The sequence below is a fragment of the Anopheles moucheti genome, chromosome 2 (assembly GCF_943734755.1).
Source record: "Anopheles moucheti chromosome 2, idAnoMoucSN_F20_07, whole genome shotgun sequence".
Lineage (NCBI taxonomy): Eukaryota > Metazoa > Arthropoda > Insecta > Diptera > Culicidae > Anopheles > Anopheles moucheti.
The window spans coordinates 7194281-7262395 of NC_069140.1; the positions used below are offsets into that span (position 1 = coordinate 7194281).

A 68115-nucleotide genomic window follows, 5' to 3' on the forward strand; every position below is an offset into this window, starting at 1 on the left:
GAGCCACTAAGTAGCCCCCAAACGCCCCTATCAGCCGTTGAGTGCTATGGGAACGCATGCATGCTTATCAGTTCGAGCGTATCTTCGATTGATCCCCTTGATTCGCACGTGCAAATGTATAACAATCTATCTGGACGATCGTTACACCGTTTAAACATTCCAGCAGCATGAGTACACCGGTAAGATAAAAGCGTTACACAGCGCTGAGCCGTTTTTTTCTATTGCCTTACAATATCCACACCAGTTACCGATCGAGTCACATTACGACTCGTCTTTCAAGTCTGGTTCACTCAGACGCCGGTACATCATCATCATTATGCATGCACGTCTGCGACCGTCAGACTTACTGCGGCAACAGGCGCTGCGTGGTGCCAAAGGACCAGCCCGTACCACGTGCCATTCGGTCTGGTTCAGTTGATCGAACTCCTACCACCTTCCTCTCAACAATCGATCATTAACGTGCCGGTATTGCGTCAGGGTTGCGACGAGCACTCCGACACCGACGACAACGCCCGTGTTCATTGTTGGGTCGGGTTTAATCGGTACTGGTCATGTTGCAAAACACCCAACACTCTCCGGTACATGTAATTGCAAGCCGGCAAAATGCGCAGCACAACTTTACGCTCGCCTGACAATTCTTTGCGCTCGCAACACACCCAAAACGTCCTTTGAGCCTTTAGACACATGGTAAAGATTCAATTTTCTATTTCAACAGCCACATCTTAATGATTCGTCTAGTGTTAACTGTCGTGTAGGGTAAAATTTAAACAGAGGATGGTATTGCGCGTGCTAGATCGCTCATAACCCGCTTCTTGGCCCTTGAACTATTGCTTAAACAACTAGCAAAGGGTCAACATATCCGAGAGTCCGAGACATTTGGCCATCGTAATTCTCCCCTAACGAAGGATCTTATACTAAGACGTAAAACAAAGCCAAGAGATCATATCTTTACGACAATCGTTCGCTCAAAATGAATGGCGAATGATATAAAGACGAACAACTCAACTGATAGATGTAACAAACTGTTGCTATGTTTCATCTAGTTACCAGGATCTCGAATAGTCATAGAATAGTTATGTCAAGAAAATTGTCAAGAATTGACAAGAATTGAACTCTGAAATCAAAGTTAATGTTTTCATAAGCCATTGTTGTTTCGAGCCTTGAGATTCCTTGAAGATCATCATGTAAAAGTAAACTCCACACCTGAAGACACCTACATGCAATCGTTAGTTCCAGCATACCTCAGTCACTTTCATTCAAGGTTCTCTATAAATGCCGTCAAACTCAACACCCCCTTTACAAACAATAACTAGCTCCGCTCAGCACAAACGACGAGTGGCAAACCTCCTGGAACGTGCGAATCAATGGCAGGATAAACACATCTTTGGCAGCACTGCCTCGTAATCATCATCATTAGCCGGAGTCGGATTTCAACAGTGCGGTGAGTGATGAGCACCAAACAGGCACGTTAGCGTCTCTCCACGTTGACAGCTAATGGGGTCCCGATCACGGACTACGCCGACGGATCAACACCAGTACGTACGATACGGTCGTCACGATCGTTCTCGTACCGGTTGGTCAAACCTGCTTACAACTAATGTACCCACGGGCGGACATAAGCCCCGGCGCACAGAGGGAACGAACACTTCGCAAAAGAATTAATCAACGCAAGTCTAGAACAAGCCGTACATTAACGTTCGCCGCGTCAGTTGAAGAGAGCCCTTTAAGCGAGAGGCTACGTAAGGTTCATTTATTACTTGGACGTAGGTACGATCTCTCGGGCACACTTCCTACTCGATCACACCCGCATGAAGAAGCATGAAAGTGCATTTTTATCCTCTCGTCGCGACCACACACCGAAACTATTCATCCTTCCAGAGCTGAAACCCGCAAGTGTATGGTAAACACTGCTGGATAAGAACCGTATCGAATTCGTTTTTCATCCATGCCACCACCTAAAGGCGACACACCGAAAAACCGGTATCTGTGGCCGCACAATTTCACAACAAATTCTACAATCCCGAAGCGGGGTGGTATCGTTTCGTGGTGTGATGCTGTGGGCCCGGCGGACGGTGGAAGACTTACGCCACCCAATGGTTGATTGACGATGCGAAAACAATCTCAGCCTTGAACTCGTCGGGTCTTCGGAACGGCCAAACCGGAAATGTTTTTTTTTTCGTACACTTCAATCGAGCGAACCAATTGAACGATTGTGGCCGGGCCGGAACGGTGGCGACATCTGAGCGGCGGTTGCTCAACATACTTACGCGCGCGGTTCGGTAGTGTGGCGCACCGGCACCGGTTATGGACGACGAAACCGCGCGTACACGAACGCTTCACTAAATCACTCTACTCTGCATCCAGTGGGAGAAAGGTGTACTTTCCTAATCGGAACGGGTTATTGTTGTAGTTTGCATTTACTGCATTTGATTGCCTTTAGCTAAAGTGCATATTTAAGTATCGAATGGTTTCCGTGCAACAACGTACATAACCTATTATTTTAAACACGTTTTGGGGTTTTTCCGAGAGATAAATGAATGTCTAGCTTGAGTTATCCATCCCACACTTGTGACTTGTTACGTACAAACTATTTTCTGCTCAAGTTTTCTTCTGTTTTGTTTGTTTTATTGTATTGCAGACCTTTAACAATAACTTCTTATGGACATGAACGTCTGCACAATATGAAAATGATACGGGAGTATCAAAGGAATAATCATAACTTTTACGCACTTTACGCTGCTAATTACTTATCAGCCTTGACACACGGCCGCCTTTCAACTGCTACGCATGCTAAAAGTGAAACAAAGTTGACCTGATTAATGGCGACTACGTATTCTAGCGACACACTTTCCGGTCACCTATCCGCCGTCAATGTTCGTTCTGTCCTCAATCCCCCGTACGCCGCGATGACCGTCCTGATTTGGATGCAGCTTTTGAAAAAGTTATCACCACCGTGGACCACCAACACCAGCTCGTTTAGCGCCGGATCGTACCGGAAGCCGAGGTGAAATCACTTTCGAAAAATATGAAAATTGCGCCACGAAACTAAAAGTGCGCCAGCAACGTACGCTCGCTGCGGCGGCCCATACGATATAACGCACGCACGCACGCTGCAAAATGCAACCCGGTTTGGTTGCACGCGTCAAGCGTCAAGAGCAACCTGTTCGCTGCTTCACGTTCGATTCAAATTCGATCAAGCTGTTGGTGTGGCGTTCGATAAAACCAAACAACAGCAACGGAAAAAACGGTCTGCTGCAATGGTTAAGCAGCCCATTAAAGGGAAGCATAATGTGCTACACGCATACCAGCTGTACGCCACACACGTCGCCTATTATGATGTGCCTGATGCATTGCGAATGCCATTTTTTGTGCTCCAGGACTGTTGTAATTTCTTTGCCTTTCATGCGCTCCCGACTTGCGCGAGCTTCCGTCACGGGTTATAGCGCGATAAGCTTTGATCACGTGTGGTTTAATGTTCCGCTGTCAAACCACGACCCGTGCCAAGATCACGCAGGAAGCCCACATCGATGATCCGTATTGATTCCAGTAGAAGAAAAACAAAACGTTTAGCGTCCGTGGATCTAGTAAGAGCGGCTGCGCAGTCCTCGGGCGGACGACCCTGCACTCGGTGCTCCGAGTCGTCTAATCTACGGCAGCACACACCGCGCACGACGGCTAGAAGTCGAGTTTCGTTCAGCGCTGCTGCAGTTGGACGGTCGGTGACGCATATCGCATAACCATCGCACTATCGCCACACGTTACATCAATGCGTGGTAACGATGGGGACAGCTTGCGGCCAGTAGTTTCTCGGCACGGTACGACAAACATGCACGCATACGACATAATCTGGCCTTATCTGGAGGGGTTCCGAGTGGCCGCCAGAAGATTAGAGCATTATTTAACTCTTCGCCTGTGTCTGGTTTGTTTGTTTGTTTGTCCAGCAAATCACTGATCCAAGGATCAATCAATTAACGGCCGGAGGGCAAACAGCCGCGACTGTTTCAGCTCACTAGCAAGTACACGGTTGACCGAATGTAAGCAAATCAGATTAAAAATAGACCTATCGCAAGAGTAAGCGTGGAGCTCTCGCACTGTGCCACAAAACGGAGTGCAAAGCTAACTCTAAACCTTTCCATAGTTTTGATGAAGTGTTCCGGAGCTTCCGGAACAAAATAATATCTTCACCTCAAGTGGACATGGGAAAACAATTCTTGGATTGCACAACGTCAAGATGCGTAACCATCAATACTTACCGAACTCCTCCTCCTGAGTCGGACAGTCTCCAGTATCAATGCACTCTGCTGATCGCTGATCAAGCAGCGTCCGGTTACGTCCTCTGCATGTACCTACTCCCACCTTTATATCACACACTTACACACTTCTTGACGCTTCTTCAATGCGCCGGAAGCCGGAAATATTTTCTCCCTAAACGGGTACTTCTTCCGGCGTATTATTCCAACATTCGTGAACGAGCCTTTCGCCCTGACGCCACTAAAACACTAACGGGTCACTCAGAAGCGGACGAAAAAAGAAAAACAACACACAACCACACTATCGGTGACGCAAAGGAAGAAAGCAAGAAACGTAAACAATGATAAAACAAAAAAAACACGCACAAACACACACCACCTAGCGGCAAAAGCAACCACCACTGCATGCGCCACACCTCGTCGGAGGCTGCAGCATCGTTTTACCGTACACTTCGCTTGGGTTCCACTTTCATCCACCACCTATTGGCTCTTGAGCTGCAATTTCCTGTTGCTTCCCGGCCCGCCGTCAATTTCGCTCTTTCGCACTTTCTTTTCTTACTTCGTACGTTAGGCTTCCTATTTTCACTGTTACCGCCCGCGTTACAACCCGCCCATCGTGGGTATACTATTTTTCTTTCCAACCTTTCGATGGATTACTCACGTCGACTAACCGCGCTACGGTTCCTTCGGCAGTGGCAGTGGCGATAGAGACCCCCCGATCGCTGATAACACAAGGCACTGTCTGAAGCTCGATTGATAATCGCTGGCAACACGGCTTCTCAAACGAACCGACCGAGTGGAATCGTACCAGCAGTGCTGCGCATGAACTGTGGAAGATGAAATAAGAGTCTTTCAATTTCTACCGTTTGATTACGGATCGAACTTTGAGTACTTCACTGCTGTTAAGAGCCGTAGATGCTTTGCGCTTGTTGTTAATACCGTCGCCCAGACAAAGTGCCTTCTAGTGGCACTCTATTAGCAACAGCAACGAACTGGTTGCTGATAACACACTGTGCTGAACCTCATCATGCTTTACCTCACACTACCGAACGGCTCACGATCGCTGGACAATTCTCCGACAATTCCGAAGTTTCTAAAATATAATCCATCGATCAGATCAAACGGTTGCATCAGCTGCAACAACGATCACGCTCACTTCCGACGCTTTGCTGGCAGCAGCACTACGCACAACTGATCGCGGTACTACCGCATCCACGGAACACTTCCCAAACACTGATCCTCAGGCGCGATTTCGATGGCTTTACAGCGCTTTTGTTTGTCGTTTTGGACACAACAATAGAGGGTCGGCTGCGTTCAGCACCCGCCGCCACTGTCCCACCTGCCTGTGTTGCTGCAGCGGAAAAGTAAAGCGACCGACCACACGGCCAACAACGCGCACACGTACACACGAACGTCGAATCTCAGAAACGGAACTCCGTTTGATGTCGCGACGCTAGAGCCGGGAACGTCAGCTGTGGAGGCTGTAAAGTTCTGGGCACTATTCAGCTAATTTATTAGAGCACATCAAACGCGCGCATTCCATTCTATGCGCGGCTCCGGCGTTCTATTGCATCCACCGATACCCACCGGCGCAATAACACACGGGGGGACCCCTGGAGATCCGCTAGGCTATAGTGGCTGGTCGTTCGGGATTGGATGCACCTTATTTTCGTCTAATTATAGACACCTAACCCTGATCGCAGGCCCGCCGTTTTCTGGGGTGGTGGTCGCGCGCGCGAGGTAATGACGGGAAGATGCTGCTACATGCAGTCGATTGTTTGCCGTGGGTGATGGGTTGTCGATTAGGTAGTACCGCCACGCTAAACACTACAAAAATTAACTACCCTACAGCGCACTTGGAAGTTCGTACGCGCGTACTACGGGATTTTAATCAAATTCTCACAACACCTATTGTTCAGCATTACAGCGCTGGTGGGGACCGTTGGAATGTGTAACGTGCCACGTCCGAAAATTGGTCCACTTGGCCCTTTTTGCCCAATGCCCCCACAGCGAGCAACGAGCGCAGCGCAGATAAGCGACCGACTAAAGAAGTTATAGATTCGGAAGGTCATACAGCTGGATGCGTCATTTTCGAGCAGGCTGTCCGCGGTCTGTAACGAAAGTGAAACGTAACGAACCAGATGAGATAAGCGGAATGGAAGTACGAAAAGGTTTTGAAGCCGCAACACATAGCCCACATTAATTGAAGGTTGTGAGCTACACGGCTGTACTGCGTATAATTGAGATCAAAGCTTAAGTTCTATTCGGAATTTTTCGGGATGCTTTTACTAAGAACCCTGATTCTGCCGATGTAACCAACTCAAATCACAAGCAAAGTTATAAATAAGTCCTGTTGCATTAGTAAATTTACTGCTCTACAGACTATAGTCAATTATAAAAGTATCTTTCGATGAGACGCGTAACATTTTATTGGCTTTTTGCGTGGCAAGAATAGGTCAGCTGTATAGTAGATGCGGTAAGCACGTAGTGAGTCACACCAACAGTCCTTGGATCAATTCCCAAGTTCTTACGTCGATTCCCAAGAGCTCGTCTACGAAATTCCCAAAACATTTTAAGTAAACTTCTGTCTAAGGTATTTCCACATCTTTCTTGAAGAATTACCACAGTACGCATTGTGTACTTCGCAGCTGATGAAGCTTTTTTCAGTAGTTGATGGAGCTCTCTCTTAATGTGGATGCACGTAACCTTTGCGCAACGCGGTATATATGAAACACCATGCTCTCTGATCTTTCGAATAAAGTGCTTGAATAATGTATTGCTGTATATGCCTTCCAAAATCCTTGTGCTTGATTTCACTGACTTCTTCATGCATGTGCCGTATAAAACGCATTCATTGGACTAATGTGCGAACGCCTGGTGTCGACCTTTTAATTAAGCAGTAACTGTTAAACTGTTTAGAGAGAGAGAGTGTACTTAAACGTTATCGTGATACGAGTAGGTAATTTATTAATAATCTTTCTTTTCTTTTTTTTAATCCATAAATATGGTGCTAAATGTATATGTTGCACTTCTTGCCGGTAAAACACTGCTTCCGGAGGGCAACGTAACGCGAGTACACTGTTGCACGCCAGGACGTTATGCACATACACCGTCTACGCCAAAAACTCTGCTGCGTCCGCGCCTTGCTTGCGCGCCCACAAAAGAGGGCGGAAAATTAGCACAGGAAAAGCATTCCCCTTACGTCGTGTGCTGTTACCTGTCAGTCATCACACAGGCCAACCTTTCCGTCTGTGGCTGCCAACATTGGTTTTAACATAATATCGCAACCGGTGGCCCGCTCGGTAGCCATTTTCGGTGCGTTCATGCGAAATCGAAAGTACCCTGGCCCCAATATTGGATGACGCTTCCGCCTAGCGCAAAAAGATACACACCGGCCCCCTTGCAGATACTTCCCATTGCATCACCCCTCCGGTCCGGCTGATCATGCCCCCCCCCAACCGCACAACCCTGACGAACACGGATGGCGACCAATTCAAGCATGAACTGGCGGGCGATTTGCCAAAGTGCCGAGGCCACCTTACGTACACGCGGGCAATATGGGTGCACTTTCGTGCCATTTCTTTCAAGGTGCTCGTCATGTTCGGTCTATTCCTTTGTGGTTCGCCATTCGCTTACACGGATTACACCCCACGGGGGTTGGCGCGTCCGCAAAATGGGTGCATCCATTAATACGATCCGACGAAACACCGCGCGAATGGATGAATTGTTGCAAATTGTAATTATCCGATGCCGATGGGTGCTGCTGCTTTCCTACCACAACCGAACAGCGGGAAAGGTGACGATTGCTCTGCTGCGGCGAAATTGCCACGTGAAAGCACACAGAACACGGTGGTGCCAAACCGGTGCATGCCACAGTTCATCCGCTCCGGTACAGCCGTCCAGTGCGCCGAAAGCAAAATCTCCAAAGACTCACACGGTGATGAAGATGATGATGATGAGATTGTTACGACAAGCCGCCTATCCATGGGTTAACATGAATCGCGGAAATAATCACCCAATGGCTACCCGGTACTCCGGGTGGGGGGGCAGGCTGGGCAGGCATCACACCCCAAAAGGTGTGCAATGTTGTGACCGCATTAACCTCACGAACCACAACAAAACGGAGCTTCATTCAATTCGGTGCAGGATGAAGCGATATGAGGGAGGGGGGCAATGATTGATAAAAGATTGAGTAAGACGCCAATGATGACGTTTGATTTGCCATTTATTTGGAGGCAAAATCCGCCCGATGGGAGCGCGAGGGGGTTTGGTGTTGATTATAGACATCTACTCACACACGTTCATTCATTCATTACGGGCTTACGGCTGCGTTACAGAAGAAGCTACAAACACCTAACGCGGTATAATTTGCATCATTTTGTTAATTTCGTTTCAATTAGTCAGAATAATAATTCTTTTACATAAAAACTACAACCCCCACAAGAGGGTCGAAAAAAGCAATCCAAAAAAAGAACAGTTACAAAAACGTAACGACGTTAACCTTTTGTTCCATATTCGAGATTTGTTTTTTTTTGGGTATAGTTCCCAACTGTTTTTTTTCTTTCGTGTGTTTTGCGTTCAATCCTGACAGATAATGAATGATTTGAAGACAAAAATCCCGTTCGCTTTACGGGTTACTTCTTCTGTGTGAACCTTTAAGCAAAGGTCCACCTTTTTTTTGTTTCTTCTTTAAATGAAATGACAATCAAAGCACCGTGTCAGTCGCCTACGTAATGTCGCTGAATAGTGAGGCCAACACCATGTGTACCGCGGTGTTACGTTGGCGGTGACTTTCGGTAAAATTGCACTCACCGTAATGAAATGAAACGCCGGAAAAGCCGGACGAACGGTTGCGAGCGATTGAAATTCGATTGAATAATAGTGAAACGGTCGTCGTATCGTGTCGTACTGCGGTCACCTTCGGAACACTGTAATTCGTGAGTACAGGAACCAACATTTTCTTGCATATTGTCTTATTCTACTTGTTTAAATGACGTAATGGGAGGCGATCTTCAAGCATCGTAGAAATTGCTTAAAAGAGCCTGTAGTAGTTATAGTATAAATTGATTATAGAATATTGACAGAATATTGGGGAGAATTTTACTCAACATTTCTCCCCTCGTGTGAGCTTCAAAATTACTAAATTTCCTTCAGCGCTTGGTGACACACAATTGAGATCGCATCAGCATCTCCGAACGGGGCGTCATATGGCGCTGTTGCACCACTTCCGACACGAGACAGTCCACCCTAATACACCCACCTGTTACTGACCGGCAACACTCAGGCAACACCAAAGACATGCAATTATGATTGCACTGATTAGCGATTGCAATCAAATTAGATCGCTGTTGATGGCAGCAACTTTTTGTGCGTGTGTTTCACATCGAACCCGTGGAATGTTTCAACAGTAAAATGCAAGAAAGAATCCACCGAACATAACTACCGTCCAACAACCACCAGTCGAGTCGGGACGGAAAGCAAAGCGCGTTGTTCATGCCCTCCGTTTTTTTTTTGTTTTTTGCAAAACCATCCGCAACAGGTCCGATAACACAGGTCCGATGGATGGTCAAATTGGCAACGCAAGCTTCCAACCTTCACACATTTTTTGTTGCTGGTATTGCAGTGTTTAGGGAGCAATTTGCTTTGGGCAGCAGTGGGCAGCAGGAAAGAGCATGGACTGACTCCCCTTTTGATATCTATATGCAGCAGCACCGTACGCATGCGAGTGGTTGACCACGCTGGCACACCAACTCGCACACCATCTCGCGCGGTGTGTATCGGTGTGAAATTAGAAAGTGTTTTCTAACCATCCCAACCCAAACCGGCACCACCAGCCATAGGAGCCTTTCGGCTGTGCCGCATAGTTCAGAGGATATTGCTGACCGCACACTCTGCTGGCTGATCGTACCCTTTCGCATGATTTACGATCGAGTGCGGAGTTGTGCTATTAACCATTTCTGGACTTGACGCAAAGAGGTGCGTGTGGGGGGTTGTGGGCACAGAAATTCCTGCGTCGCGTTGCGAGCCATTATTCAATCGATTGACCTTAGGGAGGATCTGTACAACCTTCAAAAATTGTCTTGATCAAGTGCGGAAGTTATTCACCCAAAATTAAAGCCACTCAACTCACACACTGAGCTTTTGCGGGAGGTGAGGATCGATGGCTGGAAGAAAGTGGCCTCGCGATATTCGTCGATGTACTATGCCACGCAACCTGCGTGCCAACTGTGTGACGCTAAAGAGCGTCAACCGTGCACCATGCTCGTGTGTGGCGTAGGTTTTGCTAAAGAGGACGTGCGGCGAGGTATGCTAAGTTTCAAGCACCAGTTCGAGCTAGCGTCGGCGACGGTTAACGGGTTTTCGGTTTGGAAAACCCGCTGCCATAAGTCTGGTTCCATTTTCTATGAACGTATTCCGTTTTTTTTTGCTTCGCTCCCTAGTTTGCTCTCCACTCGACATTATGCGAACCTACATTAGGCGCGATGGCGACTGGGTGGCTCGCCGCGGCACGTCCAGCGGTGAAGCATAAATATGCGAGAGCGCTGCTGTGGAATTGCTTGTAGTTCTTTGCTTCCATCGCTCTAGACTGGCGTCGTCGATAAGCCAGGAACTCTAGCGTAGTTCACCACAGCCAATAAAAACAGAATAACATTCGATTCGAAGAGGTCTTCCTGAGCACCTCGGACGAAGATTACTGAGCGTCGTCAAGTAGATGCTGTGCTTTAATGCTTACAGTCTAATTAAGCTGTGAATAAATAGGTCCTCAGATAGCAAACACATTTAATAATAACCAAGCTTACCTTCATAAAGTGGGCAGCTACTTTGGACAATCGTTTCCCCAAGTACAGCTGTACTCCATCGGTGATGTATGAATGTGCTCTACCTTTGATACTCACAAGGTGAATAGGAGGATTCAAAAAAGTAGCTCAGTGGAGGGAAAAGAGTACCATACGGAGCAGCTGACGGAAGTTAATCCACTACTAACTGCCTGAAGGGGTGGTAAATCAGCGATCGATACAAACCCCATTACACACACAGTGGAGCAATAAAAGTGATCCACTTTGCAACGATTCATACCACTACGCACTGCCGTGGTTTAAAATTCTGACGCACCAAGTGAGTGCTAATGTGTAGACTCCATTTACTCCATTATACAATCGCATATAATTGTACACAATTTTTAGACAAAAAAAAACTTTATAGTAATTATTACCGAATCGTGAAGAGAAAAACGAAAATGTTGTCGGCAGCTCGTCGGTATAACCGCTCAACGCACACCTAACCGGAAAAGGTGTCGAAATGTCAACTCGTCCTTCGATCGGTGAGACCGGTGCGAAGAGGACAGATTTAATTGGACCTACTCCACTTCAACTTCCCACCACTATGTGTGTCCGTCGTTTCCCATTCGAATGACGTTCGCTTCTGCTGTATATTGACTGTGGCTTGGGGTTTTTTTTTTGCAATATCTCTTTTTTTCTGCTTCGTATGCTTCATGGCAGGATTAAATCCGAACTCCTTGCGAACTCGCTACGCAGCGGTGTGTCGACGAAGATCTCGCTTGCAACACGCATCCGCCGGTGGCAGCTACACTAATGCGCTACCACGGCCCCAATCCATAGCGCGCTCACCTTAAAACCCGGTCCGATAAAGGTGCTTCATGACGTTAATTACAATGTAACGCGTTGGCTCGGTGACCAATTCATAGTCGGTACGAATTTTCTTCCATTCTTTCAATTCTTCCGTGCGCGTAGTTTGGTGGGGCGGGGGGAGTTTTGGAGCACATCAGTGCTGGACAGATGCGATCTGTTTCTTGTAGCGGGCGAACCTGCACCGAAAGTCCTTGAAGTAAAGGCATCCTACGCGGTATCACGGTGGTGCCAAGTGTATCACGCGTAGCCGAGAGAAAAGCTAGATCCTCACCACTACATCCATCCATTATCGTGCTGATGCAATGGCCGATCACGTCCGTCTCCCTCCACTGAGCAGGGTGTCCCCACGTACTGAGCAAGTCGGGGCGGTGCGCCGTTGTCGAGGTTCTTTAATTGGACACGGGGAGCAGCACAAAACCTCGAAAGGTCCGTAAAAAGCCAAGCCGAGCTGTAGCGCTTCGAGAAGGCTCTCAAGATCTTCGATCAGGTTTCGTGGTGGAAATTATTGCTGCGCAAAGAAGGATCGTTTTTTCGCGCTTCTGCAACCGATCAACTCCATCTCTGGGGAATTCCCCATGCCGCGGAAAAATTGATATCGATAGGAGCTGGGGCATAGCTATAAAATAAAGCACACTCATATTGACAACCCCATCAAACCCGCTGTACACGTTGTCAGCAAACGCGATTCCAATTGCAAGTGGTTGAAGTGTCGCACCCACTCACGCCAATCAGTTGGATGATCTTGAGCGCTGGTCTGTTATCAAAACTTTATACGCTTCAGGCGCAGACGACAGTGGGGAAGTGGACAACGTACATCGTGAAGACTTTGACGTTTTAAAACAACATTGCACTCACGACTGATGGGCCAGACAGTATGAGACAGCAAGATGTTGGCCCCTTTTTTAATCGTAACCTTATCGGGGAATGGTTTTGTGTTGCTGGTAGCCAGATCCGATGCATTTTTCAGATGAAGGAAACTGATGCTACAGCACTACCTCTCCATCACAATAACCGCACCGGAATGTAATGCAAACCTTCATTAGCCGTGTAATCAAACAACAAAGATGCGCTTGCTCTTACAAACATTCTCAGGCACACACTTCAACACACACACACTCGTGGCGCAATACGAATACCTGGACACATTTTCACCTGTGCACGCACTTACGTCGTTCTCAACACGCACATTGCCCTGCCATTCACTACCGCTTGCACGGAAGGGAGAAGGCCAAAGCCACGGGCCGTAGGAATGCTCGTATGATGTACCTCTCGTTGTGGCCGCACGCCACTGTAAAGCATACCAAACAGATCACAACACCACACTAGCGAACGATCGTACTGCGAGATGATGTTATGTTGCCCTCTATGGAGGAATTGATACACCGTTTTGCGGTAGAAACCATTACTGGGTACGAGGTGATTTAAGGGTGTGCATATGGAATCAACTGAACAGATGTTTATTTTTTTCAACATTCTTTCCTGATCTGGCATCAGCGGACGAGGTAGCAAATGGCAACTTTCTACCAGAAAGGAGAGCGGAGAACCGTCCACAAACACAGGCGCGCGCGCGCGCACACGTATCTGCCAAAACTCCGATGGTGTGCTACCGCGTTTCGATTTCCGAGCAATGTTTCAAGGTTTGCAGAATATTGCATTTCACTCGAGCTTTTTCGAACGTTTCGCTAGACACACATACGCAATACTTACTTCAAGCAGTTGCAGCATTCAGCAGTGCTCAGTGTCCCACGGATAAGGGACAAAGATTCCGCTGACAGTTGGGTTCGATCCACTGTCAAACAGACACAACAAACGCGCGTTCGTCCTTTTTCCAACACCGAAAAACACACACCTTATCACGGAGCCTTCGTACTCGTACTGGGGACTGGGAAGTTTCACCCGCGGCCAAGCGCACACAAAAACATGACACACAACAGCGTCAGATTCACGTCGTCGAACTGGCGAATTCAAAACATAAACACCGCCACGATCGTTGGCGCGGACCTTCTCGTGGTACGATGCGTGTTGTTGGTGCTTGTTCCACTACACTCGCACGAACCCTGCAGCCCAGCAGCACACACAATCGAACGCGGTTCGTAATCGTACAAGGCGGGAGGCCTTCCCTTAGCTTACAACACCGTACGGGACGAGCGCACGCGGCGAAAAATGTTAATCCACCGAACGTTTGCCGAGCATTGAGTGAGGCTCACGCGCATAATGATGTTGAAAGCTGCGAGCGCTGGTGAGCGAAAGGAGAATTCCCCACCACCATGCGCGTATCACACACCGGCAAACAGCAAAACCGTCACACTACTATGCACGACGTGTCGAGGATCGAACCCATCAGCAGCAGCGCTGGTGGCGATGGTCGCTTTTTACTGCTGCAGACAAAGCCTAAAATCGATGGATCACACGATAAAACGAGACGCAACCATTATGCTGCACCACTTACTCCGGCATGGGGGAAAATGGATATGGCAGGCTGTGAAAGCTTGGCGAAAAGTATTGCAATGCGTAAGGAACCCCTTACGGTCGGGTCAATTGTTTTCTCAGTGAGGCTTGCATACGGAAACGACTTTAGGGAAATTATACACATCAAAATCTTTTAATAACATTCGACTTTGTATTTACAAAAGATTTGCTTTATTTTATGGGGTTTCAAACTTAATGAAGCTAAATTTGATTTGAGTCTTTCCAAGATTTTGAATAAGGTAGAATAATTTGCTTTTTAAACATATTCTTAGTTTAAAAAAAACATACATTTCAATTCTTTACATATTTTTATTTTAATCAATTATTAACAGTTTTGGCAAAAATCAATCCAATATTATTATTACTTTGTTTTTACATTATAATAAATTTGCTTTCCGTGCAAAACAACACGGCAACCACTGCACAGCCCTTGGCTCACGAACAAACGACTGCAACGACCGACACTGAACAGAAGAGACGAACCCCTACGAGAAACCCCGTGTGAAATGTGTGAGCGTCGAGTGAGAAGAAATTTCTCACCCCCAGCTCACCAAGTCGAGCCGAACTGAGGTCGTGGTGGAACAAGGAACCCGCTATATAGGTTGCGGGGTGAGTGAGCAGGAAAGCATTAACGAAAGCTCACGCAGATCAAAAAAGCTCCGGTTCGATTCGGTCTAGAAGGGGAAACCAATTACCTGGCTGCATTCGGTCGTATTCCGGCTGGTGATTGTATGGGGATGAAAATGTGTGTATGTAGCTTTGCTGTGTTTTTGCTTTGTTGTTTCGAAGACGGGAGGATGTGTGCCTTGCAAGGCAAAAGAAACGTGCTGAGAAGGTCGTCCATGAACGAAGCAATTTACGACCCAACACGTGAAACAGTGCAGTTGCCAGAACATGAGCATTGAGCAGAAAACGAAAAGAAATTAACCATTGTTCGTTTTTACTTCGACGAGAGAAAGAAAAACATTAAAAAAGTGCAAGGATATTCGGAAGATTGTTCTTCAGATAATAGTGTGATTATTGAGTATAATTATTTGTGCTATTTTTACTGAGCACAATGCAAAATATTGAACAACTTTTTGAATAATTCTGCCTTATTTTCCCCCTATTTATATAACAGAACCATTCAGAAACATAGGAATTAACCGAACAGAGAAACCCACCAAAAGCAGATGAAAATTCTCCAATACCAATACGTGATGTTCCCGACGTGTGCAAACAAACAAATAGAAATACGTTTGCAAAACGGATGCATCATAAAGCTGTGCCAAGGTAGGCGAGTTTAAGACATTTTTGTTTCACTGCTTTTGTACAGCAATTTTCACTCCCGCTTGGGGAATCCCAATTTCACGCATCCCAAAACGTTTATTTACGTCCGTCGTCTTTTTACTCCCTCACGTTTACCTTTGCATTGCATTTTTGGGTTTATTTTCATAATTAACTCAAGGCAAAGGCTGGTGAGATGAGTTTCGAGTTGCTGAATTATTTTTTTATGCAGACGGGATGGTTGGTTGGTTGTCAACATTTGTCCATCAATTGTTTATTCCATGCGCATCGCATGAATGAATGTGTTTGCAGTTCGTATTGTAAATTAATTGTGCAAGGGAAAGATTGAAATGTTATGACCTTGTCACACACAAAACAACTTTGTTTGGAATTACTGACTTTACGTTTCTCACCTACGCTAGTGTTTATGGTCTTACGCAGTGTTAAGAAGCCTCTTTGTCACTTCTATTAGTAATCGTCATTTACACAGACTTGTCTTATAGTTCTTTCATGACCTTTATTTGCATTTTCCGCACTACAACTGGATCTTACAGTTGGCTCTTATTATATGGACGAAATAAATAAAACTATAAAAAATATATATACAAACATAACTGCATAAAAATATTACAATAAAGTAACCAATGTAAGGGTAAACCATTTCCCTTCGCCTACTCTGTACAAATCACTTCAAGTTGTTCACACATGTTACCACAGCGACGACGATAAGACCTGTCGCCTCCAATGTTTCGTGTACTACTGAACGGTATAATTGTTATTCCCGACCCAAATCATTCGCCGTGTAGGTGGTTCGGAACAAAAAAGAACCCACACTCCACGAACCTCATAATGCTTAGATCGACATGCATCGATGATGTCCTATCCACGGTTGGGCAATATCGAAACTTTGGCAAGAACCGCGACCTAACACATTTCACCTTGCATGGACCCTCCATAGATCGATCAGATAGTCGACACACTGCGAGGCGATCATACAAAATACTTATCCGTCCAATCCGATTATCCTTCCGACAATGACGATGCGACACATCTGGGAACGAACCGCACTTCTTGCTTACTGCCGTCGGTGGCAATGTGTTAACGATATGAACATGTTTAGCGGATTAGTTCACCGATGCGTTCGTTGTAATTTGATGCCTTTTGTAACACTTCACAACGGACCAGTGGGAATATGAATATGAATATCCACTGCTGGAATTATAATTTATCATATTCTCAGCGAATGGTTTACGAAACATTCTTCAAGGTTTTTAAGAATTCTTCGTGTTTATTTGATTTTGGTGGGTTTTGTCATTAATTAAATACTACACGTCGTGCCGTAAGCGTAACACCATGTGAACTACGAGTTCGGTTATGTACAATGACCATCATTTTCCTGCTCGTAAAAAGACGTCATTCGCGCTGTTTTGTTGTAGCTAAATTTTCGTAAACGTTTTGCCGACCGCAGTGGGCGTGTCTGTCACAATTTAATTATTTGATTATTTAACAAACTTTAATTTAATTTTAAATTTTAGCGTAAACGTTCTTGCACATTGGGCGTTTGGGTAAAAAATCATTTTAGCTTCCTCCCATTGTAAGGAGGAAGATTTAACAAAATTATTGTAAAATATTCATCTAAATTACAATTCTTCAAAAGAGTTGCGATAATGTTTCCTTGTTGTTATACCGGAACGGGGTAATACATTTCCGCCTAAATGTTTCTAGCAAATACGCCTATATGTATGCAATTTGCGTTACAAACAAACCCTCTTCATTTACTAACCCACACTAGTCGTGTTTTCCTTTTCTACTCTAAACGACATCGTTACACTACCGCTGGTAAGGTCAATGTCTCCATATTTGCCAATTTCTGCACATTCGTTGTTTGCTATTTGCCTTCGGCTAATTAGTGCTAAATTATATTAAACATACTTGAGAAGCTTATTAGCAAACCGCAGTATTCTGGTTCACTCACTGTTCTCGCCAACCGCAGGTAATAGGAGTATTGGTAGAAGCATTGAAAACGTTGGGATGAAACATGAAACCATCCAGCAATTCATCACTTCCTGTAAACGCGTTCTGTGAAAATGTGTACCTGTGTCTTGTTCCTCCTTGCCAATGTGCCGGAAAATGTTACCGTTAACGAGGACTTTCCCAGGCGTTTCCTTCGCACCTTCATTAATCTTTCCAGCTCCTGCATACGGTACTGCACTGTCTGCCTGTGGCCTGTGTAATTCGATTAGCCATATGCCGTGCAATAAATATCTGCAGCTTTCCACCGTTTTGCTCAAGTCGGCTATCTGACTTCGGTGTGCAAACAGTTCTTCTGGTGCGAACAGAGAGTGAAGTGTTTAGTGATACATCGTTTGGATATAGTGCTTGTTAAAAAGAGCGATCCACCCGTAGTGAAACAGACCGCCGGGACGCTAGTTTTTAAAGTTTCTATATCTCGTTAAGTGAACGGTGGTACGCACGCCCTTCTCACGATGCCGTACTATGGTCCGATGCAACAGCCCGGTCTCTGGGGCCAACCGGTCTCCAATCTGACCGTGGTGGACAAGGTGCCGCCGGAAATTATGCACCTGGTAGATCCTCACTGGTACCAGTTCCCGCCGATGAACCCACTCTGGCACTCGATCATTGGATTTGTGATCTTCGTACTGGGCGTTATTTCGATCATCGGCAACGGTATGGTGATCTACATCTTCTCCACCGCCAAATCGCTACGTACGCCCTCGAACCTGTTCGTCGTTAATCTCGCACTGTCGGATTTTCTGATGATGGGCACGAACGCCTTCACCATGGTGTACAACTGCTGGTACGAGACCTGGTCGCTGGGGCTGCTGATGTGCGATCTGTACGCATTCTTCGGATCGCTGTTCGGGTGTTGCTCCATCTGGACCATGACCATGATCGCGCTCGATCGCTACAATGTGATTGTGAAGGGTTTGGCCGGTAAACCGCTCACGAACACCGGCGCTATACTGCGCATCATCATATGCTGGGTGATCGGAGTCGTGTGGGGCATCCTGCCGATGTTGGGCTGGAACCGGTATGTACCGGAAGGCAATATGACTGCCTGCGGTACCGATTATCTCACCGACGATTGGTTCCACAAGTCGTACATTTTGGTGTACTCGGTGTTTGTATACTACATACCACTATTTACCATCATCTATTCGTACATCTTCATCATCAAGGTAGGTTGTTTCTGCTTTCTTCAGGGAAATTATGATTTAATTGACTCTGATTGGCAACACTGCTGTACGCGTCTATATAGGCAGTCTCAGCGCACGAGAAAAACATGCGGGAACAGGCGAAACGGATGAACATTCAGTCGCTGCGGTCATCCGACGATGGTAAAAGCACCGAGATGAAACTGGCCAAAATTGCTCTCGTTACTATATCGCTCTGGTTCATGGCCTGGACTCCGTACACCGTCATCAACTATACGGGAGTTTTCAAAACGGCCAACATATCACCATTGGCCACTATCTGGGGATCCGTGTTTGCCAAAGCCAATGCCGTCTACAATCCGATCGTTTACGGTATCAGCCATCCAAAGTATCGTGCCGCACTGCTGCGCCGATTCCCATCCCTTGCCTGCAGCGACACTCCTGCGCCGGACGACAAATCGCTCGCATCGGAAGCATCTGGCGTTACTCAGGACGTTAACTCAACCACAACATAAATGCGTCTCCGGGGAACGAAAGCATGCATAGTGCATTGATACTTGTTTTCTGCAATACAAGAACATTTAATGCTAGATGCCCAACAAACGCTTGCTTGCCGGCAGATAATTCTTATGTGTTGTAAAGATTGTGATTCTAAAAATAACATTTGTTTGCAATAAATTCCGACTTGTTAACATTCTTTATCCGGCCATGTTTTTTTATATTGATTTAGAATGATTTAGTTATAAAAATGTTTGCCCATTATGGATTTGTTTTGCGATGTATCGCTTTACGTAATTAGTAGAATTACTTGCAGCAGGGCCCTGCGCTTGAGTCCTCAAATACGCCCTGGGAAGCCTCGTGATAGCTGATTTAAGCGTCTAGTTGTCCCCTTGACGTTCACGCAATCGAGAAATCTGGACTACTTCCCAGGGGTTGGGTAATATGAAGGGGTTAGGAAGAATAGCCGTTATGACTTTCGAGAGTTAATGGATCCTAGTTCATTGCTGATTGCTTATTATGGATCAAATACTCATTAATATTTTTTAAAAAATTAACGGGATGTATTGTCCGGTGTCATTCTAATGACGTAATGCGGCAGCTCGAGGCGATCGTTGTGGTAGAAGCTCCTTTGTTTCCCGATCACGCTAATTGAATGGTGGTGGAGTGGCAATTGCCTCCTACAAGAACAAAATATTCCAAAATATTATGCTTTAACCTATTTTCCTAACAAAATTGCGTTTCCTCTACATTTGGCTTAAACTTTGTATTATTACGATACTTGACGGCAATCAATTTTCAATTAACGAAACGTAATTGATTTAGCGCTCATTAACCAGTTATGTAGAGTGGAGTATATAAATGGAGTTGAGTTTACTTAGCTGATAACCAGTTAGTCGATTGTTAGTGAAGATCTAGTTTGTGCTCGTGGGACATTAAAGTACCGTAAGTATAATCATCTCTTTAACATGCGCTCACCGCATCGCTGGAGTGAGAAAACAATGAAAAATGTACTATGTTTTTCATCGATTTAGAAGTTATCAAGTATTTCGCACTCAACGAAATGCTAATGATTATGAAATCAAAAGTTTATTTTGATTGATATGATCAAGAGAGCCAACGAAGTGCATCCAAACGAACAAACGCATTTGTCTTCCAGGCGACGGTCTACGCGCCTTCGTAAAACGAACGAAAGCAGCTCCATTCCTTCATGTCACAACATTTCACTCACACTACGCAACACACTCTGTCCTCAAATCAAAACAAACCACTCGCTACACAGATTTGTTTGCGTGTCAAACTCAAGCATACAAAACTTTTCAGCGCGCACGTACGCAGCAGCAATACGGAAAATTTATTAACCAAGTTTTCCTCCAGTTTTGCGAATAATTTACTAGCTGCATTTTTGTATCTTTATACGTATCCGTTTCCGTCACAAGTGTTTGATGATGACGATTTACGTTTATATGGTTAGGCAATTTTACAACATGCCGTGGAGAGTGTGAGGTTGGCGGCTGCAGTGCAATACAGGATCGATGAAGATTAACAACAACCGTAGACAGGATGTGTGGATTTGTGCGCACGTAGCATAAACATTTATTCGAATCAATCGTAACAGTGAACATATTGCCAGAATTTCTCCCTAACAGTTAGCGTAGAATATCTTCAATTATAATTCCGCATATGGCGTGCAGTACCTGTAATTGTTTTTGGTAAACTAGTCCGCTATATAGTGCAAGTTTACGCTTATACGTGTTATTTAAGCTAACGTGACACCATGGCTGCGCTTCCACCACGCAAAAACCCGACACCTACTAAAATTTCCAAGCAACACCTAACGCCGTTGCAAATATTGCTCCAGATGGGTTTTCCCAAGCATAGAGCGTGAGTACCCCATAGTTGAATATTCTCCCACGACGAAGAGTGTTGGCATTGCAAACCGAAACGTACACATCTATTTCTATTTTTTTTTGTAATGTTTTAGCGAAAAAGCTCTGGCCGCTACCGGAAATCGTGGTGTTCAGCTCGCATCCGATTGGTTGCTCGCACACGTGAACGATCCTTTTCTGGACGAATGTGCACCGCGCGAGTACATACTGTACGCTTGCCCTACCGGCCCATTTCTCCAGCAGCTGGAAAACTTTTGGGCCCAATCGAGAGAAGCGTGCGGTTGGAACGGAGCACACAACTTTACGCCCCACATCACACTCGTTTCATTTTTCAAAGCTCCCGACGAGTGTGCACCGCAGCTGTCGAAAGCGTTGAAGGAGCTAATGAATCTTCCCGGTGCCCGTATCGATCGACCGATCGGGCTGGAGTTGTACACAAGCCCAAATTTTATGGGCTTTTTCGTCGCTGAGGACGATGCCAACTATCTCAAACGGCTCGCGTTACAATACGTTAAGGAAGTGTCCCATTCAAGTGAGCATTCTGCCAGTATTACAAGCCAGCTTAGACGTTACTTAAATCGACGAGTTTTGGAAAAGTTGCACAGACTAATATACCTTGGCTGGTGGGACTTCAATTTATCATCCACACTCTCTCTCTCTCTCTGTTTCTTTCTATTTTCTTGTTCATCTACACCTTCTTGTACATGTACCGGGACGCGGTTCGGAAAATGCGTTCGCAAATGCAATTAGTAATTAGTGACACCTATGAACAGCTAGATGCACTGGTAACCTGTTTCCCGTGGTGCGGGGGCGTAACTTCAGCTCGATGTATACCGCGTAGCAGTCGATGTAAGCAGCTGGTGATGCCGGCACCTGCCCAGTGTCTACCAATGCTTTCCGTTTGCGTTTAGTTTTATCACCTTAGTTATTATGTTAGTATTTTTTTATACCCATTCCTATCCTGTGTTGTTATGAAGGTGGTTTGACCATTGTTTGACTCCATTCTAGCGCATGCAAGTTCGGTTTAGTTAGTTCACCGTTTCGCCACCAGACATTGTTCTGTCATTGCCATCATATAAAGAATATTTTATAATTGCAGCTATATCGCTCGAACCGCACGTCAAATCATTGCATCTTACGTTGGCATACCAATTTCCATCTGGTCAATTTAATGCTCTGAAAACTTTGGTGGAAAGTTTGGATACATGCTGCACGGATGCCAACTGGGAACTGCGCCTGTACTCGCGCGATCCTCGCCTAGTCTCGAAGCAGGTGCACAAGGTGCTTTACCCCCATACGCCACGTGAAACGGACGAGCTAGAACTGCGTATCGGGGATTATATCTATCTGAACCCGGAAGCAATACAGGCATCTTCGGACGGTTGGGTTGAAGGTATATCGTGGCTAACCGGCACCACCGGCTATCTGCCCGAAAACTATACCGAACGGACGGCGGAATCGGATGCGTGGACGATGCACCGTACAGTGCCACTGTGTGACACGCGTGTGCCAGACGAAATATCGGACATGGTGGACGGAGTGCCAAATACTAGTACACCAAACGTGCTACCGGAGGCAAATAATGGAGCATCACCTGCGTTAGGTGAGTTCGTGTTGAGCTACAATGATCGGGGCTCAATTGCAAGCACTTGATTTTATGTTTGACTAATGCGTCAGCATGACTCAATAGTAATCGACAACATATGTATGTAACGGTGCTCCGTACGAATCATACACACGGTGAAGATAAGAAGTTTGATAAGATTTCGCACGGTCATAGCCATTCGTACATATCGGAACCCGTGTGTTTCAGAGTTGTAGATGATTTGTTGGTTCCGTTTGTTGAAGTATTGGTATTTTATGCATCGGTAGTGCGCTGTGCTGTTATCATCTCTAGCGCTATTGGTTGCACAGTAAAGAAGAGCGTGTGTCGATACCGAGAACCTTTGCTCGTCTGGTACGGTTTCATACGCACAATGGGTTCGCTAAACGATTAAGTAAACTATACAATTATTAATTTTTACATTATCGAGCGATAAATCCTATAATCTGATCTAGGGTTCTCTGCTCTAAAAGCTCTGATCTTGGAAGATAACAAGATGGATGAATTTTAATATTTGTTCAAAAACAAAATCCATTATTTTGCCAGTTCCATTTAGCTCATCACCTATGATGCGACTAACTCTAGAGGTCGATAATGTTGACTCCTTCGCTTCAATGTGTGGTTTCACGGTCACACCACACCAATTTGCAAAGAAAACAAAAAAATCATACAGAAATGTGATACCAGTCCAGTCGGACTAACAAAAAGCGAATACAATCTTGCATTAATGGCTCTTGTTTCAGTGTCTGTAGGTCAGAGCGAATCGCTGCCAGACTCGGTGGTAGTAACGTCGGACAAACCGCAACCTGCAACGGAACAACAAACGGCAGACGAACAGAACAGTGGCAAGATGTTCGGTGGGACCAAATCGTTGGATGACATTCCGCTGGAAAAGCTGCACGAATTAGTGAAAAAGCGCACCAACATGCAGGTGATCCCCGGCGATGAAGGTGCCCAGTCGCAAACGGGTTCGAAAACGCAATCAAGTACCCGGAAGGTGTACATAATGCGTCATGGCGAGCGTATCGACTTTACGTTTGGCACGTGGGTTCCGTACTGCTTTGACGAGGCAGGTAACTACATCAGAAAAGATCTGAATATGCCGAGAACGTTACCCGCACGGTAAGAGCACAACAGCTCATGGTCGCGAGCCGCTAAAACCCAAGCTATCTTTCTTTATGCAGTAAACCTAGCCTTTGGAAAAGGGACTCACCACTAACGAATGTTGGTCGCTATCAGGCCCTGCTCGTGGGCGAAGGCATGAAGGATGCCGGAGTTCGCATAGAGAAGGTGTACTGTTCGCCCTCGTTTCGATGCATTCAGACGGCCACTTCAGTTTTGGAGGGGCTCGGATTAAAAGCTACCCTGCCGATCTGCATCGAGCCCGGTCTGTTCGAGTGGCTAGCCTGGTACCAGGACGGGATCCCAGAATGGCTTTCGAACGAAGAGTTGATTGCTGCCGATTATAACATTGCCACAGACTATAAGCCCATGACAACCGCGGAAGATCTGAAGGAACAATTTCATGAGAAGCTGAGCGAATTTTATTGTCGCAATTCGGACATTGCGGAATCGATCATCAGCACCACTGGTATGACCTCAAATATCGCTAAACCTTATCGCCCGGTCGGTGACTGTGTTATTCATTCACTTTGCAGAGGGAAATGTGCTGATCGTTGGACACGCAACAACGCTGGACACGTGCTCGCGTTTCATCATCGGGGAAAAGATCCGTTCCACCAACGATATGGGCAGAATCATGCAAAAAGTTTCCTACTGCAGTTTGGCAGTGATGGAGTCGGATGGAACGGCGGGAACGGCGGGTGACGCTGATTCCAAGAACAGTGTTAAGGGCCACTGGAAGCTTGCGGTACCACCGTGCGATCCAGTAACGCATACTAACAACAATCGCTTCGACTACAAAGTACTATCGGATAAGCTGTAAAGCGACTCGTGATGCACGTCTATTGGGTTTTGATGCAGCAATTGTCTGCAACAGGACAGTGGAATGCGAGAAATGTTACTATAAACTACACATTTTGCCTGTTATTTAAATACATAATAGACTAAAGCTAGGTTACGGATCACTACTTGCTGTCGGTAAAGGTTTGGATGTAATATGTATATGTTTAATCCTGCGTATGATGAAAGTAGTAATCACGAGTTCTTTATTGTTCCTCCTTACTGCGATCAAGAAGCAATGCACGCAGCAGAAGAAAAGGGCCACTACAAAACTTGTAACAAACGCAAATTCGCTTGGTTTTTCGGACGCGAGATGAGTCAAATCATGCTTTCGAATTGACAATAAGATATTAAAAGAGTATGATCTCACTTGCTCACCACATAGAAGTATGCACATTTCTATTGAAATGATACGCTGTAAGCTTGACCGATACCAGCCCGTTGTTTAATCGAACTTTTGCTCATAATTTGCGTGCATGGAAAGGATAAATGAATAAAAGGGGCAAACCCAAACCGCACTTTGCTCAACGGTTTACACACAGTCTTTAACGGTCGCTTCGCTTAGTAGCTTACTCAATTTATTTATATATATATATAGCAAGTAAATAACAAATGTGCGCTTACGTCAGTTTAGGCTTCGTAATAAAACTGAACTTTGTCCCGGTAACTTGTTCGACCCAGTAGCATCCAAATAGTATTGCTGTCCCATGCCAAAAAGCTGTCAAAACCCAGGCATTAAACCTCGTCGTTTTAATAAAGCAGTATTCCGCATCCCTGTTTTACCCGTCGCTATTTTGTGTTCCATTCCTACTGGCTCTACTTTTGCACACGACACCATTATCTTAAAACGATTACCCGTCCACTCTTACCCACGCATCTTGCGCCGTGTTAACCCTTCGTTCGAAAACCATTTCTGTTGACTCACACAACCATCTCGTGATTCACCACTGGAACGGTTGGTTGGGCTGATTTTCAGAACAAAGACACAATTATTACGCAGCGAGATTCAATTGTGATTCAAATGGTTAATCCTGCATTATTTAATGAAATGTTACAATTGTAAATAAATGTAATTTTTGTTTATATTATGGCGCTATCTCAGCAGATATTCGAAATGCTACCAATTGCACCATCATGCTGGTTGAAAGACCGGTAAACATTTACCCCCAAAAATAGACCGCGTTCTAGAAGCCTGCATTACTATAGTGCAAATAGAATATGCGATGTCATCCGAATGATGTTTCGATGCGATCGTTTGCATCTCTTGGTAAAGTGTTGGGGAAAATGGTGCAATGATGTAAAATCGATCGATTATTACTGTTGGGTAAATATAAAGAATCACTCGGCACATGAGTAGGCGGGCGGCAGAGATAGCCCGATCGGATGGTGCGGAAGGTGCCTGACGTCATGGAAAAAACCATTCAAACCATGGTTCAAACCACATGGTTTTCTTCCGTACAGAGCACTCACTGGTCGCACCACCATTTCATGAGCGAAAGCGAAGGTCTGTAAGTGTGTGTGTGGAGTGTTTAACATGGGTTTGAGTTCTATTTGAGTTCTTTGTGAAATACCACAGCAGAACGCGTTATCTTCGGAAGCATCGGGGCTTCGTCGCAAACAAGAACCATCGAGATCGAAATGTCTCTATAGAAATATATGAACTACAGAAATGGTTTCATCATTGCATCTGCTGTAATTCCCACACAGCAGGCAAATGACTGATAACGTGCTGCACTTGTATGCGGTACAAGTGCATTGGCAAGCGATTAACAAACTTACAGACGTAAATGTGAGAAGTACGCAATGCCAGAACATTGACATATGAATCGTAAACATTACACGTTTATTATGAGAAACATGTCGGATTGCGACCAACTTACTATGGTACTCGTCCTGTAAAGAGACTGGGAATGAGCACTTAATTTCTTTTTTGTGGATCACATTTGGGAATTTCTGTTTATTTCAAACGCTCTGTTCAACATCTGCGAAATACATCAATTGAAATGGGAGTAGCATTAAGCCGCAGTAACAAGTTTGTACCGCGTTCTCCCGCAACACCTCTTGGGCGCCCTTAATAGACCTTGGCCAGGTATTCGTCGAAAACATGGACGCCCAAATCGTGGGCCTTAACGGGGCGGCTATTGTCGGTACGTTTGTCGCATTTTGTGAAGTGCTGCAGGTTGTGGATATAGCCGGCCAGATCACGTATAACGCCCGATTGGTACTCGATGATCTTCTCGTCCAAATAGTGGGCAGTATCCGGATCGTAATGACGGCTATCATCGTCTTCATTGGACTTCGAGTGAACATGGGAAATCTTGCGATGGATGGCATGAGCTTCCTTGGCCATCGCCTTCTCGTAATTCAGCGCAAACTTCAGTGAGGTAAGCTCGTCCGTATCCAGCACTTTGGTGTAATCTTTGTTCACGCTCTGGTCCACCAGGTGTCCGAATCCACCGCGGCGACTCTGGTACTTGATCAGTTCAATGGCGTCCTCCCAGGCCTTGTCGCTGATCTTACGGTACAACTTCTCGAAACCGGGCCGGTCCAAGCTGTGCTGGTTGAATGAAGACGACAAAATCAGGAACTGGAACGATTTGTCCACCAGCTGGGTGGTGTAGTTCTTCAAATCATTCTTAAACGGATCATTCAGGAAACTGGAGTACTTCGGTGAACATAGGCCTGTGGGTTGATGGGAGTAAAAAGGGGACAAACAGATCAGCACATTGCGACTTGTTTCTAGGGGGTGTAACACCCAAAAAAGAACGATACATACTGATCTCATTTTCGCACTCATTGCCTTTCGCAAATGCGGAAGCCACCAGCACAAAGCCCAATATGAACACAAGTTTCATTTTTGCAATCATTGTAGCACTGGGTTCACTCGCTCACTACCTGGTTGTCAAGGGCGATGATGTAGGGTTGGATATGGCTGCCGAACAAGAACTGTTCGCTTTTACAATGCACACGGATTAAATAGCAGATTTTGTGAACCTTCTAGATTCGACAAAAACCTTTGCCTCGCTCGATTTGCTTATTCTGTGACAGCTAGCGAAAGGATTCGCCGCGAATTGACGCGAATTTACAACACTGGACAAGAAACGCGATTTGCGTCTTACTTCCTCGAATAGTTGACACTGTTATGAATTTTCTTCGAACAGCCGAGTGACTTTTGTTCCCGTTTGAGTGCGAGTGTGGTGGTGCATGGTCGCTCACCAACCCATGCGCACCCTGAGCGCGATGGCCGACGAACGAAATGGAATTTACTGATTACGATGAATCAAGATCAATATCGGTGACTACGTGAAAAAGGACAAGTTTTTCCTTGATCTAGATTTTATTGTTAACACCCCATTGTAGATCGTCCAGAGTCCAGAGATACCGATTTTCGAAGGTTCGGGCGCAAAACCATCGCAACCATCTGAAAACCATTTTGCGTCGTACACGCGATACTAGCGTGATTGTGTACGTGAGCGATAATGGTCAACCATCGCATAAAATGACTCGATGGCTCGTTTCGTGAGAACAATTCGTAGCAAACCGTGAACGAGTAAAGTGCGCATTTGTCATTGCAGGCAAGCAAATTCTCGTCAAGTCTGTACACTTCCGCAAGGAAAGTTAAACACTTTTTTAACCTCAGTGTTGCGCCCCGGGTAAAGCTGTCGTCCTTCTGTGCCAGTGCGTATAAAGGCCTGACCAGTTACGTCTTTTTTAGACGAAACGAGTTCGTACCCAATTTCTGTGAGTGCTGCGGGTGGAAACAACACTTGGGACAGTTTTGTTTGCAAGTGTCCATCGTTTTCGTCTCTTGTTGCCGCTTTCCAGTGTCTAGTACGGATTGTAATTTAAGCGTTATATTTGCAGTTTCCCACTGACTCATCGTACATCCATAACTAGGAAATGATGAAATCTGTCTTCTTCGGCATCGTAGCCCTGATGTTTGCGGCTGTTGTCATGCAACAGGAGCAAGCATCTGCACAATTTGCGGACACGAATATTGCTCCACGTAAGTTGAGGCCAATCCTGCCTTTATTAATGGTAGAAATGAGTGAAAGTAGAATCGCAATTCAACATATTTGTACGACGTTATTATGGATCTTTCTATCATCGGAACGGCGTCGCTGCACTTCATGTTGAATGTTGTCCCGAGAGTTTTGCCTGAGAGTGGGTTGGTGGTAACTCAGCACAACTACCATGAAAGTGAGTTCCGGTGCGAGTGTGTGCGAAACAAAAATGGTTGAGTTCTTTGTTTTGATTCCGGCGGATACATTCATACAGCTGATGGATGCAAACAGATTCACACCAACACACACTCGTCCCTCAGAGACATATCCCGCTGTGATAATGCGAAGAATTCCATCGAAACGAGGGGTGTGGAAAAATATTGACCATATCCGTTAATGATACAGCCTTTGTACCATAATTGAGCTTTCATTCGTTGATTTTTTTCACTTTCCGTGTAGTTCGTTACGAGTTGTGAATTATGTTAACATAATTCATGCTTATTGTATCGTTTCGTTGTTTTTTTTTGTCCAGCCACCGACAAATGGATTTACATGGAAAAAAGCTGCACCGATAAGCTGCAGGATCAGATCAACAAAGAGTTCGATGCTGCGATCTTCTATATGCAGTACGCCGCCTACTTCTCCCAGTTTTCGGTGAACTTGCCAGGGTTTGCGGATTTCTTCTTCCACGCCGCCTCGGAAGAACGAGAGCATGGCATAAAGCTAGTCGAGTATGCGCGGATGCGCGGACAGACTCCCATTGATAAGGACAAGTTTTTGCTTAACTTCGTAAGTTGCCATCCGTTCAACGGTACGACCTTGCTTCGGTCTGATTAATCCACAAAATTCTTATATCCGTATTTGCCAGGCCTTCGAAAACACAAAGGCGCTCAAAAATCTGGGTGACGAAGAACTATCGAAATCGGCGGGACTGACCGCTTTGAAGGCTGCACTTGAGAAGGAAGAGGAGGTGACCAAGAGCATCCGCGAGCTGATCAAACGCTGTGAGAATGATCACAACGATTACCATCTGGTAGATTACCTGACGGGCGAATTCCTGGAAGAACAGCACCAGGGACAACGCGATCTGGCCGGAAAGTTTGCCATGTTGACGAAGATGTTGGAAACGAACCCCAAGCTGGGCGAGTTTATGTTCGACAAGCAGAAAATGTAAACCGCGTTGAAGAAGGCTGGCAAGGCATAACCACCTTCTGCAATAACGCATTCGGGTTGAATTTCCCGTGATGGTGTGCCAGAGATGAAACTTTAATAAAACAAAAAATCGCTGATAAGATTTAAATCCGTTGTTACTAACGCTGTACAATGAGCGCAGCATGTACTTGAAATCGGCTGGCAAGCTTGGGCTTTGGATGGAACGTTAGGTGTTTGTATTGTGATAACTTTTGTCAACCGCGGGTTCTAAATCGCATCATAAGAGAGTACGATGCATTGTCAGTCATTGAAAATTGAAATAAACCTAGACATATAATCTCTTCGAGTACAGAGGATTGAACTAATGGAAAGAAAGAATATTCGACGGGAGTTGTGTGTTGGAAAAGCTTTAATTATTTTCTTGAAGTTCACTGTTTGTAATTCTCGCAAATTACTTCAATCGGGTTTGGAATTATAAAAAAAATCTTTTTTGTAAAATTTCTTCACAGATGAAATGCTGTTTAAATCTTACAGTATTTTGTAACTTAATATTAATTTTGTCTGTATTACGAAAAAGGACCTTCTGCAAGATGTATTTCAATGCGCAGGCGCATGAAAAAAGGAGAACTGGAAGATAGTAAACGCAATGTTTGATTTCTTTTCTATATCACAGCTCCTGCAGTGGTTTTCTGGTTCTTACCTCAGCAAGCAATAGTTGAAAAGTGTGTTTTTTCACGTTTCTAGATAAATGTTCTTAGTATTCCATTCCACAGTGGACTTAGTATTCCGTTCAAAGCAATTGCACGTGCTGTTAGAACGTTTGTTTTGTCATTGTCCTTAGCTGTTTTCTCAAGTTTCTTTTCATATGTTTAAGTATCGGTCATGCGTTTGTATTTTCCAATAATGCCGTAAAGCGTGTGATTCTAACAGCAACAAATTCAATTAATCTAACCCCTAGCCACCGAATCAATCAAGCGGCAACGAGCAGAAGTAGCTTGCGGAATTTGCTAAACAGTGCGCTATGCAATGAATGGAACCTCGTTCTGCAGGATGCACCGTCCGGAATGAAGAGACAAAGCTGAAACCTATTTGGGCAAGCATAAACGAAATTGAAACAGTGCCCAACTCCGTCTGCCATGAAGCGACAAAACATTCGCACACTTTCGCTGGTGGTGTGCACGTTCACTTATCTATTGATAGGGGCAGCCGTATTCGATGCACTGGAATCAGAAACCGAAGCTCGCCGATGGGAGTTTTTGAAAAGTAAGACTATACGTTCCCACGATAACGGGCCACGGGTATCTATCTTCAGCATGAGGTGTCTCTTCCCTATCTTTTCTTCTTCCAGGCGTAAAGGCCAACTTTGTCGCCAAGTATAACATCACACCGGAGGATTACCATATGATCGAAATAGTGATCACGGAGAATAAACCGCACAAAGCGGGACCCCAGTGGAAGTTTGCCGGTGCGTTTTACTTCGCTACGGTCGTGCTGGCGATGATTGGGTACGGCCACTCGACGCCGGTCACTATCGGCGGCAAAGCATTCTGCATGGCGTACGCGATGGTCGGCATTCCGCTGGGGCTCGTCATGTTCCAAAGCATTGGCGAACGTTTGAACAAGTTTGCCTCGGTTGTAATTCGCCGCGCGAAAAAATATCTGCGCTGCCAGCAAACGGAAGCTACCGAGATGAACCTGATGCTTGCAACGGGATTACTTTCGTCGGTTATTATTACGACCGGAGCGGCTGTGTTTTCACGCTACGAAGGATGGAGCTATTTCGACAGCTTTTACTACTGCTTTGTAACACTGACGACGATCGGTTTCGGTGACTATGTGGCGCTCCAAAACGATCAGGCGCTGATCAACAAACCTGGTTACGTAGCACTCAGTTTAGTCTTCATTCTCTTTGGACTAGCGGTGGTAGCTGCCAGCATTAATCTGCTAGTGCTGCGATTCATGACCATGTACGTAGCCGTTTTCCAAGGAGCCTTCTTCTGCTTCGTTATTAAATTTGTTATCCCTTCCGATCTCCATGCACCTTCAGGAATGCGGAAGACATTCGACGGGAAGAGGCTGAGATGCAATCGTCGGTCGATGGGCTCACAACGTACGAATGTGAATCGACGGGGAAGTTGCTTTCCTGTGCGAATCTGAACTACTGTTCCGAGATCGAGGAGGAAGACACTTCCGTTTGTTCGTGCACCTGTCTCGGGGGCAACAGTTTTACAACGCACGAGCATGAGTTTTTACTCGATCAGGGATATCACCCAGCCGATATCATCACGAGTACCATCAGCCTTAAGCGCATGTCGATCTAATTAGCAAACACCAGCTAGTACATCTTGCACCACCATAACTGCGTACATATAATTTAGATAGGAAACAGGGGTCAGTGAGAGATGAGGATAATGTTTTGCTTTTCGCATGTTCCGTGCAACCAGTCCAGAGTAGAGAAGTAGTTAGAAACCTAAAATGTTTTCAATTTTATTCGTGCCAAAATGTTACCAACATGTGTCCAAAAAACGGTTTTTAATTTAGCATTAATCCATTACCTTCATTGAAATGTTTTTCGATGTAAAATCCATTTGAAATATTTGTGAAATAAAGGAACATTTCAAACAATCAAGAAAAAGAAAAAATTACAATACATTTACAAGAAATCCTTTTGAAATTCTTTTGATTTGAAGATGACATCCTTCACATGTTTGACACGGCATGCTGTTTGCTTCGTTTGTATTTCTACGAACTCAACTCTATGTGATAACTTCATTTTGCGTATGACGGAATCATTCCAAAACACCCACGGTCGTGTAGAGTTGTGCTCCTTACTTTACTTTCCTCAACAAAATCTCGTCTTGTTTTTGTTTAATTGCAGCACTTATCGGTGCTGATTGTAGGTATTATTTGTGTTTTGATAAACCGAACAGATTCCTTTCCTTTCAACCAACACAAAGGAGCGTACGCTTGAAACCGTCTCGTTTCATTTGTAGGTAAGAAAAATCAATAATCCCTTTAAACCTGGACCTCCCACCCACTCCTGTGTGTCATTCGTGTTGGCTAAAATAACACTTTACACAACCCACTTTACACCATTCACTCCCAGCAGTGGCCCACGGCGTTGCAAACGGCCGACAATGTTTTGCAATGTCCCTAACCGTGGCCGATACGACGACACCAGCTGAAACAGTACCATCATCAACCAGTACGGAGGAACGCAACAACAAGGGTGTGCGACAGCAACCGATTACTCTAATTTTGCCCACCAGCGGTAAGCTGTTTTTCGAGAAAAAACAAGAGTTCCAACTTTGCAAACCCCAGCTGCTCCCCCTGAAGTCGTTCAGTTTGGAGAAGTTGGAAAGAATGCACCAAGAAGCGCAGCGACAGTTGCAGGAAACTCGTGCCCGAACCGCTGCTGCGAATACCGGCCACAAATTCTAAAATACACGCGAGCAATCACGCACGTGCATCATACGTATCACCAGTATTCTTTCGGCAATATGGCCTATCTGCTAGTGTTCTCCATCTGTTTGGCATTGCTATTGGCCTCCATATCACTCTATCGGTACGGCTGCATTCAACGACAGCATCCAATAGTGACTTTTTCCGTACTGACGGCGTGGAGTTTCTCGTTCCTTATCGTATTCACGATTCCGCTGGATGTCACATCGGTGAGTAAGCGATTCAGATCAGTCAGATCGTTATCGCTAATGAAAAAGTTTCCCAACATCCTCTCCAACCCTTCCAGACCGTGTACCGTCAATGTCTGCAGGAGCACAACATCACCAGCAATGGTTCGAACAATGACGGGCCCGATGCAATCTGTCAGCGACCGTGGGGTATGGTGGAAGAGGAAGTGTTCCCCAACTTGTGGCGCATTATCTACTGGTCATCACAGTTCCTTACGTGGCTGATTATGCCACTGATGCAGTCCTACCTGAAGGCAGGTGACTTTACGATCAAGGGTAAATTACGATCCGCACTGGTAGATAACGCCATTTATTACGGCACGTATCTGTTTATCTGTGGCATACTGCTGATTTATCTCGCACTACAACCGGGCATTTCGCTCGATTGGCAGAAGCTAAAAGCGATCGCATCTTCCGCCTCGAACACGTGGGGCTTGTTTTTGCTCGTGCTGTTGCTAGGTTACGCTCTGGTCGAAGTACCCCGCAGTCTCTGGAACAACTCGAAGCCAGGTTTTACATTGCAATATGCCTACTTTAAGCTATCCAAGCTTAGCTCGGAAAAAGCGGAAGCCGAAGAGAACGTGGATGATGTGCTGGAAAGCTTACAGTCCGCCAGCCGAGCGATTCCACCGCGGCACGAGTTGCGCCCCGCACTAGAAACCATCATACGCAAAGTGCCTACCGAGCTGATGGAACGAGCGAGTCGTATCAGCCGGGAGGATGGTTCCCCGATGGCAATACCGTCGGAAAAGGCACTGGTGCGACTGCATCGGCAGGTGATCAAATCGCTGCAAACCTTGCAACGCACCGAAGCGCTGTGGAGCGTTCAAGTTACCAAAGTGCTGCACCTGGAAGATGTGGCCAAGAATGCCGTATCGCTTGATCATCGCTTCAAGACCGAGTTTCCTAAGCATCGGGTTGGATTTGCGCGGGCCATGTACAGCCCAACGATAGACTGGTATTGGGAGTGTGTCGTGAAGGCACCGTTCCTGAAAGCGTTGGCCGTCATTACGGCATTCCTTTCGTTCATGGTTGTCTGGAGCGAGCTGACGTTTTTCAACCGCCAACCGGTGCTCTCGATCTTTGCCAACGTGCTGAACGTGGCGAAAGGGAACTACGATTTCGTCACGATCGAGATATTTTCCATGCTGACGTTGTGCTATTTATGCTATTGCGCATATTCGACCGTGTTTCGCATCAAATTCCTGAATCTCTACTATCTGGCCGCGCACCATCAAACGAACGAGTACAGTCTGATCTTTAGCGGCATGTTGCTGTGTCGCTTGACGCCACCAATGTGTCTCAACTTTCTTGGCATGATTCACATGGACTCACACATCATCAAGGAGCGGGTGCTCGAGACCCACTATACACAGATCATGGGTCACATGGATGTGTTGGGCATCATTTCGGATGGCTTCAACATCTACTTCCCAATGGTGATGTTGGCGTTCTGCCTCGCTACCTGGTTCTCGCTCGGTAGCCGTGCGCTGAACGCTCTCGGATTTCAGCAGTTTATGCTGAATGAAACCATCGCCGTCGAACTCGTCCAGGAGGGAAAGGATTTGATTGTACGTGAAAAACGCAAACGGCAGCGGGCGGAAGATGCAATGGCGCGAAGGCGAGATAACATTTTGGGACAAATCACCAGAGATGGGACGGTCGGCGGAGTGGGACATAGCGGCCCAGGCACAGGAAATGGTGGCGGTTCGAATGGAAATGGTACTGGTGGAGGTGGTATACTGTCGAAGTACAAATCCCGCCATGTTGACACCGTTGGACCGAATGACGATCTGGTCGGGCATGGAGATCGTTTGGACTACAGTACTACCGGTAGCGGCGCTAGAGGGTTGGACGATATTAACCTCTCTTTATCGCAGGAAATTAACGAACGATTCGGTGTGAGTACGGGCGTTTCCGTAGGGTTTAAGGGATATGGTACCACATACGAAGACGACGATAGCCGCATGGGAGGCGGTGGCCGTTCTGGACCCAAACCGAAAGGATTGTTTGATGATGTTTAATCGTTTGTGAGCGTATTCTAATTAATGGTAGTATAGTTTCCGTTCCATTCCTACGTTTCCCAAATTGTTCATTGTTTCGGATTCAATTTTAATGTGTGTGTCTGGTGTTGCGTGCGAGTGTGTTTACTAGAGCAACACAGATTTAAACTTATAAGTTGTAACGTTTTAAATTATGATATTTTAACAAGAGAAGTCGATTGTACCACACTAACTGAAGCAACAGATAACACATAACATGTATTGATGAGAAGGAAAGGAAAAGACTCGAGCACGAACTCAGAGTCATGTGTCGGATGTCTTCAGGAAAGATGCTGCTTTGCTAAGTACAGCGTATATACAAGAAGCAACAAAAACACACACACTCCACTTGCAAACGCTAATGTAGCACTAATAAACATGAAATGTACTGTGTATGAGTCTAGGAAAGACATTATGTATTAAATATGCTGGCACATTTGCGCTGTAAAAATAGTAGTGTAATGATTGCACCTTATTGAATAAAGGATCCATAAAGACTAGTACAGTAGTGATGAGAACTTGGAGGTGGATCGGTTGATACGATGCGATCCAGGCTTGAAAAATCTGATCCAATCACACGATTTGCTCTCACGCTCGCTGACGCGCATGACAACATGCGCAAGCGGAACAGCTACATGCACACCGGAGTGGAATAGATGTTACCTCCTAGAAGGATGCTCTCCTGGTATCCGAAATCTGAAATCGGTTCGATTGTATGGAATTTCGTTTCCGCCGACGGGACGATTGAGGGATTGTGATCCCTAGCAATCCGGCATCACCATTGCATGGAAAGCCATTCCTTTTTAATGAAAAGTCACACCCCAGTCATTCGATCCCATCCGGACCGGGCATCGTGTAAATTTACACGATCCGATCCCAACTTTGGGATCATTTCCCATCATTACATTAGGTTCGCAAATAAATAACGGCCGTTTTAAAATCGATGTGGACTGTGGCGCGATTTTGACGATCACAAACGGTCATAAATCAAGTTCGGGAATGACATAATCAAACTGTGTAAACGACCCATATGACATTTCCCGAAGTTTGCCTTCGGTTTTTGCTGTACGGACACGAAATTTAGCGCGTTTGCTCTGGTGTTGGTGTCGAATTTACCGTATCGAGCAATACGGATGTGTTTTTTTATTCGTTTTGTCAATGTGTAGTGGCAATTGCAACCGCGATCGGAAAAGATCGAAAGTGAAAGAAGAACACACTCATGCACACAGTCCGTGAGGCCGTCGGTAAAGGTTGTGCTCAGCTGTGGTGAAGCAGCTTGCAAGATGGACGCTTGTAAGTCGGCCGTGGAGCAGTGAAATATTAGTGCATCATGTTGCATAAGGTAAGATAAAGTGTAAGATAATGTTTGGGACCTTTTCTAATATCATTTTTTTCTGGTTCCTTGTGCTTCAGACGACGATTCCAGGAGCGAACGACGGCGTCATTGGAAGCGTCATCCACACAGTCATGTGCACTGCGAGGGAAGGCTGCTTTCGTACAGCCGTAATAGTGAAAATAGTGAATAGTGTTGTTCGTTCATTTCTTGGTATTGGTTGTTCAAAGTGCAGTGAAAATAGTGTGAAAGTAATGTAACAAATATTTTTATATTAAAAATAAAATTAATTATTTCGTGTTGCAAGTGTTGTGTATCGACTGTGTTTTCTTCGTCGCCGAACAGAACGAAAGAAATGGAAGGGAAAACTAACACTAACACATGGAAAGAAGTGTCTCGATACCCGAAGAGGACACGAACGCCGGAGGGACACGAACACGCACACATGTTCAAAACCTTCTCAATAACGACGCCTTTCGCGAAGGTATTGAGAAATTATTGAGAAGGTTTTGTATATGTATGGGTGGGATTTTGCCAGGTGGGGATTAGTGATTATTTTGTGCGAATAAAAGTTCCCTAGTGCTTGAAAATGTCTGATTTTGAGCCGACTAAGCGCCATATGCGGGAGGTGTTGCTGTTTTTGTTTCGAGCGAAGAAAACGGCAGCCGAAGCGCATCGAGAGCTTTCGAGTGTTTACGGCGATGCTGCTCTAAGCGAAACAAGGTGTCGGGATTGGTTCCGACGCTTTCGAAGCGGTGATTTCACCGTGGAGGATGCTCTACGTGAAGGAAGGCCCAAAACGTTCGCCGACGAAGAATTGACGGCTTTACTGGAGGAAAATGACTGCGAAACGCAAGAAGAGCTTGCAGCCGTGCTTGGTGTAACTCGTCAGGCCATATCATCACGGCTGAACGCGTTAGGCATGATACGGAAGGAGGGCAAATGGATACCACACGAGTTGAAGCCGCGAAAGAAATAAACTTATAAAAAAACGGCCGTTATTTATTTGTACACCTAATAGTAGAGTGTAATCGAAACATTATGTGTACAGTTCGCTAATGATATTGAGATAAACACACCGGAATTAAGAGATAGAATAAAAAGAATGATTTTTTATTTTATTTATTTTTATTTAATTTCTATTATGACGGCAATGCCGTATTTTCAACACCGCTTGTGTTGAGAAAAAATAACAAATGGAACAAGGCATTTCCTCCTTGCAATTGGTAGTTGGCGTAAAAATGAAAAGTTTACTTTGTTAAATAATGCCCCTCGTTTTGTATGCACTTTTCCCACCGTTCCGGTAACTGTTGTAATCCTCTTCTGAAAAACGAACCATCTTTGGTGCTAAACCAATTGTCTAACCAGCTGTGAATGTTTTCTAACGAAGCGAATCGTTGATTCGAGAGAGCAAGTCCCAGTATGGGGAATAGATGATAATTTGAAGGCAGCAGATCCGGCGAGTTGGCCACGTGCGGTAACGTTTCCCACTTGAACGTTGAGATCGTATCCTGCACCGGGATTCCTGTGTGGACCGGAACGTTGTCATGAAGCAATATGATTTTCTTGCTATCATTCTGACCTTCGGTTCGTTTCTCTCGTAGCGCCTGTTCCAATGTGATCAACTGCTGCTGGTACAGTTGTGCAGTGACGATTTCGCCGGGCTTTAACAGCTCATAATAGATCAAACCTTGCTGATCCCACCAAACGCAAAGCATCGTTTTCTGTGTATATCGATTCGGTCCTGCCGCGAGAATGGATGGATCGCATGGTTCCGAGGAGGATTTCTTACGCTTTGGATTTTCGAAATAAATCCATTTTTCACCCCCGCTCACGATTCGTCGCAGAAAGGGCTTCCGGGCATGTCTGGCAAGCAGCAATTCGCATATGGTTTTACGCTTCTCCTGCTGCCTATCGTTGAGATCGCGCGGAACCCATTTTCCACCAATGTGGATTCGCCGCATGGCTTTCAGACGTACGGAAATGGATTCGCGCGTTACTTCCAACCGGTCCGCGAGCTGCTGTTGCGTTTGGCAATCATCTTCGTCCAGCAAAGTCTGCAAATCGCTGTCGTCGAACTTTTTGGTTGGTCTGCCACGGTCTTTGTTCTGCATGTCGAAATCGCCACGCTTGAATTTCCGAAACCATTCGGCGCATTGTGTCTTTCCTAGCGCATGTTTACCGTACGTTTGCACAAGCAATCGGTGCGCCTCAGTGGCGGTTTTATTCAGATGGTAAAAATGTAGCAGCGATGTTCGCAAATGGTATTTTTTAGGCACAAAGGAGGACATTTCTTACGACACATAACGTTCAACGTGGTTTACTTTTGCTGGAGCGATCGCCGTCCTTGGCAAGCGAATAAACAAATCGAGATTAAATTAAAACATAAACAAACTTTGACAGTTCTGTTGTTTTGATGATTTTTTCCCTACAAGAATATCTGCGTTCTTTCATTATGTTGGTTCTGCAGGAATATCGATAAACTGAGCGTAGCTTCTCTAGAACTACGAAAAAATCCGCTAGTATTGTCACTGTTGAAACGACTTTTCCCGAAACTACCTATATCTACAAAACCCTTTTTATTTTCTTCGACCATTGATTATAATTTTTCCAATTGGTTCCTACCCCACAACGAAACGAGTCACAGCTTCATCTTTAGATACCTTGCCACGAACGGCTGTCACGTTGCGATTTCTTCTACAGCGTGGATTTGCTTGTTCTCCTTCTCTCTTGTTGCTAGTGGTGGCACGTGTCGGTTCGAAACGTTCCCATCAAATATTGTAACTGTCAGACAAGAATAATGCTTTTATAATTATGTGCACGGCAATGGGAAATACACTACTAGGTTTCAATAGAATTCAAAATTAAAAAATCTGTAACAAAATTGAGTTCCACTTTCCATGGAATTTTTCAATTTTTCATAAAAGTTGGGATTTCAAGGCGGAACGGAATCACTCTCTGAGCGGTTCGCTGTGCTCCAACATAGACCGGCTGCCCATCACTACTTCCTTTTCCGACATCTTGGACTACGTGAAGCACGCGTTTTTCGGGTGTACGAGTATTTTGTTGTAAGTAACGCGAAAAAGTGCCGTAAATTGGCTTAAAAAACAATCAAACCCTCAAGTACCGCGTATTAATGATACTTCCACTCGTATCCTCTCGTTTCAGCCTCGGATAAAGATGAAATTGAACAAGCATGTTTCGTCGTCGCGGCGCAAGAGCCGCAAGCGCCACTTCCAGGCCCCGTCACACATCCGTAGGAAGATTATGTCGGCGCCGCTGTCGAAGGAGTTGAAACAGAAGTACAACGTACGTTCCATGCCAATTCGCAAAGATGATGAAGTGCAGGTTGTGCGCGGCCACTACAAGGGCAATCAGGTCGGCAAGGTGGTTCAGGTGTACCGCAAGAAATACGTCGTGTACATTGAGCGCATCCAGCGCGAGAAGGCAAACGGCACGAACGTGTACGTCGGTGTACACCCGTCCAAGTGTGTGGTGGTGAAGCTGAAGATGGACAAGGATCGCAAGAAGATCCTGGATCGCCGTGCAAAGGGCCGTCTGGCGGCGCTCAACAAGGACAAGGGCAAGTACACCGAGGAAACCGCAGCTGCCACCGCGATGGAAACGACATCGTAAAGCTTATTAATCAAATTCAGCTAGCTTTGCTGTAGTTGGAAATGGAGTTGGTGCGCGGAAGTGTAACGCAGGCGAATAAAAAGAAGGAAAGTGGAGAGAAAGCTAAAACTCGCCCGGTGTGCTGTGTGTGTGCTTCTTTATTTGGTGGTTAATGGCAAAGGACACAGTTTCGTTACGCCAAGGTGTACCAGTTTGTTGTTGGAAACGCGGTGAGGCATTATACGTTCGTCTACTTCCAGCGCTAGGTCCATTCCGGCGTGAATCGATTTTAACTGCTTATCGCCTTGATCCAGGAAGATGATGTTTTCGATCTGCTCCTGAACGCAATCGTCCGTTTCGGTTGTGGTGGTGAAGAATCGTAGCATTACGCGACCGAAAATTCGTTCGATGGAATCTAGTTTTATAATGAGATCCGGTTGGACCGTACCGGACGTTATCGCATGCTGCCAGAGATATTGTCGGGAACTTCGATCATGCAGTACCATTTCCAGTGCTCCCAAAGGCGAACTTTTGGGATGGTTTTTATTTTTAGTGGCTGGCGTTGCGACATAAAATGACTTCGAGGGAGGAGTAGTGGATGAATCTTGCAATGCACTTCGATTTATGTAACTGCTTTCGTCAGCTGAAGGTGGTAACTCCTCAATGTTGAGCGGTACCGTACGCGAACTCTCAGGCGAAGAAGGCAACTCTTCTATATCGCTTGCCTCTTGTTGGTCCGTAAACGATGTATCAAAAGACTTCCAACCATGCGTGGATTTATTCCCGGTAGTACTAACCACACTGTTGTTTAATCCAACTGAAGCTCTGCTGCGATTGAGCACTGAAATTGATTTGAATTGCTTTGGACTAGTGGCATCCTTGAACGGACGGTTCTTAGCTCGGCACGAACCGGCAACGGAAGAAACGTCCATATCATCCGTAATTCTTCGTCGTTTCAAAGGATTTGTGTCAACAAATTGTAACTTCGTCATTCTGCTCTTGGTACAATTAATAGCAAGACAATCGTCTGAATCGGAAGACTCAGATGTGGTTGCGTACTGGGGCTGGCAGCCATCTTCCGATAACTGCTCTATCTCAGAATCGGACTCATTTTTGCGACTAATCGTGAATTCGGCCGGATTTAATGATGGCGGCACGGATGGTGTAATCGTTGAGGACAACGGTTCACTTTCATGCCTTCCACTGCAAGTCGTGTCTTCATCTGAATGGTCATCTATCTGCCATCCATCATCCTGATCTCGCATATATATTAACTGTAAAGATGCATCACTCAAGTTACGCTCCTTCATAGTAAAGTACATAGGCAGAGTATACTTACGCTGTTGTTTTTATTGGGACGCGACCTTTGCTGTCTTCTCCATGATCTTCTATGCCCTACAGAGGAAGAAACCAGAAGCTGGTCGAATCCCTTCCAAATCTTTTCTTTGCTCATGGTTTAAAACAGCTTTGTGTAGTTTATTTGGCGGTCGAGTTAATTGCGGCTTTGAATGCTATTTTCACTAGCGCACAAATGTTGTAATAGTAATGTTGGCTGTTCGGTGCACAAAAGAAAAGTTGTTATGTTTTCACAAGTCAAAATTTTACACGGTTTGAGCAGCAGCCGAAGCCTACATGCTCAACAAACGCCGATTGAATACCATTTATGTCGCAAAATCAAACACTAGGTCGTGCACCGATGGGTTGTTGCGATCACGACGGTACGAGAAGAGTGAGGCACGTGTCCTTGCAGACGTAATATTATGCCATATTTGCAGCACAAATTTGATTTCCGCAAAGCCCAAGGAAAAAGCGTTGTTGTTTACGAATGAAAACAAACAAATCCACGCAATGTTCGGGTACCGAACTGTCAAAGCGCATCTTCTTCCTTTTGCTCGTGGTTTAGCCGTCAAATTGCACTTCAATCATACCGTACACGCACACACATTTGCGCAATTACATGCCAAATAGAAAGACGTACTGCACACACATCGCAGCTCGTTCGCGTTTCGTTTCGGAAACAGATAGGCCACAAGTCGATTTCTTGCGGAGTGCGATAAGTAGTTTCTCCTCCTTTCGAAGTGGCCATCCTGCTACATTACGCCTACATTACAGTGCAAGTTTTGGTGCAAACGGTGAAGCGCGACGCAAAAATGTCCTAGGCAAACCGAATCAAGTCAAATAAGGGAATGATGGTGTAAAAAGCAGTTTGGTGCAGAAAAGGAGGCCGAGCTCTAGATAAAATCGTATTCAGCTCCATTGGAGTATGTTCTGATATTGGGACACGTAGTATATTGTGTGGCGACTGCACAAAATCAAATTTGCGCACGTGAACAAACTCGAGTAAGGTAGGGGCCACCGTACGACTATCAGTAGCAGCAGTACACCCCACCCCGAAAAACGGGCTGACGATTCTCACATTGATTATTGTGATTCATGTAGCGCAGCGGAAGTGATAAAAGTGCGATAGAGCGAGCGAGCGTAAGCACTACCGAACCACCGAGCAGCATTAGTTAGTGCAACCAAATCGCACCACTGCAGAATGGAATGAAGAAAAGCGATTTGTAGAATGGAGCAATAAACATAGCACGATTTTGCACAGTCAAATAGCGCAGACACAGTATTAGGAGACAGTTATCATCTGTGCGAAGGACACAACATTGTTACCACGTACAACAAAAAAAAAACAACAACACAGCACTGCATTACTAGTAACGTCGACTAGCAAACCCCTCCTGTTAAAGCGATTGTCCCCGTCACCTGGTGTGCTGAAACGTTACCCAACACTAGTCCGGAATCTGGTAGGGGAAGATAAAGTCCATCACGAAGGATGAAAAAGTTCATATCAAAATTCGAAACGAAAAATGAACCAACGTCGGCGGGCAGTAGCCGGGAGACGAACAGTTTCGTCGGCAAAACGTTTAAGCTAAGCAAGGAGAACGTAGTAACCGTGGAGGAGGTACTGGCAGAAGGTGGCTTTGCCGTCGTGTTTCTAGTCAAAGGAGCCAAGGGAGAACGGTACGCACTGAAGCGGCTGTACGTGAACAACGAGTATGATTTGGGTGTGTGCAATCGCGAAATCAAGATAGCAAGCAATCTGAGTGGGCACAAAAACATCATTGGCTACATTGACCACAGCATCAATACGAAGGGTAATGGTGTGCACGAGATACTGTTGCTCATGCCCTATTGCAAGACAAATCTTCTCACGCTCATGAACACTCGGCTCACTACGGGCTTCAGCGAGACGGAGGTGCTGCAGATATTCTGTGACGTTGCAGAAGCCGTCGCCCGGCTGCACCAATGTCAAACACCCATTATCCATCGGGATCTCAAGGTGGAAAACATCCTTCAGAATGATCTGGGTAACTTTGTGCTGTGTGATTTCGGTTCGGCTACGGCGCGGGTGCTCAACCCAACCAGCCATGGCCGTACGATGGTGGAGGAAGAGATCCAAAAGTACACCACGCTTTCCTACCGAGCGCCGGAGATGATCGATCTGTTCAATGGGCAGGACATTACGGTAAAGGCGGACATCTGGGCGCTCGGGTGCCTACTGTACAAGGTGTGCTACTTCACGCTCCCGTTCGGCGAAAGCGCTCTGGCGATACAGAGCGGCCAGTTCAGCATTCCAGACGGTTCGAAATATTCGCGTAGCGTCCATCAGCTAGTACGCTACATGTTGGAACCAGATGCGGAAAAACGACCCAATATCTACCAAGTGTGCGAGATCGCGTTCGGTATCGCAGGACGATCCAATCCGGTGCGAAACTTGACGAAATGTAGCGTACCACCGCTGGAAACGTTACCGGTGCCTCCGTTCGAATCGGAAACAAAGCGCCTACCGACGGTGGGTAGTGGTGTCGGCCAGGTAGGATCCATCCCGAAACCAACCAAACCGGTCGGTCAGCTGCCGATCGAAGGTGGCACAAGTGTGGCCCCACGCCAAAGACCAAAAGCTTCACAAGCGGCCACACCGAGCATGGGCGTTAATAGCTTCTCGCTCGGTTTACCACCGAACCCCTCGCCGAAAAACATTCTTTCCTCGCCAACGCCCGGTATGGCACCCTCGGCAATCGGCACATCTGGCCCGGATGGTCCGGAAGCTTTTGTAGCCAAATTTACGGCCAATTTTCCTCCTGCTGCCAGCAGTGTACAAGTGGCAGCAGTCCCTTCAAGTATATCCATCGATCCATCGACAACAGTAGCAGCAACGGATGGGCAGGCAGCAACGGCGGTATTATCCCAACAACCCGCTGTTGCAGTTGCCGCACTGTTTCAGACAACCTATCCTGATCCATTCCGGGAGGCGGAACTAGCCACTATTACGAGCGGTGGAGAGGGAATTTCATTGGCCGGTACATCAGCCCACAACTCTTCGTCCTCCTCGCTATCGATGATACATTCACCAAGTCACGCCCCAAATCCACAGGGGGTCGTTCCGTCCAACCAGACACAAACGCCAACCCTTGGTGGATCGAATTCCTCCTCGAGCAGTGCAGTTGCCGGCGGCATCCTAGCGCCACCAAAAGCCTCCGGCCATCGACGGAACGTGAGTGATACGTCTGCCTTTAACAAAGCGTTCGCAACGGAAACTTCTCAGTTTCTGGCCCCATTCGACCAGGCGACAAACAACTTCCAACCGTCATCTGCAAGCCCACCCGGTCAGCATACGACCACTTCGAACGGTTCCAATAGTTCGCTCCACAAACATCCGCCCGGTCCGGCAGGTGGCGTTGGCTTTGAGTCGCGTGTCTCCAATTTGGCCTCGAGTTCCAATCCACAGTTGTCACAACAGCGATCTACATCTTCGGCTGGTGCCAGTTCCAACTGGAACCCCTTTGGCGACCCTACTCCTTTCGCACAGATGACTGAGGATCATATTTTCGGCGAAGAGTTTGATAAAATCCGAGAACAAGGCAGTCAGGGCAGTTTAAAGACACCACCGGAAGTACCACGACACTCCTCGTTACCGCTCATACAGATGGGGTCAGTGCCAGCAGCTGTTCAGCAGGCGGCTCCATTCTCGCCGGAGAACATCCCGGACACGCTCGGTGATGACGATGATCCGTTTAGTTCCGCTCCGTTCTCGATGCCGGTGCGTACCGATAAGAGCAAATCGTTTAAACTATCCTCGCGCAAAGTGATCGTCATCGACGGTGGATTTAGTACGCAACTGGCCGAGCATGTGGGGGCCAGACTGGACAAGGATCCGCTGTGGTCGTCTCGCTTCAATGCGACCAATCCGGGTGCCGTGCTGGAAACGCACTTGGACTATCTGAAGGCGGGCGCCGACTGCATATTGACCAACACGTACCAGGCGTCCATCGAGGGCTATATGGATTTTCTCGATCTCAATGAAGATGAGTCGGTGCAGTTGATCAAATCAAGCGTCGAGCTGGCTAGACGTGCCCGTACTCGCTACCTGGCCGAAAAGCTGGAAAACAAATCCCACAAAATACCGTGGGTGGTGGGTTCGATTGGTCCCTACGGTGCGCATCTTCACGATGGGTCCGAGTACACGGGTGCATACGCGGATCAGGTCCCGGCCAATCGGTTGCAGAAATGGCACCGGCCCCGAATTAACGCGATCGTGGAGGCCGGTGTTGACGCGCTCGCGATCGAAACGATACCGTGTCGGATGGAGGCGGAAGCCCTACTCGATCTTTTGACCACGGAACATCCGACGGTGCGGTTCTGGATTTCGTTCCAGTGCCGGGACGGTTCGTCCATTGCGCACGGCGAACAATTTGCCGAAACGGTCATCGCCTTGTGGAACCGGGCAAAGCAACTGCCCAATCCCAATCTGCTAGCGCTCGGTGTGAACTGCGTTAATCCACAGCATGTGTTACCCCTGCTACGGTCGGTACACGAACAGTGTGGTTTCTCGCCCACAGACGGTGCTAACCGCATCCCGCTTATCGTGTATCCCAATTCCGGTGAGCAATGGGACGCGGTTGGGGGATGTTGGCGGGGTGCGGAAAATCTTACCCCGTTGGAAACGTACATCCCGCAATGGGTGGAAATGGGCGTCAAGTTTGTTGGGGGTTGCTGTCGTACCAATGCACGGGACATCAAGCGGATGAAGAAGACCGTTATTGGGCTTTATGGAAGCCGGAGCAATGAGAACTAAAGGCGATCCCCAGACCCGGACCGGGTTGGTCTCGCTTCAACCGGATGCTGTGATTTAGTTTGGAAGCAAAGTTATGTTTCGTGTCCCAAGAAATGATGCAGTCTGTATGTAGAAGCAATCGTTATCAATCAATGCCTGGAGTGTGTGTGCGCACCGGTACCGGTGCAAACCTAGATCGAACCTCTCTTAGAACGCTCCTCGATTGCTGCTGTTATGGTTAGGCGTAGATCCATTATCCGTTTTGATTATATTTATCAAACATTAGCACATCACGACACGTGTTAGTAAAAAGAGAGAAAAAAGTCACTACACTAGAGGCCCCAAAACGCCTTTGCTAAGCACAAGACACACCACACCGAAAGGAAGATATATAGGCATCTTGTCTCACAACACGGCAACCGGCCAGGATATTGATGGAGCGAAACAATCGGATACAACGACTTTTGCGCAGTAACGAGCGCATCACTCCTAGCGTGGTATTATCTTAAGTAACCGAACCTTTTGAAACAAAATATCCTCCTATACCTTTTGGCTACGTGTTTCATAAATCTAGTCTTGCTTGTCAGTTTAAAACAAAAAAGATTCAAAACTCTTATTAACGCTTGTAATGAGATTGGAAACATGCGTGACGTTAGGAACGAAACGAATGAATGGATGGGTGCGATCAACTAACTCCTGGAGCGATCGGTGCTATCGACGCTCATTTCAAAATGATTGTTGCATTTCTTTCATCCTGCCTTATCCTTTCATGCTTACCATTAGTATCGCACAATTGCGGTGCAAATTGTATAACCGTGTGACGATTATCAAAGATTTTTTGTGTTGTAGCAATATGCAGAATATGGTTATTTTCGCTGTTTTACCATTATTAGTCCAATTATTTTGCACGAGATAATAGTGACGAGAGTTTTCATATACATTCTATAGGGACGTAGATATAATAACACCGGAGACGAGCGTGTATTGTAGGCATAGCGAACAAAGACAAATCGTTTCGTTTCTGTTTATTGTTTTGTGTAATACAGCTGTATGCAATAAGGACGAGTGTGTAATGAAAAGCGGTTGGCTAACCGATGATACAAGATAAACCATTACTTATGAGATTTTGCAAATGTGGTTCTGGGCCGTTATGCGGGTGCAAGTTGATAATAGGATATTATGGTTTGAATCGGAGGCCCGATAAAACTCCGACCAGATTAAACTATAGTTGTAATCATCGAAGGCAAACAGCAAAACCTATTTAGAACGATCCACGATATATTTATTCTTCTACAATTATAATAGCCACCCATTGCAATAAACCACTACGATCGATTCATTCGATTGATCGCATCTGAAAACGGTAGGTTAATAAACGTTTACATCAGAAAAAGGAACAATGTGCACATCGATTCGTACAGTTTATTGATACTGCTTTGCAAACCTATGCAATCTAGCTTCCGTCATCCATCCCTCCATACCTTGTGGGTGGTATTACATGTCTTGACGAGTGGTTAAGGAAAAATTCTTCTTGGTAACAAAAAGCAAACTCAGTGGAGGATCAATCCCCTTGGAGGCCCAGGGCTGAATTATAGTTGTACTGTATCTGTACTCTTCTAAATGGAGCTACAATCATACGTGCGCCAATTTCGAGAAGCTGCACGTGGTGGAATTTACAACTGCAGCATCCAAGAAGCGCTTTGTCATCGAATTGGTCTATCCTGCATCCTGGGTATTTATCTCACGCAATCCACTAACACGGATGTTCAGTCATACGTATGAACGTATGTCTGTTCGCGTCTTCTTTCACGTATACCAGGTATTGACCAGTGCCGGAACAACGCACCGACTGCAGATGAGGTGGGTTATGTGTGTTTGTGACGATATCACCGATAGCACGAAATATACACGGGAGATTGTGCTGCAACATCGTGCTACAGGATCTTTGAGGCCAGGGTATGAGACCACCCAGATGATGCGTCCACTACAGTACCCGATCCTGTTTCCACGGGGTGAAGCCGGTTGGACTCATGGTATGTTTAAGATACACCGCCGAGGAAGACAGCCGAGACCATCGATGATAGATCCGGCTGGTGCTGATCAAACCGCATCGGATCTACAACCACATTTGTCCAATTTGTCTGTGAAAGTCCCGGTGCAAGAGTCGGTTTCTGTTGCGCGTTGATCGATCGATCCACAAATATCTTTCGTACGAGCTGTCCTTGGACCATCATTGCGGGCGGATAAATGAGGGCACAGCATCAACACTCGTTGGTCATTTTCGTGCTTTGGGCAAACCAGATCTGTTCATCACCGTGACTTGTAATCCTAGTTGCCGGGAAATATCACGAAGCCTCCTACCGGGGCAATCTTGATAACAGGAATATAGTCCAGTACGATTTGCAATACAGAATGAGTGAGTTACTAAGTGGTGAATTTCGATTCGATTCTTTTATTTATTTATTATTTAGTGGATTGTTTATCATTGTGTATCCCAGCTAAGCTTTTGAAAACTAAAAAGCTGTTTTCAGATTTCCGATAGCAGGAGAGCATCCACGAAAGAGCACCTAGTACATTAATTTTGGTCGAAACCGCCGAAATGTATGCAATGTTTGAACACTACTTTCCCGTTGGTCGTGAAAAATTTCTTCGAAAACTCCAGTGCTGTCAATTAGCCGTCGATTAGCCGTCGATAAGCCGTCAATTAGCCGTCGATTGACTGTCAATAAGCAGTCGATTAGCCGTCAATAAGCCGTCGATAAGCCGTCAGTTAGACGTCGATTCACCGTCAATAAGCCGTTAATTAGCCGTCAATAAGCCGTCAATCATTCGTCAATTAGCCGTCATCTCCCCCCTCGTGAAACCTCCTACCTCGTGTCATCTCACCCTCGCGTCACAACTCCCTCGTGTCATCACCAACCGCCCACGTGTCACCAAATACCTCCCACGTGTAACCTCCTACCTCCCACCTTTCACGTGTCACCACCCACCTCCCACGGGTCACCACTCACCTCCCACGGGTCACCACTCACCTCCCACTGGCCACCACCCACCTCCCACGAGTCACCACCCACCTTCCACGGGTCACCACCCACCTCCCACGGGTCACATCCCACCTCCCACGTAACACTACCCACCTCCCACGGGTCACCACTCACCTCCCACGTGTCACCACTCACCTCCCACGGGTCACCACCCACCTCCCACGGGTCACCACTCACCTCCCATGGATCACCACCCACCACTACCATCTTGTCCCCCATCTTTTCCGCCATCTTGTGTCCGCCATCTTGTCCGCCATCTTGGCCGCCATCTTGGCCGCCATCTTGGCCGCCATCTTGTGTCCGCCATCTTGGCCGCCATCTTGTGTCCGCCATCTTGTCCGCCATCTTGGCCGCCATCTTGTGTCCGCCATCTTGGCCGCCATCTTGTGTCCGCCATCTTGGCCGCCATCTTGTATCCGCCATCTTGGCCGCCATCTTAGCCGCCATCTTGTGTCCGCCATCTTGGCCGCCATCTTGTGTCCGCCATCTTGTGTCCGCCATCTTGTCCGCCATCTTGCGTCCGCCATTTTGTCCGCCATCTTGCGTCCGCCATCTTGGCCGCCATCTTGTGTCCGCCATCTTGGCCGCCATCTTGTCCGCCATCTTGGTCGCCATCTTGTGTCCGCCATCTTGTCCGCCATCTTGGCCGCCATCTTGTCCGCCATCTTGGCCGCCATCTTGTGTCCGCCATCTTGGCCGCCATCTTGGCCGCCATCTTGTCCGCCATCTTGGCCGCCATCTTGTGTCCGCCATCTTGGCCGCCATCTTGTGTCCGCCATCTTGTCCGCCATCTTGTGTCCGCCATCTTGGCCGCCATCTTGTGTCCGCCATCTTGGCCGCCATCTTGTCCGCCATCTTGGCCGCCATCTTGCGTCCGCCAGCTTGTCCGCCATCTTGTCCGCCATCTTGGCCACCATCTTGGCCGCCATCTTGGCCGCCATCTTGTGTCCGCCATCTTGTTCGCCATCTTGGCCGCCATCTTGTGTCCGCCATCTTGTCCGCCATCTTGGCCGCCATCTTGTGTCCGCCATCTTGTCCGCCATCTTGCGTCCGCCATCTTGTGGACGCCATCTTGGCCGCCATCTTGTGTCCGCCATCTTTTCCGCCATCTTGTGTCCGCCATCTTGTCCGCCATCTTGCCTCCGCCATCTTGTGGACGCCATCTTGTGTCCGCCATCTTGTCCGCCATCTTGCGTCCGCCATCTTGGCCGCCATCTTGTGTCCGCCATCTTGTCCGCCATCTTGGCCGCCATCTTGTCCGCCATCTTGTCCGCCATCTTGGCCGCCATCTTGTGTCCGCCATCTTGGCCGCCATCTCGTGTCCGCCATCTTGGCCGCCATCTTGTCCGCCATCTTGGCCGCCATCTTGTGTCCGCCATCTTGTCCGCCATTTTGGCCGCCATCTTGGCCGCCATCTTGTGTCCGCCATCTTGGCCGCCATCTTGTCCGCCATCTTGGCCGCCATCTTGTCCGCCATCTTGGCCGCCATCTTGTCCGCCATCTTGGCCGCCATCTTGGCCGCCATCTTGTGTCCGCCATCTTGTCCGCCATCTTGGCCGCCATCTAGGCCGCCATCTTGTGTCCGCCATCTTGGCCGCCATCTTGTCCGCCATCTTGTGTCCGCCATCTTGTGTCCGCCATCTTGGCCGCCATATTAGCCGCCATCTTGGCCGCCATCTTGGTCGCCTTCTTGCGTCCGCCATCTTGGCCGCCATCTTGGCCGCCATCTTGTGTCTACCATCTTGGCCGCCATCTTTTCCGCCATCTTGTCCGCCATCTTGTGTCCGCCATCTTGGCCGCCATCTTGTCCGCCATCTTGTGTCCGCCATCTTCTCCGCCATCTTGGCCGCCATCTTGTCCGCCATCTTGTGTCCGCCATCTTGGCCGCCATCTTGTGTCCGCCATCTTGTGTCCGCCATCTTGGCCACCATCTTGTCCGCCATCTTGGCCGCCATCTTGGCCGCCATCTTGTGTCCGCCATCTTGGCCGCCATCTTGTGTCCGCCATCTTGTCCGCCATCTTGGCCGCCATCTTGTGTCCGCCATCTTGTCCGCCATCTTGGCCGCCATCTTGTCCGCCATCTTGGCCGCCATCTTGGCCGCCATCTTGTGTCCGCCATCTTGTGTCCGCCATCTTGTGTCCGCCATCTTGTCCGCCATCTTGGCCGCCATCTTGTGTCCGCCATCTTGTCCGCCATCTTGGCCGCCATCTTGTCCGCCATCTTGGCCGCCATCTTGGCTGCCATCTTGGCCGCCATCTTGTGTCCGCCATCTTTTCCGCCATCTTGTCCGCCATCTTGTGTCCGCCATCTTGGCCGCCATCTTGTCCGCCATCTTGTGTCCGCCATCTTCTCCGCCATCTTGGCCGCCATCTTGTCCGCCATCTTGTCCGCCATCTTGTGTCCGCCATCTTGGCCGCCATCTTGTCCGACATCTTGGCCGCCATCTTGTCCGCCATCTTGTCCGCCATCTTGGCCGCCATCTTGTGTCCGCCATCTTGTGTCCGCCATCTTGGCCGCCATCTTGTGTCCGCCATCTTGGCCGCCATCTTGTCCGCCATCTTGGCCGCCATCTTGGCCGCCATCTTGGCCGCCATCTTGTGTCCGCCATCTTGCGTCCGCCATCTTGGCCGCCATCTTGTCCGCCATCTTGGCCGCCATCTTGTGTCCGCCATCTTGTCCGCCATCTTGGCCGCCATCTTGTCCGCCATCTTGGCCGCCATCTTGGCTGCCATCTTGGCTGCCATCTTGGCCGCCATCTTGTGTCCGCCATCTTGTGTCCGCCATCTTGTGTCCGCCATCTTGGTCGCCATCTTGTCCGCCATCTTGTATCCGCCATCTTGGCCGCCATCTTGGCCGCCATCTTTTCCGCCATCTTGTCCGCCATCTTGTGTCCGCCATCTTGGCCGCCATCTTGTCCGCCATCTTGTCCGCTATCTTGGCCGCCATCTTTTCCGCCATCTTGTCCGCCATCTTGCGTCCGCCATCTTGGCCACCATCTTGGCCGCCATCTTGTGTTCGCCATCTTTTCCGCCATCTTGGCCGCCATCTTGTGTCCGCCATCTTGTCCGCCATCTTGGCCGCCATCTTGGCCGCCATCTTGGCCGCCATCTTAGCCGCCATCTTGTGTCCGCCATCTTGTCCGCCATCTTGTCCGCCATCTTGCGTCCGCCATCTTGTCCGCCATCTTGCGTTCGCCATCTTGTGTTCGCCATCTTGGCCGCCATCTTGTCCGCCATCTTGGCCGCCATCTTATCCGCCATCTTGTGTCCGCCATCTTGGCCGCCATCTTGTGTCCGCCATCTTGGCCGCCGTCTTGTGTCCGCCATCTTGGCCGCCATCTTGTCCGCCATCTTGGCCGCCATCTTGTCCGCCATCTTGGCCGCCATCTTGTGTCCGCCATCTTGGCCGCCATCTTGGGTCCGCTAGCTTGTCCGCCATCTTGGCCGCCATCTTGTGTCCGCCATCTTGGCCGCCATCTTGCGTCCGCTAGCTTGTCCGCCATCTTGGCCACCATCTTGGCCGCCATCTTGGCCGCCATCTTTGTCCGCCATCTTGGCCGCCATCTTGGCCGCCATCTTGGCCGCCATCTTGTGTCCGCCATCTTGGCCGCCATCTTGTCCGCCATCTTGTTCGCCATCTTGTCCGCCATCTTGGCCGCCATCTTGTGTCCGCCATCTTGTCCGCCATCTTGGCCGCCATCTTGGCCACCATCTTGGCCGCCATCTTGTGTTCGCCATCTTTTCCGCCATCTTGGCCGCCATCTTGGCCGCCATCTTGGCCGCCATCTTGTGTTCGCCATCTTGGCCGCCATCTTGTCCGCCATCTTGGCCGCCATCTTGTCCGCCATCTTGCATCCGCCATCTTGTCCGCCATCTTGGCCGCCATCTTGTGTCCGCCATCTTGGCCGCCATCTTGTGTCCGCCATCTTGGCCGCCATCTTGGCCGCCATCTTGTGTCCGCCATCTTGTGTCCGCCATCTTGGTCGCCATCTTGTGTCCGCCATCTTGGCCGCCATCTTGTCCGCCATCTTGGCCGCCATCTTGTGTCCGCCATCTTGTGTCCGCCATCTTGGCCGCCATCTTGTGTCCGCCATCTTGGCCGCCATCTTGTGTCCGCCATCTTGTCCGCCATCTTGTCCGCCATCTTGGCCGCCATCTTGTGTCCGCCATCTTGTCCGCCATCTTGGCCGCCATCTTGCGTCCGCCATCTTGTCCGCCATCTTGGCCGCCATCTTGTGTCCGCCATTTTTTCCGCCATCTTGGCCGCCATCTTGTCCGCCATCTTGTCCGCCATCTTGTGTCCGCCATCTTGGCCGCCATCTTGTGTCCGCCATCTTGGCCACCATCTTGTCCGCCATCTTGGCCGCCATCTTGGATGCCATCTTGTGTCCGCCATCTTGTCCGCCATCTTGGCCGCCATCTTGGCCGCCATCTTGGCCGCCATCTTGTCCGCCATCTTGTGTCCGCCATTTGGTCCGCCATCTTGTGTCCGCCATCTTGTCCGCCATCTTGTCCGACATCTTGGCCGCCATTTTGTCCGCCATCTTGTCCGCCATCTTGGCCGCCATCTTGTGTCCGCCATCTTGTGTCCGCCATCTTGGCCGCCATCTTGTGTCCGCCATCTTGGCCGCCATCTTGTGTCCGCCATCTTGTCCGCCATCTTGTCCGCCATCTTGGCCGCCATCTTGTGTCCGCCATCTTGTCCGCCATCTTGGCCGCCATCTTGTGTCCGCCATCTTGGCCGCCATCTTGTGTCCGCCATCTTGGCCGCCATCTTGGCCGCCATCTTGTCCGCCATCTTGTCCGCCATCTTGGCCGCCATCTTGCGTCCGCCATCTTGTCCGCCATCTTGGCCGCCATCTTGTGTCCGCCATTTTTTCCGCCATCTTGGCCGCCATCTTGTCCGCCATCTTGTCCGCCATCTTGTGTCCGCCATCTTGGCCGCCATCTTGTGTCCGCCATCTTGGCCACCATCTTGTCCGCCATCTTGGCCACCATCTTGTGTCCGCCATCTTGGCCGCCATCTTGTGTCCGCCATCTTGTCCGCCATCTTGTCCGCCATCTTGGCCGCCATCTTGTGTCCGCCATCTTGTCCGCCATCTTGGCCGCCATCTTGTCTGCCATCTTGGCCGCCATCTTGTCCGCCATCTTGGTCGCCATCTTGGATGCCATCTTGGCCGCCATCTTGTCCGCCATCTTGGGTCCGCCATCTTGTCCGCCATCTTGTCCGCCATCTTGTGTCCGCCATCTTGGCCGCCATCTTGTGTCCGCCATCTTGGCCACCATCTTGTCCGCCATCTTGGCCGCCATCTTGTGTCCGCCATCTTGGCCGCCATCTTGTGTCCGCCATCTTGTCCGCCATCTTGTCCGCCATCTTGGCCGCCATCTTGTGTCCGCCATCTTGTCCGCCATCTTGGCCGCCATCTTGTGTCCGCCATCTTGGCCGCCATCTTGTGTCCGCCATCTTGGCCGCCATCTTGGCCGCCATCTTGTCCGCCATCTTGTCCGCCATCTTGGCCGCCATCTTGCGTCCGCCATCTTGTCCGCCATCTTGGCCGCCATCTTGTGTCCGCCATTTTTTCCGCCATCTTGGCCGCCATCTTGTCCGCCATCTTGTCCGCCATCTTGTGTCCGCCATCTTGGCCGCCATCTTGTGTCCGCCATCTTGGCCACCATCTTGTCCGCCATCTTGGCCGCCATCTTGTGTCCGCCATCTTGGCCGCCATCTTGTGTCCGCCATCTTGTCCGCCGTCTTGTGTCCGCCATCTTGTCTGCCATCTTGTCCGCCATTTTGGCCGCCATCTTGGCCGCCATCTTGTCCGCCATCTTGGCCGCCATCTTGGATGCCATCTTGTGTCCGCCATCTTGTCCGCCATCTTGGCCGCCATCTTGTCCGCCATCTTGTGTCCGCCATCTTGTCCGCCATCTTGTCCACCATCTTGTGTCCGATATCTTTTCCGCCATCTTGTCCGACATCTTGGCCGCCATCTTGTCCGCCATCTTGGCCGCCATCTTGTCCGCCATCTTGGCCGCCATCTTGTGTTCGCCATCTTGGCCGCCATCTTGGCCGCCATCTTGTCCGCCATCTTGCGTCCGCCATCTTGTCCGCCATCTTGTGTCCGCCATCTTGGCCGCCATCTTGGCCGCCATCTTGTGTCCGCCATCTTGGCCGCCATCTTGTCCGCCATCTTGGCCGCCATCTTGGCCACCATCTTGTGTCCGCCATCTTGTGTCCGCCATCTTGTCCGCCATCTTGCGTCCGCCATCTTGTGGCCGCCATCTTGGCCGCCATCTTGTGTCCGCCATCTTGGCTGCCATCTTGTGTCCGCCATCTTGGCCGCCATCTTGTGTCCGCCATCTTGGCCGCCATTTTGTGTCCGCCATTTGTCCGCCATTTTGGCCGCCATCTTGTCCGCCATCTTGGCCGCCATCTTGGCTGCCATCTTGGCCGCCAACTTGTGTCCGCCATCTTGTGTTCGCCATCTTGTGTCCGCCATCTTGGTCGCCATCTTGGCCGCCATCTTGTATCCGCCATCTTGGCCGCCATCTTGGCCGCCATCTTGTCCGCCATCTTGGCCGCCATCTTGGCCGCCATCTTGGCCACCATCTTGGCCGCCATCTTGGCCACCATCTTGGCCGCCATCTTGGCCGCCATCTTGTGTCCGCCATCTTGGCCGCCATCTTGGCCGCCATCTTGGCCGCCATCTTGGCCACCATCTTGGCCGCCATCTTGGCCGCCATCTTGTGTCCGCCATCTTGTGTCCGCCATCTTGTGTCCGCCATCTTGGTCGCCATCTTGGATGCCATCTTGTGTCCGCCATTTTGGCCGCCATCTTGGCCGCCATCTTGTCCGCCATCTTGTCCGCCATCTTGGCCGCCATCTTGGCTGCCATCTTGGCCGCCAACTTGTGTCCGCCATCTTGTGTTCGCCATCTTGTGTCCGCCATCTTGGTCGCCATCTTGGCCGCCATCTTGTATCCGCCATCTTGGCCGCCATCTTGGCCGCCATCTTGTCCGCCATCTTGGCCGCCATCTTGGCCACCATCTTGGCCGCCATCTTGGCCGCCATCTTGTGTCCGCCATCTTGGCCGCCATCTTGTCCGCCATCTTGGCCGCCATCTTGGCCACCATCTTGGCCGCCATCTTGGCCACCATCTTGGCCGCCATCTTGGCCGCCATCTTGTGTCCGCCATCTTGTGTCCGCCATCTTGTGTCCGCCATCTTGGTCGCCATCTTGGATGCCATCTTGTGTCCGCCATCTTGTCCGCCATCTTGGCCGCCATCTTGTGTCCGCCATCTTGTCCGCCATCTTGGCCGCCATCTTGGCCACCATCTTGGCCGCCATCTTGTGTTCGCCATCTTTTCCGCCATCTTGGCCGCCATCTTGTGTCCGCCATCTTGGCCGCCATCTTGTGTTCGCCATCTTGGCCGCCATCTTGCGTCCGCCATCTTGTCCGCCATCTTGGCCGCCATCTTGTGTCCGCCATCTTGTGTCCGCCATCTTGGCCGCCATCTTGTGTCCGCCATCTTGGCCGCCATCTTGTGTCCGCCATCTTGGCCGCCATCTTGTGTCCGCCATCTTGTCCGCCATCTTGTCCGCCATCTTGGCCGCCATCTTGTCCGCCATCTTGGCCGCCATCTTGTCCGCCATCTTGTGTCCGCCATCTTTTCCGCCATCTTGGCCGCCATCTTGGCCGCCATCTTGGCCGCCATCTTGTGTCCGCCATCTTGTCCGCCATCTTGCGTCCGCCAGCTTGTCCGCCATCTTGTCCGCCATCTTGGCCGCCATCTTGGCCACCATTTTGGCCGCCATCTTGTGTCCGCCATCTTGTTCGCCATCTTGGCCGCCATCTTGTGTCCGCCATCTTGGCCGCCATCTTGTCCGCCATCTTGTCCGCCATTTTGGCCGCCATCTTGTCCGCCATCTTGGCCGCCATCTTGGCCGCCATCTTGTCCGCCATCTTGGCCGCCATCTTGTGTCCGCCATCTTGTCCGCCATCTTGGCCGCCATCTTGTCCGCCATTTTGGCCGCCATCTTGGCTGCCATCTTGTCCGCCATCTTGCGTCCGCCATCTTGGCCACCATCTTGGCCGCCATCTTGTGTTCGCCATCTTTTCCGCCATCTTGGCCGCCATCTTGTGTCCGCCATCTTGTCCGCCATCTTGGCCGAAATCTTGGCCGCCATCTTGGCCGCCATCTTAGCCGCCATCTTGTGTCCGCCATCTTGGCCGCCATCTTGTCCGCCATCTTGTCCGCCATATTGCGTCCGCCATTTTGTCCGCCATCTTGCGTTCGCCATCTTGTGTTCGCCATCTTGGCCGCCATCTTGTCCGCCATCTTGGCCGCCATCTTATCCGCCATCTTGTGTCCGCCATCTTGGCCGCCATCTTGTGTCCGCCATCTTGGCCGCCGTCTTGTGTCCGCCATCTTGGCCGCCATCTTGTCCGCCATCTTGGCCGCCATCTTGGCCGCCATCTTGTCCGCCATCTTGTGTCCGCCATCTTGGCCACCATCTTGCGTCCGCTAGCTTGTCCGCCATCTTGGCCGCCATCTTATCCACCATCTTGTGTCCGCCATCTTGGCCGCCATCTTGTGTCCGCCATCTTGGCCGCCGTCTTGTGTCCGCCATCTTGGCCGCCATCTTGTCCGCCATCTTGGCCGCCATCTTGTGTCCGCCATCTTGGCCGCCATCTTGTGTCCGCCATCTTGGCCGCCATCTTGGCCGTTATCTTGTCCGCCATCTTGTTCGCCATCTTGTCCGCCATCTTGGCCGCCATCTTGTGTCCGCCATCTTGTCCGCCATCTTGGCCGCCATCTTGGCCACCATCTTGGCCGCCATCTTGTGTTCGCCATCTTTTCCGCCATCTTGGCAGCCATCTTGTCCGCCATCTTGGCCGCCATCTTGTGTTCGCCATCTTGGCCGCCATCTTGTCCGCCATCTTGGCCGCCATCTTGTCCGCCATCTTGCATCCGCCATCTTGTCCGCCATCTTGGCCGCCATCTTGTGTCCGCCATCTTGGCCGCCATCTTGGCCGCCATCTTGTGTCCGCCATCTTGGCCGCCATCTTGTGTCCGCCATCTTGTGTCCGCCATCTTGGCCGCCATCTTGTGTCCGCCATCTTGGCCGCCATCTTGTGTCCGCCATCTTGGCCGCCATCTTGTCCGCCGTCTTGTGTCCGCCATCTTGTCCGCCATTTTGACCGCCATCTTGGCCGCCATCTTGTCCGCCATCTTGTCCGCCATCTTGGCCGCCATCTTGGATGCCATCTTGTGTCCGCCATCTTGTCCGCCATCTTGGCCGCCATCTTGGCCGCCATCTTGTCCGCCATCTTGTGTCCGCCATTTGGTCCGCCATCTTGTGTCCGCCATCTTGTCCGCCATCTTGGCCGCCATCTTGTCCGACATCTTGGCCGCCATCTTGTCCGCCATCTTGTCCGCCATCTTGGCCGCCATCTTGTGTCCGCCATCTTGTGTCCGCCATCTTGGCCGCCATCTTGTGTCCGCCATCTTTGCCGCCATCTTGTCCGCCATCTTGGCCGCCATCTTAACCGCCATCTTTTCCGCCATCTTGTGTCCGCCATCTTGGCCGCCATCTTGTCCGCCATCTTGGCCGCCATCTTTTTCGCCATCTTGTGTCCGCCATCTTGTCTGCCATCTTGTCCGCCATTTTGGCCGCCATCTTGGCCGCCATCTTGTCCGCCATCTTGGCCGCCATCTTTTCCGCCATCTTGTGTCCGCCATCTTGTCCGCCATCTTGTCCGACATCTTGGCCGCCATCTTGTCCGCCATCTTGTCCGCCATCTTGGCCGCCATCTTGTGTCCGCCATCTTGTCCGCCATCTTGTGTCCGCCATCTTGTCCGCCATCTTGTCCGCCATCTTGGCCGCCATCTTGTCCGCCGTCTTGTGTCCGCCATCTTGTCCGCTATTTTGACCGCCATCTTGGCCGCCATCTTGTCCGCCATCTTGGCCGCCATCTTGGATGCCATCTTGTGTCCGCCATCTTGTCCGCCATCTTGGCCACCATCTTGGCCGCCATCTTGTCCGCCATCTTGGCCGCCATCTTGTCCGCCATCTTGTGTCCGCCATCTTGGCCGCCATCTTGTCCGCCATCTTGGCCGCCATCTTGTCCGCCATCTTGGCCGCCATCTTGTCCGCCATCTTGGCCGCCATCTTGTGTCCGCCATCTTGGCCGCCATCTTGTGTCCGCCATCTTGGCCGCCATCTTGTGTCCGCCATCTTGTCCGCCATCTTGGCCGCCATCTTGTCCGCCATCTTGTGTCCGCCATCTTGGCCGCCATCTTGTGTCCGCCATCTTGTCCGCCATCTTGGCCGCCATCTTGTGTCCGCCATCTTGTCCGCCATCTTGGCCGCCATCTTGGCCGCCATCTTGTGTCCGCCATCTTGGCCGCCATCTTGTGTTCGCCATCTTGGCCGCCATCTTGTCCGCCATCTTGGCCGCCATCTTATCCGCCATCTTGTGTCCGCCATCTTGGCCGCCAGCTTGTGTCCGCCATCTTGGCCGCCATCTTGGCCGCCATCTTGGCCGCCATCTTGTCCGCCATCTTGGCCGCCATCTTGGCTGCCATCTTGGCCGCCATCTTGTGTCCGCCATCTTGTGTCCGCCATCTTGTGTCCGCCATCTTGGTCGCCATCTTGTCCGCCATCTTGTATCCGCCATCTTGGCCGCCATCTTGGCCACCATCTTGTCCGCCATCTTGGCCGCCATCTTGGCCGCCATCTTGTGTCCGCCATCTTGCGTCCGCTAGCTTGTCCGCCATCTTGGCCGCCATCTTGTGTCCGCCATCTTGGCCGCCATCTTGCGTCCGCTAGCTTGTCCGCCATCTTGGCCGCCATCTTGGCCACCATCTTGTTCGCCATCTTGTCCGCCATCTTGGCCGCCATCTTGTGTCCGCCATCTTGTCCGCCATCTTGGCCGCCATCTTGGCCACCATCTTGGCCGCCATCTTGTCCGACATCTTGGCCGCCATCTTGGCCGCCATCTTGTGTTCGCCATCTTGGCCGCCATCTTGTCCGCCATCTTGGCCGCCATCTTGTCCGCCATCTTGCATCCGCCATCTTGTCCGCCATCTTGGCCGCCATCTTGTGTCCGCCATCTTGTGTCCGCCATCTTGGCCGCCATCTTGTGTCCGCCATCTTGGCCGCCATCTTGGCCGCCATCTTGTGTCCGCCATCTTGGCCGCCATCTTGTGTCCGCCATCTTGGCCGCCATCTTGTGTCCGCCATCTTGGCCGCCATCTTGTCCGCCGTCTTGTGTCCGCCATCTTGTCCGCTATTTTGACCGCCATCTTGGCCGCCATCTTGTCCGCCATCTTGGATGCCATCTTGTGTCCGCCATCTTGTCCGCCATCTTGGCCACCATCTTGGCCGCCATCTTGTGTCCGCCATTTGGTCCGCCATCTTGTGTCCGCCATCTTGTCCGCCATCTTGGCCGCCATCTTGTCCGACATCTTGGCCGCCATCTTGTCCGCCATCTTGGCCGCCATCTTGTGTCCGCCATCTTGTGTCCGCCATCTTGTCCGCCATCTTGGCCGCCATCTTGTGTCCGCCATCTTGGCCGCCATCTTGTCCGCCATCTTGGCCGCCATCTTAACCGCCATCTTGTCCGCCATCTTGGCCGCCATCTTGTCCGCCATCTTGGCCGCCATCTTTTCCGCCATCTTTTTCGCCATCTTGTGTCCGCCATCTTGTCTGCCATCTTGTCCGCCATCTTGGCCGCCATCTTGTCTGCCATCTTGGCCGCCATCTTTTCCGCCATCTTGTGTCCGCCATCTTGTCCGCCATCTTGACCGCCATCTTGTGTCCGCCATCTTGTCCGCCATCTTGGCCGCCATCTTGGCCGCCATCTTGGCCGCCATCTTAGCCGCCATCTTGTGTCCGCCATCTTGGCCGCCATCTTGTCCGCCATCTTGTCCGCCATCTTGCGTCCGCCATCTTGTGTTCGCCATCTTGGCCGCCATCTTGTCCGCCATCTTGGCCGCCATCTTATCCGCCATCTTGGCCGCCATCTTGTGTCCGCCATCTTGGCCGCCGTCTTGTGTCCGCCATCTTGTCCACCATCTTGGCCGCCATCTTGTCCGCCATCTTGGCCGCCATCTTGTCCGCCATCTTGGCCGCCATCTTGTGTCCGCCATCTTGGCCGCCATCTTGTGTCCGCCATCTTGTCCGCCATCTTGGCCGCCATCTTGTCCGCCATCTTGCGTCCGCCATCTTGGCCGCCATCTTGTGTTCGCCATCTTTTCCGCCATCTTGGCCGCCATCTTGTCCGCCATCTTGGCCGCCATCTTGTCCGCCATCTTGTCCGCCATCTTGGCCGCCATCTTGTGTCCGCCATCTTTTCCGCCATCTTGGCCGCCATCTTGGCCGCCATCTTGTGTTCGCCATCTTGGCCGCCAACTTGTCCGCCATCTTGGCCGCCATCTTGTCCGCCATCTTGCATCCGCCATCTTGTCCGCCATCTTGGCCGCCATCTTGTGTCCGCCATCTTGGCCGCCATCTTGGCCGCCATCTTGTGTCCGCCATCTTGGCCGCCATCTTGGCCGCCATCTTGTGTCCGCCATCTTGTGTCCGCCATCTTGGCCGCCATCTTGTGTCCGCCATCTTGGCCGCCATCTTGTGTCCGCCATCTTGGCCACCATCTTGTCCGCCATCTTGGCCGCCATCTTGTGTCCGCCATCTTGGCCGCCATCTTGTGTCCGCCATCTTGTCCGCCATCTTGTCCGCCATCTTGGCCGCCATCTTGTGTCCGCCATCTTGTCCGCCGTCTTGTCTGCCATCTTGGCCGCCATCTTGTCCGCCATCTTGGTCGCCATCTTGGATGCCATCTTGTGTCCGCCATCTTGGCCGCCATCTTGACCGCCATCTTGTCCGCCATCTTGGCCGCCCTCGTATGTCCGCCATCTTGGCCGCGATCTTCTGCCTTCTTGGCTGCCATCTTGGCTGCCATCTTGGCCGCCATCTTGTCCGCCATCTTGTGTCCGCCATCTTGTCCGCCATCTTGGCCGCCATCTTGTGTCCGCCATCTTGGCCGCCATCTTGGCCGCCATCTTGTGTCCGCCATCTTGCTCGCCATCTTGGCCGCCATCTTGGCCGCCATCTTGTGTCCGCCATCTTGTCCGCCATCTTGGCCGCCATCTTGTGTCCGCCATCTTGGCCGCCATCTTGCGTCTGCCATCTTGGCCGCCATCTTGTCCGCCATCTTGTCCGCCATCTTGGCCGCCATCTTGTCCACCATCTTGGCCGCCATCTTGGCCGCCATCTTGTACGCCATCTTGGCCGCCATCTTGTGTCCGCCATCTTGGCCGCCATCTTGTGTCCGCCATCTTGTGTCCGCCATCTTGGCCGCCATCTTGTCCGCCATCTTGGCCGCCATCTTGGCCGCCATCTTGTGTCCGCCATCTTAGCCGCCATCTTGGCCGCCATCGTGGTCGCCAACTTGCGTCCGTCATCTAGGCCGCCATCTTGCGTCCGCCATCTTGGCCGCCATCTTGTGTCCGCCATCTTGGCCGCCATCTTGTCCGCCGTCTTGTGTCCGCCATCTTGTTTCCGTCATCTTGTCCGCCATCTTGTGTCCGCCATCTTGTCCGCCATCTTGTCCGCCATCTTAACCGCCATCTTTTCCGCCATCTTGTGTCCGCCATCTTGGCCGCCATCTTGTGTCCGCCATCTTGTGTCCGCCATCTTGGCCGCCATCTTGTCCGCCATCTTGTCCGCCATCTTGGCCGCCATCTTGTGTCCGCCATCTTAGCCGCCATCTTGGCCGCCATCGTGGTCGCCAACTTGCGTCCGTCATCTAGGCCGCCATCTTGCGTCCGCCATCTTGGCCGCCATCTTGTGTCCGCCATCTTGGCCGCCATCTTGTCCGCCGTCTTGTGTCCGCCATCTTGTCTGCCATCTTGTCCGCCATTTTGGCCGCCATCTTGGCCGCCATCTTGTCCGCCATCTTGGCCGCCATCTTGGATGCCATCTTGTGTCCGCCATCTTGTCCGCCATCTTGGCCGCCATCTTGTCCGCCATCTTGTGTCCGCCATCTTGTCCGCCATCTTGTCCACCATCTTGTGTCCGATATCTTTTCCGCCATCTTGTCCGACATCTTGGCCGCCATCTTGTCCGCCATCTTGGCCGCCATCTTGTCCGCCATCTTGTCCGCCATCTTGGCCGCCATCTTGTGTTCGCCATCTTGGCCGCCATCTTGTCCGCCATCTTGGCCGCAATCTTGTCCGCCATCTTGCGTCCGCCATCTTGTCCGCCATCTTGTGTCCGCCATCTTGTGTCCGCCATCTTGGCCGCCATCTTGGCCGCCATCTTGTGTCCGCCATCTTGTCCGCCATCTTGGCCGCCATCTTGTCAGCCATCTTGTGTCCGCCATCTTGGCCGCCATCTTGCGTCCGCTAGCTTGTCCGCCATCTTGGCCGCCATCTTGTGTCCGCCATCTTGGCCGCCATCTTGCGTCCGCTAGCTTGTCCGCCATCTTGGCCGCCATCTTGGCCACCATCTTGGCCGCCATCTTGGCCGCCATCTTGTGTTCGCCATCTTGGCCGCCATTTTGTGTCCGCCATTTGTCCGCCATCTTGGCCGCCATCTTGTCCGCCATCTTGGCCGCCATCTTGGCTGCCATCTTGGCCGCCAACTTGTGTCCGCCATCTTGTGTTCGCCATCTTGTGTCCGCCATCTTGGTCGCCATCTTGTCCGCCATCTTGTATCCGCCATCTTGGCCGCCATCTTGGCCGCCATCTTGTCCGCCATCTTGGCCGCCATCTTGGCCGCCATCTTGGCCACCATCTTGGCCGCCATCTTGGCCACCATCTTGGCCGCCATCTTGGCCGCCATCTTGTGTCCGCCATCTTGGCCGCCATCTTGGCCGCCATCTTGGCCACCATCTTGGCCGCCATCTTGGCCGCCATCTTGTGTCCGCCATCTTGTGTCCGCCATCTTGTGTCCGCCATCTTGGCCGCCATCTTGTGTCCGCCATCTTGTCCGCCATCTTGGCCGCCATCTTGTTCGCCATCTTGTCCGCCATCTTGGCCGCCATCTTGTGTCCGCCATCTTGTCCGCCATCTTGGCCGCCATCTTTTCCACCATCTTGGCCGCCATCTTGTGTTCGCCATCTTTTCCGCCATCTTGGCCGCCATCTTGTGTCCGCCATCTTGGCCGCCATCTTGTGTTCGCCATCTTGGCCGCCATCTTGCGTCCGCCATCTTGTCCGCCATCTTGTGTCCGCCATCTTGTGTCCGCCATCTTGGCCACCATCTTGTGTCCGCCATCTTGGCCGCCATCTTGTGTCCGCCATCTTGGCCGCCATCTTGTGTCCGCCATCTTGTCCGCCATCTTGTCCGCCATCTTGGCCGCCATCTTGTCCGCCATCTTGGCCGCCATCTTGTCCGCCATCTTGTGTCCGCCATCTTGTGTCCGCCATCTTTTCCGCCATCTTGGCCGCCATCTTGGCCGCCATCTTGTGTCCGCCATCTTGGCCGCCATCTTGCGTCCGCCAGCTTGTCCGCCATCTTGTCCGCCATCTTGGCCGCCATCTTGGCCACCATTTTGGCCAACATTTTGTGTCCGCCATCTTGTTCGCCATCTTGGCCGCCATGTTGGCCGCCATCTTGTGTCCGCCATCTTGGCCGCCATCTTGTCCGCCATCTTGTCCGCCATCTTGGCCGCCATCTTGTCCGCCATCTTGGCCGCCATCTTGGCCGCCATCTTGTCCGCCATCTTGTCCGCCATCTTGGCCGCCATCTTTTCCGCCATCTTGGCCGCCATCTTGTGTCCGCCATCTTGTCCGCCATCTTGGCCGCCATCTTGGCCGCCATCTTGGCCGCCATCTTAGCCGCCATCTTGTGTCCGCCATCTTGGCCGCCATCTTGTCCGCCATCTTGCGTCCGCCATCTTGTCCGCCATCTTGCGTTCGCCATCTTGTGTTCGCCATCTTGGCCGCCATCTTGTCCGCCATCTTGGCCGCCATCTTATCCGCCATCTTGTGTCCGCCATCTTGTGTCCGCCATCTTGGCCGCCGTCTTGTGTCCGCCATCTTGGCCGCCATCTTGTCCGCCATCTTGGCCGCCATCTTGTCCGCCATCTTGTGTCCGCCATCTTGGCCGCCATCTTGCGTCCGCTAGCTTGTCCGCCATCTTGGCCGCCATCTTGTGTCCGCCATCTTGGCCGCCATCTTGCGTCCGCTAGCTTGTCCGCCATCTTGGCCACCATCTTGGCCGCCATCTTGGCCGCCATCTTGTGTCCGCCATCTTGGCCGCCATCTTGGCCGCTATCTTGTCCGCCATCTTGTTCGCCATCTTGTCCGCCATCTTGGCCGCCATCTTGTGTCCGCCATCTTGGCCGCCATCTTGGCCGCCATCTTGGCCACCATCTTGGCCGCCATCTTGTGTTCGCCATCTTTTCCGCCATCTTGGCCGCCATCTTGTCCGCCATCTTGGCCGCCATCTTGTGTTCGCCATCTTGGCCGCCATCTTGTCCGCCATCTTGGCCGCCATCTTGTCCGCCATCTTGCATCCGCCATCTTGTCCGCCATCTTGGCCGCCATCTTGTGTCCGCCATCTTGGCCGCCATCTTGGCCGCCATCTTGTGTCCGCCATCTTGGCCGCCATCTTGGCCGCCATCTTGTGTCCGCCATCTTGTGTCCGCCATCTTGGCCGCCATCTTGTGTCCGCCATCTTGGCCGCCATCTTGTGTCCGCCATCTTGGCCGCCATCTTGTCCGCCGTCTTGTGTCCGCCATCTTGTCCGCCATTTTGACCGCCATCTTGGCCGCCATCTTGTCCGCCATCTTGTCCGCCATCTTGGCCGCCATCTTGGATGCCATCTTGTGTCCGCCATCTTGTCCGCCATCTTGGCCGCCATCTTGGCCGCCATCTTGTCCGCCATCTTGTGTCCGCCATTTGGTCCGCCATCTTGAGTCCGCCATCTTGTCCGCCATCTTGGCCGCCATCTTGTCCGACATCTTGGCCGCCATCTTGTCCGCCATCTTGTCCGCCATCTTGGCCGCCATCTTGTGTCCGCCATCTTGTGTCCGCCATCTTGGCCGCCATCTTGTGTCCGCCATCTTGGCCGCCATCTTGTCCGCCATCTTGGCCGCCATCTTAACCGCCATCTTTTCCGCCATCTTGTGTCCGCCATCTTGGCCGCCATCTTGGCCGCCATCTTTTCCGCCATCTTTTTCGCCATCTTGTGTCCGCCATCTTGTCTGCCATCTTGTCCGCCATTTTCGCCGCCATCTTGGCCGCCATCTTGTCCGCCATCTTGGCCGCCATCTTTTCCGCCATCTTGTGTCCGCCATCTTGTCCGCCATCTTGTCCGCCATCTTGTGTCCGCCATCTTGTCCGCCATCTTGGCCGCCATCTTGTCCGCCGTCTTGTGTCCGCCATCTTGTCCGCTATTTTGACCGCCATCTTGGCCGCCATCTTGTCCGCCATCTTGGCCGCCATCTTGGATGCCATCTTGTGTCCGCCATCTTGTCCGCCATCTTGGCCACCATCTTGGCCGCCATCTTGTCCGCCATCTTGGCCGCCATCTTGTCCGCCATCTTGGCCGCCATCTTGTCCGCCATCTCGGCCGCCATCTTGTGTCCGCCATCTTGGCCGCCATCTTGTGTCCGCCATCTTGTCCGCCATCTTGGCCGCCATCTTGGCCGCCATCTTGTGTCCGCCATCTTGGCCGCCATCTTGTGTCCGCCATCTTGTCCGCCATCTTGGCCGCCATCTTGTGTCCGCCATCTTGTCCGCCATCTTGGCCGCCATCTTGGCCGCCATCTAAGCCGCCATCTTGTGTCCGCCATCTTGGCCGCCATCTTGTCCGCCATCTTATCCGCCATCTTGCGTCCGCCATCTTGTCCGCCATCTTGCGTCCGCCATCTTGTGTTCGCCATCTTGGCCGCCATCTTGTCCGCCATCTTGGCCGCCATCTTATCCGCCATCTTCTGTCCGCCATCTTGGCCGCCATCTTGTGTCCGCCATCTTGGCCGCCATCTTGGCCGCCATCTTGTCCGCCATCTTGGCCGCCATCTTGGCTGCCATCTTGGCCGCCATCTTGTGTCCGCCATCTTGTGTCCGCCATCTTGTGTCCGCCATCTTGGTCGCCATCTTGTCCGCCATCTTGTATCCGCCATCTTGGCCGCCATCTTGGCCACCATCTTGTCCGCCATCTTGGCCGCCATCTTGGCCGCCATCTTGTGTCCGCCATCTTGGCCGCCATCTTGCGTCCGCTAGCTTGTCCGCCATCTTGGCCGCCATCTTGTGTCCGCCATCTTGGCCGCCATCTTGCGTCCGCTAGCTTGTCCGCCATCTTGGCCGCCATCTTGGCCACCATCTTGGCCGCCATCTTGGCCGCCATCTTGT

At 49.9% G+C, this 68115-nt stretch overlaps 10 protein-coding genes across 13 annotated transcripts; 8 read left to right on the forward strand and 2 right to left on the reverse strand.

The window, feature by feature from the left end:
- The first annotated feature begins 18004 nt into the window (after positions 1 to 18004).
- On the forward strand, positions 18005 to 19346 carry LOC128299429 (opsin-1-like). Its single transcript, XM_053035392.1, has 2 exons — positions 18005 to 18834; positions 18915 to 19346. Exons 1-2 carry the CDS (start codon positions 18121 to 18123, stop codon positions 19323 to 19325), a joined length of 1125 nt encoding a protein of 374 aa, XP_052891352.1. The 5' UTR covers positions 18005 to 18120; the 3' UTR covers positions 19326 to 19346.
- Positions 19347 to 20657: 1311 nt separating this feature from the next.
- Positions 20658 to 25791, forward strand: LOC128299428 (protein UBASH3A homolog). 2 transcript variants are annotated; one of them, XM_053035390.1, is made up of 7 exons: positions 20658 to 21192; positions 21293 to 21729; positions 21948 to 22046; positions 22297 to 22800; positions 23544 to 23922; positions 23985 to 24391; positions 24459 to 25791. In XM_053035390.1, the coding sequence occupies exons 1-7, from the start codon at positions 21086 to 21088 to the stop codon at positions 24743 to 24745; spliced, it is 2220 nt and encodes a 739-aa protein (XP_052891350.1). In that variant the 5' UTR covers positions 20658 to 21085; the 3' UTR covers positions 24746 to 25791. The 2 variants fall into 2 exon arrangements, with proteins under 2 accessions (XP_052891350.1, XP_052891351.1); XM_053035391.1 differs by lacking the exon at positions 21948 to 22046.
- An 852-nt stretch (positions 25792 to 26643) lies between these two features.
- LOC128299697 (soma ferritin) lies at positions 26644 to 27913 on the reverse strand. Its single transcript, XM_053035731.1, has 2 exons — positions 27539 to 27913; positions 26644 to 27444 (listed from the first exon to the last, which is right to left on the reverse strand). Exons 1-2 carry the CDS (start codon positions 27627 to 27629, stop codon positions 26834 to 26836), a joined length of 702 nt encoding a protein of 233 aa, XP_052891691.1. The 5' UTR covers positions 27630 to 27913; the 3' UTR covers positions 26644 to 26833.
- Positions 27914 to 28273: 360 nt separating this feature from the next.
- On the forward strand, positions 28274 to 30249 carry LOC128299698 (ferritin subunit). The gene is made up of 4 exons (XM_053035732.1): positions 28274 to 28503; positions 28627 to 28768; positions 29299 to 29555; positions 29635 to 30249. Exons 2-4 carry the CDS (start codon positions 28663 to 28665, stop codon positions 29938 to 29940), a joined length of 669 nt encoding a protein of 222 aa, XP_052891692.1. The 5' UTR covers positions 28274 to 28503; positions 28627 to 28662; the 3' UTR covers positions 29941 to 30249.
- Positions 30250 to 30872: 623 nt separating this feature from the next.
- On the forward strand, positions 30873 to 32541 carry LOC128310871 (potassium channel subfamily K member 9). Its single transcript, XM_053047610.1, has 3 exons — positions 30873 to 31181; positions 31267 to 31885; positions 31966 to 32541. Exons 1-3 carry the CDS (start codon positions 31055 to 31057, stop codon positions 32237 to 32239), a joined length of 1020 nt encoding a protein of 339 aa, XP_052903570.1. The 5' UTR covers positions 30873 to 31054; the 3' UTR covers positions 32240 to 32541.
- Positions 32542 to 32770: 229 nt separating this feature from the next.
- LOC128302717 (uncharacterized) lies at positions 32771 to 33359 on the forward strand. Of its 2 annotated transcripts, none has more exons than XM_053039587.1 (2): positions 32771 to 32911; positions 33028 to 33359. In XM_053039587.1, the coding sequence occupies exon 2, from the start codon at positions 33066 to 33068 to the stop codon at positions 33357 to 33359; it is 294 nt and encodes a 97-aa protein (XP_052895547.1). In that variant the 5' UTR covers positions 32771 to 32911; positions 33028 to 33065. The 2 variants fall into 2 exon arrangements, with proteins under 2 accessions (XP_052895547.1, XP_052895541.1); XM_053039581.1 differs by having other exon boundaries at positions 32777 to 32911; positions 33025 to 33359.
- LOC128302708 (LMBR1 domain-containing protein 2 homolog) lies at positions 33301 to 36331 on the forward strand. Its single transcript, XM_053039573.1, has 2 exons — positions 33301 to 33589; positions 33667 to 36331. Exons 1-2 carry the CDS (start codon positions 33419 to 33421, stop codon positions 35629 to 35631), a joined length of 2136 nt encoding a protein of 711 aa, XP_052895533.1. The 5' UTR covers positions 33301 to 33418; the 3' UTR covers positions 35632 to 36331.
- Positions 36332 to 39890: 3559 nt separating this feature from the next.
- On the forward strand, positions 39891 to 40726 carry LOC128301775 (60S ribosomal protein L26). Its single transcript, XM_053038407.1, has 2 exons — positions 39891 to 40050; positions 40151 to 40726. Exon 2 carries the CDS (start codon positions 40163 to 40165, stop codon positions 40616 to 40618), a length of 456 nt encoding a protein of 151 aa, XP_052894367.1. The 5' UTR covers positions 39891 to 40050; positions 40151 to 40162; the 3' UTR covers positions 40619 to 40726.
- On the reverse strand, positions 40710 to 42385 carry LOC128301758 (uncharacterized). Of its 2 annotated transcripts, XM_053038395.1 has the most exons (3): positions 42256 to 42384; positions 41937 to 42149; positions 40710 to 41871 (listed from the first exon to the last, which is right to left on the reverse strand). In XM_053038395.1, the coding sequence occupies exons 2-3, from the start codon at positions 42048 to 42050 to the stop codon at positions 40756 to 40758; spliced, it is 1230 nt and encodes a 409-aa protein (XP_052894355.1). In that variant the 5' UTR covers positions 42051 to 42149; positions 42256 to 42384; the 3' UTR covers positions 40710 to 40755. The 2 variants fall into 2 exon arrangements, with proteins under 2 accessions (XP_052894355.1, XP_052894347.1); XM_053038387.1 differs by having other exon boundaries at positions 41937 to 42385.
- A 260-nt stretch (positions 42386 to 42645) lies between these two features.
- LOC128297123 (AP2-associated protein kinase 1) lies at positions 42646 to 48192 on the forward strand. The gene is made up of 2 exons (XM_053032692.1): positions 42646 to 44772; positions 44860 to 48192. The coding sequence occupies exons 1-2, from the start codon at positions 43425 to 43427 to the stop codon at positions 46725 to 46727; spliced, it is 3216 nt and encodes a 1071-aa protein (XP_052888652.1). The 5' UTR covers positions 42646 to 43424; the 3' UTR covers positions 46728 to 48192.
- Positions 48193 to 68115: the final 19923 nt, after the last annotated feature.

Coding starts and splice junctions, on each gene's coding strand:
- LOC128301775 (XM_053038407.1), top strand. CDS start 40,163: ATGAAATTGAACAAGCATGTTTCGTCGTCGCGGCGCAAGAGCCGCAAG.
- LOC128297123 (XM_053032692.1), top strand. CDS start 43,425: ATGAAAAAGTTCATATCAAAATTCGAAACGAAAAATGAACCAACGTCG. Junction 44,773..44,859: donor AGTGGCAGCAGTCCCTTCAA/GTATATCCATCG, acceptor CCGCTGTTGCAG/TTGCCGCACTGTTTCAGACA.
- LOC128302717 (XM_053039587.1), top strand. CDS start 33,066: ATGTCCCTAACCGTGGCCGATACGACGACACCAGCTGAAACAGTACCA.
- LOC128310871 (XM_053047610.1), top strand. CDS start 31,055: ATGAAGCGACAAAACATTCGCACACTTTCGCTGGTGGTGTGCACGTTC. Junction 31,182..31,266: donor CCGATGGGAGTTTTTGAAAA/GTAAGACTATAC, acceptor TTCTTCTTCCAG/GCGTAAAGGCCAACTTTGTC. Junction 31,886..31,965: donor GTGCTGCGATTCATGACCAT/GTACGTAGCCGT, acceptor ATGCACCTTCAG/GAATGCGGAAGACATTCGAC.
- LOC128299429 (XM_053035392.1), top strand. CDS start 18,121: ATGCCGTACTATGGTCCGATGCAACAGCCCGGTCTCTGGGGCCAACCG. Junction 18,835..18,914: donor CGTACATCTTCATCATCAAG/GTAGGTTGTTTC, acceptor GCGTCTATATAG/GCAGTCTCAGCGCACGAGAA.
- LOC128299428 (XM_053035390.1), top strand. CDS start 21,086: ATGGCTGCGCTTCCACCACGCAAAAACCCGACACCTACTAAAATTTCC. Junction 21,193..21,292: donor GGTTTTCCCAAGCATAGAGC/GTGAGTACCCCA, acceptor GTAATGTTTTAG/CGAAAAAGCTCTGGCCGCTA. Junction 24,392..24,458: donor ATCGATCATCAGCACCACTG/GTATGACCTCAA, acceptor TTCACTTTGCAG/AGGGAAATGTGCTGATCGTT.
- LOC128299697 (XM_053035731.1), bottom strand. CDS start 27,629: ATGATTGCAAAAATGAAACTTGTGTTCATATTGGGCTTTGTGCTGGTG. Junction 27,445..27,538: donor TGAGTGCGAAAATGAGATCA/GTATGTATCGTT, acceptor ATCAACCCACAG/GCCTATGTTCACCGAAGTAC.
- LOC128299698 (XM_053035732.1), top strand. CDS start 28,663: ATGATGAAATCTGTCTTCTTCGGCATCGTAGCCCTGATGTTTGCGGCT. Junction 28,769..29,298: donor GGACACGAATATTGCTCCAC/GTAAGTTGAGGC, acceptor TTTTTTGTCCAG/CCACCGACAAATGGATTTAC. Junction 29,556..29,634: donor ACAAGTTTTTGCTTAACTTC/GTAAGTTGCCAT, acceptor CGTATTTGCCAG/GCCTTCGAAAACACAAAGGC.
- LOC128302708 (XM_053039573.1), top strand. CDS start 33,419: ATGGCCTATCTGCTAGTGTTCTCCATCTGTTTGGCATTGCTATTGGCC. Junction 33,590..33,666: donor TTCCGCTGGATGTCACATCG/GTGAGTAAGCGA, acceptor CAACCCTTCCAG/ACCGTGTACCGTCAATGTCT.
- LOC128301758 (XM_053038387.1), bottom strand. CDS start 42,050: ATGAGCAAAGAAAAGATTTGGAAGGGATTCGACCAGCTTCTGGTTTCT. Junction 41,872..41,936: donor GTCCCAATAAAAACAACAGC/GTAAGTATACTC, acceptor GCATCTTTACAG/TTAATATATATGCGAGATCA.